General features: G+C 35.7%; 1 long non-coding RNA gene and 1 other non-coding gene across 2 annotated transcripts; one reads left to right on the top strand and one right to left on the bottom strand.

Annotated features, from left to right (window-relative positions):
* Positions 1-35,682: 35,682 nt before the first annotated feature.
* On the top strand, positions 35,683-52,307 carry LOC140636277 (uncharacterized). The gene is made up of 4 exons (XR_012033571.1): positions 35,683-35,788; positions 35,878-36,020; positions 37,949-38,007; positions 51,906-52,307. It is a non-coding gene; the product is annotated as an uncharacterized lncRNA (long non-coding RNA).
* Positions 38,399-38,474, bottom strand: TRNAK-CUU (transfer RNA lysine (anticodon CUU)). Its single transcript has one exon. It is a non-coding gene; the product is annotated as a tRNA-Lys (tRNA).
* Positions 52,308-72,089: the final 19,782 nt, after the last annotated feature.

Raw genomic sequence — 72,089 nt, 5'->3', positions numbered from 1 at the left:
GTATCAAAGCCTAATATTTCAAATATTTTTTAAAGCTCCTTTCTTCAAAAAACTTTTAATGAAACCTACTACACATACAAGTGAACAAAGGAGGTCATCTTGGGAAAAATCAAAAGAAGGGAGCAGGCACTTAGCAATTTGAAGTGAGCGTGGAAGAGAAGTTGATAAACAGCAGTAGGAATTGAAAAGGGGAAAAAAAATCAGAATTTCAGCGAAGGTGGCAATTCATAGCCAGAAAGGCTCAGGTTAGTTTAAATGGCTCTGTGTCACAGAAATCTGTCACCTGTGGATAAGACACCAGACCCCTTAGGGAGACCGGATTCTACCCACTGCCCATCTTGCTCTTCCCTGCCTCAACGTGATTCACAGAGGACAGGAAGATGACTGCTTACATAAAAAATAATAATTCGGAGGATATATATAAACTACATTTTTTCTAGAAAGTTATAAGTATCAGGTACCAAAAAAATTTACCTGAGATTCATGTAAAGAACTTGATATGCCCAGAGCTGAAAAGTGAGACAAGCTCTGTTATGAAGCTCATGAGTAGCCAATCTCTTAGACCCCCTCAAGAATATTTCTCTCCTTCTTGGCCACTGTGATTAAAATGTGAGGCAACCAGAGACTGGGCTTGGAGGGAGGAATATGGTCCTTGTTATATCCATTTACCGTAACTGACTTAATGTTCATTATATGTTACTTTGTATTAAATTTCTTCTCTTTGAATCTGTACTGGAGGACTCTTTTGTTCCTCATAAGACAAGAGATTATATATTAAGTCATTTGTCAAAATAGCCTGTCACAAACTGAATATCTACCTAAGGCTAAGGTTCTAGGTAGAAGGTAAGGTCACTAAACTTCCCTCTCCCTCATGTTTCCCTACTGGAATGAATAGTCCAGGAGGGCAGGAAACAGGTATACACTGCTTCCCAGCTATAGTAACCTTAATTCTAAGTTCTGTGTCTGTCATATAATAAACATTTGTTGAATATCTGTGTAGAATTAAGGTAAGGATTCATATAATAACGATTATGAACTCTCACATGTATAATTGTAGGGTGAGTTTCCTCATGAAACCGTATTTCTCCTGTAATGATGAAGTTGCATGGAGATATACAATAGTCTTCATTACAGACTTCCTCATAGATGGAGAAAGAGTGAGGTTGGGTTGCTAAAGACCCCAAATATCAGAAACCTGAACAAAGCTAACTAGCCCTGCTGGGACAGAAGACAAGTGACCTGAGCAGCCATATGATGAAGGTAAGTGGCAAATAATAAAATACTGTGCGTCCAGCTTGCAGAATGACAGTTCAGCAGTATTAATCAATTTCTTTGATACTCATTCTCCTGTTTCATACTCCAAATTTAGGCTGCATATGACAGAATACATTTAGATTGAAACCACCAGTGCCTTTACCTCTCATATCGGGGAAAACTTTGACTAATTAATATGTACAATCAGATGAAGAGTGTCAACAGTGAGGGGCTGATCTTGCTAGTTTTATCTTTGATGGCTTAAAAATCATAGTGATTAATTTTATTTCAGTCTGAAAATGTTTTTCCCCTAAAAAAAAAAAAAAAGAAAGAAAGAAAAGAAAATGTTTTTCCCAAGGTCTAAAGGTGCATTTACATAATTTACAAACATAAACTATTAGGTCATGGCTGGTTTGTGGAGGTCATGTTACACATCGATGGACTGATTGCTTTTTGTCCTTCCGTAACAGAGAGCATCTATGTGAATCTTTTCACCTTTTTTTCTCTCCTATAGAATGGGATTATAAAGTACCACAGATGGCATCCAATAAGGCCATAATGGAAAGGCATTTTGATGTTTGATGTTTTTAGATGTGTTTTGACACATCAGGTAGTGCTTTTGAAGTAAACTTGAAAAACATGAATTTTTTATGGGTAACTGCATGCGGCATGGTCTGACTGCTGAAGATAAACATATTTGTAGGAAAACCATGAGGAGAGTAGACGAGAAGCAAAAAATAAAATGTGAAGATATTTATAATCAGATTAAAAGCCTAGGTTACTCTCATGTCACTGTAGCGGGGTACACACATGATACAAATATATGGGAAATGAAGAATCACCTGAATAATCCTGTAAGTAATCTAATATGGCCCGTGAATTATTATCAGCTATATTATATAGCCTCATTGTTCAAGTAGACAAAATGTTGCCAAAGAACTCAACCTGCTGTAGAATTTGACCCTGTAGAGACATAAGATATGTACATGTAAAGTGAAGTGAAGAAATAAATGTTGATAAAAATTTAGAAATTATAATTGATGTGAATAGGCCATCTGATGTTTCTAAAGGCAACCAAACAATTGTCCTCTTATTTCTCTGACTCTCATTCTCTTACACTTGCTTGTATTTCTTGGAGGGCAGTGGATCAGAGGATGATGCACAAACTCTCTTTTTAAATTACTCTGTCTTTTCAGTTTCCAGATTCAGCCCCCACAGTAATCAACCTTCCTCAGTAGATTCCTATTTTCTGTCACCAGTCAAGACTTGTTTTTCCCAGTACGTATGAGAACAGAGAAGTGTGTCTGACATTGTGGTCTAACAGAACTATCTGTGACATTAGGGAAAAGAACTGTTTTCAAAAATACCAAAAAGGAAAGCAAACAAACAAAAATGCCATCTTCTACTTTTAACTGGCAACCTACCTATAATTTTTTAAGTGATGTTTTTTTCCCAATCAGACAAATTCTCTTTGAGAGCAAAAATATTGCTTCTTTCAATGTTACATTCTTTTTTAAAATAAAGATTTATTTATCTCAGAAAGACAGAGAGAGAGAGTACCCAGGAGAGTGCCAGGAGGGTAGAAGGAGAGGGAAGGAGAGAATCTTAAACAGATTCTAGGCTGGGCATGGAGGCCCCTGTGGGGCTCATTTCAAGACACTGAGATCACAACCTGAGCTGAAACCAAGAGCCAGACACTTAACTGACTGTCACTCAGGCACCCCACAATTTTACATTTCTGTTGTCTGTTCAAAAGTGTGCCTCAGAGTAGGAACTCCATAAATGTTAAATGAATAGATTGGTGGGTGGATGAATGGTTGTGAGAACAAATAGATGGGTAGACTAGACTGATGTATGAAAAAGTGTTTTCAGAGATATTAAAAGAATCTGAGTTTCCACAAAGCAATGTGAAGCTGATACAAATGTGCTTTGTTAGCCTCAGTGGCCTCCAACTAAACAATTATGCTCTCTTCTTCCTTTTCTTGTCCTGATATTAACAGATACAACCTACCAAAACTACAGTAAAACACATTCTTCCAGTTATCCATTGCTACACAATAAACCACCTCAAAACTTAGTGGCTTACAAGAACAATATATTATTATTTCTTCTAGATCTTTGACTTGGCTAAGCTCAACTGGGCAGTTCTCATTTGGATCTCTCCTGAGACTGTGGTCAGATATGGTGTTTGGGATCTGAGTCTTCTTAGGGCTTGGCTTAATTAGAATATCCAGGATGGCTTATTAATATGCAGTTTTCGGTGGAATAGAGGTGTCTTTTGCAGGCAGATCCAATGATGTGTTAGGGATTCTATGTGTAAACACAAACATACACAAATATGCCATCCAATTCTCTTCTTTGACACCAAAGACACCCAAATCTTGATTATTTTATAATTAGCAATATATCTTGGGAATTTTCCTCATCAGTTTATATAGCATTCCTGTTCTTTATATAGCAACACAGTGCAGCATTCCATGGCATAACTGTCTTCTACTTTATTTAACTATTTGACTTATGCTGTACCTTCTTTTTTTTTAAGATTTTATTTATTTATTCATGAGAGACAGAGAGAGAGGCAGAGACATAGGCACAGAGGGAGAAGCAGGCTCCATGCAGGGAGCCTGTGGGACTCAATTCCGGGACTCCAGGATCATGCCCTGAGCCAAAGGCAGATGCTCAACAGCTGAGCCACGCAGACATCCCTTTGCTGTACCTTCTTATTTTACATGATACTGTGATTATATATAATTGGAATTACTATGTTAAAAGGCATTGTTCTCCTTAAGATTTGTACTAATTTGCATTTCTTATAGCAATGTAGAAGGGTGACTGTTGCTCAGAATTCAGTCACTTGTTTTATCAAACTTTAACCTTTTTATAAAGTTTGACATCCCAGTATCATTTTAAATATATATGTCATATATTTAAATAAGTAAAATTATATCACACAAAATGAAACATTTTAAAGTGCACAATCCAGTGAAATTTAGCATATTGATAAATTGCCACCTCTATCAAGTTACAAACATTTTTATCACCTCAAAAGAAAACCCTGTCCCCATTAAGTGGTCACTCCTCATTCTTCCCTTCCCCCTAGGCCATGGCAACCACCAATCTGTTTTCTGTCTCTGTGGATTTACCTATTCTGAGTGTATCCTATAAATGGAATCATTTTGCGTATGGCTTCTTACACTTAGTATAATGTTTTTGAGGTTCATGCACACTGTAGCATGCATTAGGGCTCTATTCCTTTTGGCAGCTGGTTAACATTCTATTATTTGTATATACAATTGGTTTATCCATTGGTCCCTGATGGAAAATTGGATTTTTTTTAACTTTTTGACTATTGTGAATAGTGCTATGAATATTTGTGTACAAGCATTGTCTAAATATCGGTTTTCAGTTGGAGGGGGTTACATACATAACAGTGGAAATTCTGTGTCATATATTAACTTGGTGTTTAATTTTTTTTGAGGAAATGCCAAACTATTGTCTCCAATAAATGATTGTACCATTTTGTATTCCTACCAGTAATTTATCAGGGTACCAATTTCTTTACATCCTTGGCAACATTTGTTCTTTTCTTTCTTTTTTTTTTTTATAGCCATCCTAGTGTATGTGATATGCATCTCATTGTGGATTCTTGATCTGCTTATAGTTATATGATTGCGTTCATTCTATGACAATTTATTAAGCTGCCAATTAAGATGTGTGTACTTCTGCATGCATTTATTTCATGTTTACAAAATGTTTACATAATTTTAATATAAATATTTATTGAATGATAAGTGGATATACATTATTGAAAGAGTATTTATTATATTGGTTTCCTTAACAAACTAAATTTTTAATATCTATCTTAGATATTAGCTTAGATGGCTGTAAAAATTATCCCTCTCCCCATAGGAAAAATGCTTGGCATTTTCCTTTTTATTTCTGTTTTATTTTTATTTGGAATAGTACACCAAGCCATACCTGGAATTCTTCATTTTTCCATTCACTCCCATTCTCATGTGCTTCCATTCACATACATATTGTACAAATCTATCCTATTGTCTACCCTACCTTAGAGGGTTCATGCTACTTTCAATTCAGAATTCAATTCAGAATTCTAAAATGTAAAAATTCGAGGGCTGTTGAAAAAATAACCATGAGTTTTTCAAGAACTTCAGTCCCTACCTTGGAATGTTTTAAAATGTGATTTTAAACACAAATGTTCTTAATTTATGTGGTCACATAACACAAATGAGACTGTAACTCAAATACAGAATGGAAACTATTTGGCCCTGTCCAAAACAAGGTTAGAATATGCTTATCATACAGTCACAAAAAAAATTAGTATACTGTTATTCACAGACTTTTCTCCTTCCTACATCTTTATGGCTCACCAGGCAAGCATGTTACCTTTTCCTTTTCTTTGTTCTTGTTGTACAGATAATAAAGCTTACTTAATTGTATTAAAATAATCATTAGTAGGAGTGGGGATTTGTGCGAGAGATATACAAAATGGGGTGTTCATTTATCTGAGATAAAATTCAATGATGGGAAAGAAAAGGGAGAAGGAAGAGGGGAAGAAAGGAAGGAAACATTATATGGGCAAGGTCTCAGGAGAAGGTGAAGGGAGAGAGAAGCTGAAGGGCATAAGCAGTATTGAAAGCTAAAGCAGTAGAGAGAGAATTTCCATGGAGGATTTTTTTGGATTATAAGTTGAATTGATTTTGATGTCCTTTAGACATGTCAATAAGAAATGAAATGTATTTTGGATTCTTTTGGTTGCTCTCTGTGTTATGATAAATGTAACACCCAATGGAAAGTAGATTATGAAATGTTACAGCTTGTTTTCAAGTTGTATTTATTTTTCTTTTGAAAAATATTGAATATTGAAACAGCAATTCAATATTTTAAAAAATCTGGTATATAGCCTAAAAATATGTTTGCTAACCCCAGTTTGAGAAATACAAGGACTTCCACTAAGTTAGTAACTCAATTAGGCCTTCTCTGTGAAACATAAAAATTATTGAAGATAAAAAAAATCAGTTTTCCCATAAAAATGTCAGCATATTTTATTTCTGTTTTTTTTTTTTCTGCTATGTAACAAGCTCTTATATCTCTATAAGCTTTACATGAGAAATAGAAGAGATAAAAAAGGAGCCTTTCCATAATGAAGCAGGGTTCTCAGGGACATAATGGCTTGGACCTAAAATCTAAGTGGAAGTATGATTGTAAGGGAAGACCTTCAGAATTAGGTCAATTTACAATTTCTCTTTCTTTCTCATAGTACTATATATATCTTTTCTTTATTATGTTTCTTATTTCCTATTATTATAAATACAAAAAAACAACAAAAATATTTTTAAAATTACAAATTGTTTTTCTTTATGTTTTTATCCTTTTTCCTATAGTCAGCTCAATTTTGTCTGTTTTTTCTTTTGTGTAAGTTATACTTCAATAAAAATAAGCAAACAACAAATGAGCATGCAAAGAAACAAAATGAAGGAAATATTAGAAGTCCCTGCCCCAAATTGGCAGGCATCTACGTCTCAATGTGAAATTATTTCTCAGTAACTTCCTTTCTCTTGAAATTCAGTTACAGAAATATTCATTTATGGTTTTTTCTAATGAAAAAGAATAAAGAAAGATAGTACTTGCCAATTAAGGTGTCTGTTGAATCCAATATACCTCAAATAGCCACTTGTGATTGCTCTATTTCTTCCTTTCTCACCCAATCTCTACCTATAAAAGAAATGCTATTTTAAATTATTTTTTTTCAATTTATGAAAGTATGTTGCCAAAACTTCTGGACATATGATTAGTTTTAATTCATCAAACACATAATGTCCAGCAGCAAACCATATTATTCATAGTATTTAATCAAATATCCTTACAAACTCAAGAGTTCCCTGGACTCAGCATGAAGAGGCAAGCCCCTTGCTTCTCATCATCAAAGTTCACATCTGTTATCACCCAAATGCAACACCTCCATAGAGCTACCCAATGTTAACTCAGTTTGAGAGTGCTTAGAAGATCATTCCCTTTATTCCCTATCTTTGTTCCTTTTCAGTAGACTTTCATTGAACACTCTGCGCTCCACTTGGCAATGAAAGGCATACATGGAATTTGAATTCATTGACTCCACTCTCTACAGAGAAGTTTGTGAACATACAAAGTTTAGCACTGATATTAAAGTTAAATAACAAAAATGAGAATATTATATGATCATATTTTTTTTTGCTATTAAAAATAGGTGGGTCTAGCATAGTCTAAGAGGATTGTGAACAAGAATGGTCAAAGCAGCTAAGTTGAAGATAGGACTTGAATTGGAAACTTATAAGAGGTACAAGAAGTCAGTCCTGAGAAGAGAAGAAAAGTTTCAAGAGAGGTGTCAGAGCAAGAGTGTCACTGCAGGGAAAACATCCCAGAGATGTAATTTGCCTAACTGCACTAATTCATGAGAGTGGGGCAGAGGATAATTGCAAGGAGCAGCATAAGAGGTAGCAAAAAGGCAATGTGATGGCTTCCACAGAGGAGTTTGGATTTAGAGAGGGATGAAAGAACCTGACTTTAGAACAGTCTACATATTTTTCCATCCCTTAATTAACTGAACTAACAAAGTAGAAGAATTCTAGATTATTTAAAATAATGAAATATTTAGTTCCTTTTGGAAGTGCTTTTTTATTGAAATTCAAATAGAATTATGTTTGATGTGACATTGCACAGTGGAGATTATAGAAGAACTATGGAGCTTTCTTCTGGTTCCTGTCCACCCAAAAGATGCACAGTACTTCCTAGGGATGTGTGTTGCAAAACCCTAATGGAATTGGTGAATTGGTCTTTTCTTTAAAATTTCTAGGGTAAATGAATTAGACATACTTTAATATGACTGCATATAAAAAATTAGGCATGAAAATTATTCTTTCAATTGCATTGGATAAAATAAATTGGGAAATCAGTTAAAAATCATTCTTTTTTTAAAAGATTTTATTTATTCATGAGAGACATAGAGAGAGAGAGGCAGAGACACAGACAGAATAGAAGCAGGCTCCATGCAGGAAGCCCCACGTGGGACTCTATCCCTGGACTCCAGGATGCCGCGCTGGGCGGAAGGCCGGCGCCAAACCACTGAGCACCCAGGGATCCCCCCCCAAAATCATTCTTTTAAATAAAAGTTCACTCTGCAATTTTGGCAGAAAAAATTTGCCAAATTCTTTGGAGTATTATTTAGCCTTATCGAGTTGGATAATTTTGTGACATCTTTATTTGTTTTATAAGTGAATTCTCTTGACACTTTTCTGCTTACAATTGCAACCTTAAAATAAACTAAGAATACTTATAGCAGCATGCTAATCACTTTAGAGTCACGTAACTATTGGTATCAGCCCAGAGAAAGTGCAATAGCCTCATGCCAATTCTAACTTTAAATGTTTAAATAAATAAAGACTAAATTAAACATATTTCCTTGATGAAACTATTGGATCATTAACTGAATTCTAATGGAAGACCATCTTCAAGGTATTTTTAAACTACTGACCATTCAACATTTGGATTTCATCTTACACCAGTTTTTTCCTGTGAATTTAACATAGTTCAAATAATTCAGGTATAAACTTCAAATACATTTTATATCTTGGTTTTCTTTTCAAATGTATTAGAATTAATTGTGTGGTATACTGATAGTGATGTTTCCCTTTTAAAGTATAACCAGAATAAGATATTAAAATGGACTCACTGAAATTTATCACCATCAAAACACATTGAGAATCTATTTTCATAACATGCATTATTAGTTGCTGTGCACAGCAAGTTAGACAGCCATAATCTGCCCCTTGGGAATTCAAAATCCAAGGCTTACATTGTTGACACAGATGCTGTTAGGGCAACTCAGGTAAGGAAATTAGCATTAAACAAATAGATAAGTTGAATAGGTGAATTAGAAAATAATTGCTAATAAAAACTTTTGAAAACAATAATTTGTATTTTGACACATCCAATATTCCTATCTTTCAAATAACTTATCAGCCTCTCAGGACCTGTGCCTCAGGTTCATACACTAAGCACCATGGCATAATAAAGACTGATAAATAAAGTTGAATTCTTGGCTAGATGGGCCACAGAATGAAAAACATGGGTAGAGAGGTTGGAAATTCGAAGGAAGAAAAGCAATTGGTTTGATGTGTTTTAGTGATTAAAATTGGATTACGAATGTAAATTTGCTGCTCAAATCCAAATAGGAGGAAAATTTAAATTCAATATTGATTCTTTCGTGGTTCACTACTGAATGTCATATGTTTGAAATAACTCACTAAAATAAAAATAAAATAAAAACAAAATCCTCCATTATTGAAGGTCCAAGTGATGACTGACTCCAGCAACCTGATTAATAACTACTGGCCTCTGTGTCTGAGATCAGGAAAACTGGAATGAAAGATCTATTATATTTTCTTTATTCTCTATGGAAAATAGTCTTAGAGTAACAGCAGAAATAAATATTTATGTATTTTGCATTTATTTATTATACTATGCATATTTCCAAAACAATATAATCCCACATGTTGGAATAGAACATATGTTATATAAAGCTAAATAAATACATAAATGGGCGAGGGAGGGCACTGTGGCATACATGCAATGCTGAAGGTGACTGAGATAGTCATAAGAGAGCTGTTGAATCTGCTCTACCGTGTTCTATTTTTTCATGAAATCCAAATTTGATTCTAGAGAAAAGAAGCTGCAGCTAGGTTGGAATTGCTGCTGAAATGTCATAGCTGATTTTTATTCATTCAGGTTTGGAGATAAAAGCAAAATTATTTACATGACTTTTTTTTCAGATCAACAAAAAAATTCTCTTTAAAATAAAATGTATAAAAGATCAGACTTTTAAATTTGCTCATTTTTAATTTGTTAAACAAAATTATTTGAGGGATATGAAATTGAATAGTAGCATGCTTAATACTTTAAAATATTCAGCAAAAGGTTCATACCTTCAAAACCAAAATTCGGTGAATACTCACATTCATACTCATGCAAATACTCATTTGTATTTATATATATTAACTTAGCGGACATGTATTCCTGGATTAGTCATAGACCATAAATGTAAAAGGAAAGACACATAAAAAATAGGCAAGAAAGTAATCAAGTTCATGAGACATGTTCTAAAATTATTACAGAGAAAGTCAATTTTGGAAACAAAAAATTTTTAGTAAACTAAAAATAATAAAAGGAAAATTCTTTTTTCCTTCCTTCCTTCCTTCCTTCCTTCCTTCCTTCCTTCCTTCCTTCCTTCTTTCCTTCCTTCCTTTCTTACTATAATTTCAAGTTTTTATTTAAATTCCATTTAGTTAAATATAGCATAATATTAGTTTCAGGAGTAGAATTTAATGATTCATCACTTACATACAATACCCAGTGCTCATCACAACAAGTGCCCTCCTTAATGCCCAAAACCCATTTAGTCCATTCCTCACCCATCATCTCCCTCCATCAACCCTCAGTTTGTTCTCTAGAGTTAAGAATTTGTTTTATATTTTGCCTCTCTTTTTATCTTTCACCTATGTTCATCTGTTATGTTTCTTAAATTCCACATATGAGGGAAATCATATATTTGTCTTTCTCTGACTAGCTTATTTTGCTTAGCATAATACACTCTAGCTCCATTTACATCATTGCAAATGGCAAGATTTCCTTCTTTTTTGATGGCTGTGTAATATTCCATTATATATATATAATATATATTATATATAATATATATAGCCAATTCTTTTTTATCCAGTCATCAGTGGATGGATATTTGAGTTCTTTCCGTAATTTGACCATTGTTGATAAATATTGGGTTCTATGTATTCCTTCAGATGAGTATTTTTGTATCCTTTGAGTAAATACCTTGAAGTGCAATTGCTGGATTATAAGGTAGTTCTATTTTAAACTTTTTGAGAAAAGTCCATACTGTTTTCTATAGTGTCTGTACCAGTTTCCATTCTCACAAACAGTGTAAGAGGGTTCCCGTTACTCTGCATCCTTGCCAACATCTGTTGTTTCCTACATTGTTAATTTTAGCCATTCTGACAGGTATGATGTGATACCTCATTGTAGTTTTGATTTGCATTTCCCTGATGATGAGCAATGCTGAGCATATTTTCATGTGTCTGTTAGCTTTCTGGATGTCTTTTTTTGAAAAACTGTCTATCTATGTCTTCTACCCATTTTTAAACCAGATTATTTGTTTGGGGGGTATTGAGTTTTATAAATTCTTTATGTATTTTGGATAGTAACTTTTTATCAGATATGTCATTTGCAAATATCTTATCCTATTCTGTAGGTTGCCTTTTAGTTTTGTTGATTGTTTCCTTGGCTGTGAAGAAGGTTTTTACCTTGATGAAGTCCCAGTACTTCATTTTTGCCTTTGTTTCCCTTGCCTCTAAATATGTATCAAGTAGGAGGTTGCTAGGACTTAGGTCAAAGAGGTTGCTGCCCGTGATCTTCTCTAGGATTTTGGTGGTTTCCTGTCTCATATATTGCTCTTTAATCCATTTTGAATTTATTTTTGTGTATAGTGCAACAAAGTGGTCCAGTTTCATTCTTTTGGATGTTACTGTTGAGTTTTCCCGACACCATTTGTTGAGGAGACTTTTTTCTGTTGGATACTCTTTCATGCTTTGTCAAAGATTAGTTGACCATATAGTTGTGGATCCATTTCTGAGATTTCTATTCTATTCCATTATCTATATGTCTGTTTTTATCCCAGAACCATATTGCCTTGATGATTATAGCTTTGTAATATAGCTTGAAGTCTGGAATCATAATGCCCTTAGCTTGTTTGTTTGTTTGTTTGTTTGTTTCAAGATTGCTTTGGCTATTTGGGGTCTTTTGTGGTTCCATATAAATTTTAGGATTGTTTTTTTTTAGCTATGTGAAAAATACTGTTGGTATGTTGATAGGGATTACATTAAATGTGTAGGTTGCTTTAGATAGTATAGACATTTAACAATATTTGTCCCTCTAATGCACAAGCATGGGATGTCTTCCATTTCTTTGTGTCATACTCAGTTTCTTTCATCAGTGTTTTATTTTATAGTTTTCAGAATACAGATCTTTTTACCTCTATGGTTATGTTTATTCCTAGATGTTTTATGGTTTTGGTGCAATTATAAATAGGATTGATTCCTGGCTTTCTCTTTCTGTTGCTTCATTATTGGTGTATAGAAATGAAATAGATTTATGTACATTGATTTTGCATTCTTTAACTTTACTGAATTTGTGTATCAGTCTAGCATTTTTTGGTGGGGTCCTTTGGGTATTCTACATAGAATATCATGTTGTCTGCAAATAGTGAAAGTTTGACTTCTTCCTTGATGATTTGAATGTCTTTTATTTCTTCTTGTTGTCTGATGGCTGAGGCTAGGATTCCAGTACAATGTTAAATGATAATGATGAGAGTGGACATCTCTGTCTTGATCTTGACAGTAGAGGAAAAGCTCTCATTTTTTGTCCAGTGAGGATGATATTAGCTATGCATCTTTCATATGTGGTCTTTATGCTGTTGAGTTATGTTCCATCTATCCTTACTTTGTTGAGGGTTTTTATCAAGAATCGATGTTGTACCTTGTGAAGACTTTTCCTGCATCTATCAAGAAGATCATATGGTTCTTATCCTTTCTTTTATTAGTGTGGTATATCATGTTGATTGTGAATATTGGTTTTGGAATCAAGGTAATGCTGGCCTTGTAGAATAAGTTTGGAAGTTTTACTTCCATTTCTAATTTTTGGAATAATTTGAGAAGAATAGGTTTTAACTTTTCCTTAAATATTTGGTAGAATTCCCCTGTGAAGCCAATTAGTCCTGGACTTTGTTTTTTGGAAGATTTTTGATTACTGATTCAATTTCTTTGCTGGTTATTGGTATGTTCAAGTTTTTTATTTCTACCTGTTTCAGTATTGGTAGTTTGTATGTTTCTAGGAATTTATCCATTTCTTCCAGATTGCCCAATTGTTGGCATATAATATTTCATAATATTCTCTTAATTATTTGTTTTTCAATGGTGTTTGTTGTGATCTCTTTCATTCATTATTTTATTTATTCAGGTCCTTTCTCTTTTCTTTCTTTTAAGACTTTATTTATTTATTCATGAGAGACACCTGAAGTATTAACAACAGCAGCAAAAAACATGAGTCTGAAACATTCAGGACTCAATACCTGGCACCTTACAGGGCAATTATAAATGCCATATAAACACTGGTAAAATGGGGGCACCTGGATGGCTCAGTGGCTGAGTGTCTGCCTTCAGCTCATATCATGATCCCACTGTCCTGGGATCAAATCCCACATTAGTCTCCCTGCAGGGAGCCTGCTTCTTCCTCTGCCTATGTGTCTGCCTCTCTCTCTGTGTGTCTTATGAATAAATAAATAAAATCTTAAAAAAAAGAAAAGAGAAAACAAACAAAAATTTATGCCTACAGGTTGGAGGCATGAATATTTATAAATGTTAGATCTTCTTGCTGGATAGACCCCTTTATAATGATACAATGTCCTTCTTCATTTCTCGTTATAGTCTCTGGTTTAAAATCTTTTTTGTCTTTTTGATGCCTGTGTGGCTCAGTGATTTAGCATCTGCCTTTGGCCCAGGGCATGACCCTGGGATCCGGGATCGAGTCCCACATTGGGCTCCTTGCGGGGAGCCTGCTTCTCCCTCAGCCTGTGTCTCTGCCTCTCTCTCTCTCTCTCTCTCTCTCTCTCTCTCTCTCTGTGTGTCTCACATTAATAAATAAATAAAATTAAAAAAATCTTTTTTGTCTGATATAAGTATTGTTACTCTGGCTTTTGATGTCCATTTGCATGATAAATGTTCCTCCGTCCCAACACTTTTAATCTATGGATGTCTTTAGGTCTAAAATGAGTCTCTTGTAGGCAGCATATAGATAAGCCCTATTTTTTCATCCATTCTGACCCCCTTTGTTTTTTGATAGAAGCATTTAGTCCATTTACATTTAGAGAGATTATTAATAGATATGAAGTTAGTGCCATTTTATTGCTTGTTTTGTCATTGTTTCTGTAAATTTTCTCTGTTCCTTTCTAGTCCTTGTTGCTTTCCCACTCAAAGAGTCTCCTTTAATATTTCTTCAGATCTGGTTTAGTGATCACAAACTCCTTAGTCTTTGTTTGCCTGAGAAACTATCTCTCCTTCTATTCTGAATAATAACCTTGTTGGATAGAATATTCTGGGCTCATATTTTTCATTCCATTCAGCATATTGTATATATCATGCCACTTCTATCTTACCTGTCAAGTTCTGTGGAGACATCTGCTGTTAATCTTGTCTTCCTTTGAAAACTAGGGACTTCTTTTGTCTTGATACTTTTAGGATTCTTCTCTTATCTCTATATTTTGCAAATTTTACTATGATATGTCCTGGTGTTGGCTTGCTTTTGGTGATTTTGATGGGCATTCTCTGTGCCTCCTGGATTTGGATGTCTGTTTCTTTTCCCAGATTAGTAATGTTTTCAGCTATAATTTCCTCAAACAAGCCTTCTTCCCAACAAAAGATAATTTTTTAAAAAGATTTATGTTTTTATTCATGAGAGACACAGAAAGAGAGAGAGGCAGAGACACAGGCAAAGGGAGAAGCAGGTTCCATGTAGGAAGCCTGATGTGAGACTCAATCCCAGGACTCCAGGATCATGCCCTGAGCCAAAGGCAGATGCTAAATCACTGAGCCACCCAGGCATCCCAAGGGAAATTCTTAAAAACAAAATTTTTAGCAGTTTAAAGGACTGGTTTTCTCCACCATGTGAATAATCTTCTTAAAGAAAGAACGATTAGGATAAATAAATTACTGGCTGGATCTCTCTACTTAAAACAAAACAAAAGAAAACAAAACAAAAATCCAAAAGTTTTCCATAAAAAGGAAAACAGTTTTCTTTCTTTCTAAATAATATTGGGAGTCCCATTCCTCTAAATATGTCAGAGAAAATGACAAAGTAAGAATACATTTTAGATTGAATGAAATTCTTCTTAAATAAAAGCAGCAAAGTAAAGAAAATCTTCATAGATTAGTTGGAATGAAATGATTATAATTAGGATTAACACAAGAGATGGGAAGAAATTAAAGATAGGAACACCCAGAAGCTAAAAAGATTTTGCTTCTGAAACAAGTAAGTGGCTTGGAAAAAGTTTACAAGGCCAGCTCCACATTAAAAGAGACTCAGAGACATAACAACCAAATGTGACCAATATATGGATTTTTAGGGATCTTGATTCAGACAAACCAAATATGAAAGAGGTTTTCTTTTTTTTTTAATCTGCAGGAATATGATTATTTCTTAATAATCATAATAATCATAATAATGCTTGATATTGTTGATACAAAGAAATACAAAGAAATTATTGCTAATTTTGTTACATGTAAAAATGACATTATGCAAGAACTTGTCCATACTTTTAGAAGAAATGTGCTGAAATGTGTAGAGGTGAAATGATGTGAATCCTGGGATTCACTTTAAAATAACCTTAAGAACAACAGCCTAAGAAGAAAGAGGAGGAGGAGGAAGAGAAGGAAGGGGGAGAAAAAGAAGAGGAGGGAAGGAAAAGAAAAATTAAAAGGTACATGAAGCAATTTTTGCAAAATCTTTAAAACTGTTAATTAAAGGAATTAAGTATATGGGGATTTATTGGACCTTTGTCTCTATTGTAAGTATGTTTGAAGCTTTTCATAATAGGAATGTTAATATTCTACAATGATAAAAATAATATACATATATTCTAGAAATTTTAGAGATTTCATGAATTATGAAAAATTCAGTCATAAATCTACTATCAGAAATAATTTCTCCTAGTAGTTTGAGATATTTTTTGTTGTTGTTGTTGTTGTTTTTAGTAGTTTGAGATATTTATCTTCTAGATGTTGTTGATAGAATTTTATAATTAATTACTATTTCTTCTTGATGAATCCTGTAAAGATGCCTTGATCTTTCCATTTTCCTTTTGTGTTTTAGTTATTTAAAAAACACATGGGCTTATAACACTTCATTTAATATTAAGACTAATCACATTGTTGTATTTGATGAAAATATTTTTTATTTCATTATTTATATTTAGCATTTCAAACTTGTGTATATGTAATTTTAGAATTGGTCTATTTTTTGTTAAATTGATAAATAATCTCTTTTTAATTCAAAGAATAAAAAACTGTTGTTGAGGGCAGCCCCAGTGGCGCAGTGGTTTAGTGCCACCTGCAGCCTGGAGTGTGATCCTGGAGACCTGGGATCGAGTCCCACATCAGGCTCCCTGCGTGGAGCCTGCTTCTCCCTCTGCCTGTGTCTCTGCCTCTCTCTCTGTGTGTCTCTATGAATAAATAAATAAAATCTTAAAAAAAAACAAACTGTTGTTGAATCTTCTTATTCACACTATATATATATATATATATATATATATATATATATTTCATATTGGATGAAATTACAGCTTAAGCAAGGAGCTTTTTCTAAATCATTCTTGGTATCAAATTGGTGCAAGATGGGATTATGTATTCATTGCTGAGGATTTAGTGAATGCATGCTGCTCAAATTCTATTAGTTTTAAGAAGTGAAGACATAGATATGCCAATCCAGTACTCCTAGTGGTCATATGACCATTATAGAGAAGAAAGCATTTAGAGTCACCCAGATTTGGGACAAGTCTAGTTCATGGATGGCAAAACACATGTCTTCTGACACATGCAATACTATCTTGATTATAAGTTGCCTGTTTCCCCACCAAAACTGACAAGTTGAAAGAATGGAATAGTATGAATCATTCATATTTACTTCTAGACTGTAAGTTCTTGGAGGGGAAACAAAGTATCTTTTATTTCTGATAGGCATTTAGTAGTAGGCACTCAAAACTATGACTAAAATATAGAATAGAGAAATTGTTTTCTTAAAATTCTATGAGATAGTAATTGAGAAGGCCCAAATCAGCCTAGATACAGACTTAAGATTTCATAAGAATTAAGGAAAAATAATTCAAAGGAATAAAAATTATTCTCAACTATATTTCAAAAGTGAAGACAGATCCCCTGATGATACCTATATACTATTCCATATCTTTTCTATTTTTGTAATTCTACTTCTTATCTTCTTGGAAGGCCTGGGTCAAATAAATCTGCTCCATCATTTGCGTGTAATCTCTCATGCGTTTTATCTGCTCTCTCATTTGTGTGTAATCTTGCTGTGTTTTATCTAACCATATAAGGCCTTTTTAATTCTCCCCTCAAAACAAGCATCTTGATTTCATGGTCCTAATTTTATTTATTTATATTCATTTTTTGTTTCAAAGTGCCTGAAGCATAGTACAACTAAATATATATGTATTTAATAAGCATTGGATAATGTAAGCATATGCATATTTTAAAAGGCAATAAAATACCTATTGTTATAGCAGCATCATTAAACTCTTTCAAGAGAATAATATACAGTGGCCAGTGGGATTTTTCATGGGCCATAGAATTGTTACCAAAATCCAAAGCTGGAGACCAAAGGAAATAAGTACCTTGATTTGTATGTTCTAAGACTGGCTTGTAATTAGAGCCAGCCACCTCCACACAGCACTTGTTGAGAGGAACAGAATCAGAGAATAAATTCCATCACTGATGATAGTCAAAGCATTTATCAACCCGTTTGGCATAGCACTGACTAATTCAGATGAATGTCACTTATAAACAACCAGTTTGGCTATAAAAGGTCTTACTATCTCTACTTTTATTCTCCGAGAATGTCAGAAGACTAGTAAAGCAATTACTATGTCTGGACTAATAGAGCAACTACCACGTCTGCAGAATGTAATTCCTTCCCATCAAAGCCAAGTGGAGCACAAGGGAATAACATAAAGATGGGCTGGATTGCTTCCAAAAATAGAAGATCAGCATTGATCTGACCATTAACCAGGAAGCACTGTGATCTTCCTTGGTGCTACTGGAGTAAGACCAAATGGAAGGCTGACTGCATACAGAATGGGGGCCAGGACTGCTCCCCCTTAAATTATAGACTGCTGATAGTAGTACAGGATGAATCCTTCACCTTCTCATAAGCCTGATATTTGCCTGCCAGGGTGGATGAGATTGGAGGATACCATCTTGCCCAGACTCACTGTGTGATTGCCAGATACACTTGGTACATCAGAGAAAGGTGTTGTGATACAACCAGTCTGAGGCCAACAGAACACACAGATCTTAAAGAAACTACATTCTCCAACAGGAAAAGTTGACCATCAGGTGTCTACATTAATGACAAGAAAAGGAATGCTATTTTATCTGAAATATCTACTTCTTAATACTTCAACTTCCTTTTAGGCCTTCACTCTCAACATCTACATTCCATCCCCTATTATCTTTGGCCCTACAGTTGACCTTCTCTTGCCCTACATACCCTATTTCAGCAGCCCAAGATATGGTCTATTTCCATGCTCATTTCTATGTTGCGCCCAGCAAAGGATCCTCTCTCTTGCTCCTCTATCCTAATGCTGTGGCACCTACTACTACTAATCTGTATGGCACAACTTTGTGTAATTTTATTTGAAATATCATTCCTTTCAGTTGGAAGCAGCCCCACCAATTCATGACCTTTCTCCTCCTGAGAGCCCTGGCATAGTAAAAAAACCAAAACCCTGTGACATGTAAGCTTAAAGTGCTGTGGGAAAAGAGACAAATTAAAGCCATTCAATCTTCATAAAAAAACTTCAAACCTGCAACAACTTACTATTAATATGAATTGCTGTAAAATGTATAAGTAGTTAAAAGAAACAATAGTTTATTCATCCAATGAATTATTTGCCAGATTGACCATTGGGAAAATTAGTTTTTGGTGAACTAATTGCAGCACATTAATTTCCATGGAATTGACTCTGAGCACTGCTCAACTTCAGAGGATAAATTGGAGAACAAGGAGGAGAAAATGTATAAGAGAAGGTCATGTCTTTCTCACTCCATCCCAAGATGCTATGACATGAACTTCAGGGAAGGAATAGAATGCAGTCAGACAGGAAACTGATGTTTAAATGAAGAAGACCCACTCTCAGTGACAGGAATGATTTTTTTTAAATACTGAAGGAGGTGGAAAAATTGTGAAATCTGTCTAAGAAACCATTAAAGGAGCAGCTACATGACCCCAGGAGGACACAATTAATAGCAATGATTGGAACATTCAAACTTTTATTTTTGTATCCACAACAAAGATTGCCCTATAATCAAGAGAAATTATTTAGAAATGGATGCATACTGGGTTTGACCAACTTTAAAAGTAGAGCAAAATTGTATCAATTTTGAAAAAAAATTTACCTTAAGTATATTTATTAAATTCCTTTACCTTAACAAAACTCCCATTTCATTGCAATTTGAGAGTTGTTGAAATGCACTTATTAATTAAAGAGAGTAACTACAAATATAGTCTGTTTCTATTTATTCCCCCTTTGAGCTGATGCAGAACAGCCTCCCCCCTCCACCCCTGGTTGGTTCATCTTTCTGTAGGGCCATTCCTCTAGCAGCCCTGCATGTTTAGCAAGATGAAAAGTTACTGTCAGAATGTTTCCCCACTGCAGAGATATGCAATGCCCAGGCTGATGTCAGTACTTATTGGTGCCATCCACTTCAACATCACTAGATCACTAGATGCGCATAATTGCAATGAAAGCATCATCTGTGTATTTAGGTCTCTTTGTTTGCCTTATAAAATCCAAGTGGTTGGGCATAAAGTCATTTTGTGCTTTATCTATAGTCTGACTTCCTAACAAATGCATGTTAAATACTTAGCTTAATGTTATCTGACTGCTGCCCCAGAATTTAAAAATTTTTAAATGTGTTTTGTCCTCATTTTCTTAATTTAAGTAATTTAGTCAAATGACATCTATAATAATTTCTGGCCTGTCATTTGGAAATGTACCCATGGCCATGACTTGTTTTTGGCATGGTCTCTTACCTCTCTGGGGGTATCTTTGTGGGAGCATTGAGATTTGGGAAGGAAATCCTGTGACTTTGTATCTCATCTTTTTTTATCACTCTTTTGCTCTGTTAAAGAGGTCTACATCCCTGACACTGGCTGCAAAGGACTGGAGGGAATACAACCCTCCATTCAGCAGTTTCTACCTTGATCCCTCTAGGAAATATTCACACACATATATTTCAAGGAAGTTTTCAAGCATCTGTTTATGTAAGGCTTCCAGTGGTAAAATTAAAATTGTACTTGTGTGAGGCACCTCAGATATAGAAGCTTAGTATTGGATAATCACTCTAAACCTTAATCTGTAAATGATTATATAGCTTCACTGACTACACTATTGAGATGTCTACACACAGGTATTTTCTAGCCCAGTGGAGTATGTTCCACTTGAATGATTTTCTCATGATTGTTTATCTGCCCACTCACTACCCTTCTTGCCTCTGACTTTTTAACTTCCTCTCAACACACTAAATCCCCTGCTTCTCATGCTCAATATACCTTAGAAGCTAACATTATCCAAGCCTCAACTTGTAGTCCACAAATTTTATGACTGGCAGCCCCCAGCTTTGTTGTCAGCAAGGGTTTTTCTCTCCTCCATCACCTCCATCACCACCCTCTCCTGAAGGAAGAGCTCATGACCAAGTGAATGCCAGGAAAGGAAACAGAGAGAAAAGACAGTGGTTGTAATCCTGCACTATGTACTGCATCCCGTTCTTCGTTTCTTTTTCCTCCAATCTTTTTGCCTGAATATCTAGGTCGATTAAATACATCTTACACAAAACTGATTAATATTTTGACAATAGTAACCCCCACATATATAACTTTACATATAAAACTCATTATCCCCCTGCCAGTAATTGATCTTATTATGTTAAAAGAGGGCAGATGCCCTTCCTGATGTTGAGTTCTCTTTCAGCCCTTTTTTAACTTGATATTAAAACGTACTATGCCCAAATCCTAATTCTCTTTTCTGCCTTTGCCCAACTATGGAGAGGGCTATGTTCTCTCTTAAATAATCAGCTGGAAGTGTTACATTTAAAGTTATGCAGTTTTTTTTTTTTTTCAAGTTTCTTACATGACTGCAACCTGCTTTGGAGATGCAGGAAAAAATGGCAGGGAATGTTCTGATTTTCTCTCCCTCCTGCTTTCTGATTGCAACAGCTACAGTAATGGCACGTGGAACTACATTAGTCAACCCAAAGGAACGACTCTTCTTGAATATTTCTTTCTCGTATTAATCTCAATTACTTTCTCTGCATAAAGATCCTCAATTCCCAAAGAGTGGAGATTCATCTTTTTTTGGCTCTGGTGTGCTTTCCTGTGCTTACGTTTTGAAATATTTTCCCTCCTAAAAATAATATATCAAGATTATTTTGTGAGCACAGTTGCCCAATTTTCTTCCTCCCAGATTCCCATGGAAATTTCCAGCAAAATACGAATAAACAGAAAACATATAATAATTACAGAAAATACTAAAGATTATCTCAGGTAAGGTTATATTTTATTTTGTAAGTTTTCTACTTTCATAATCAGAAAAAAAATGTTATCTTAAAACCAAAACATCAATTTTAAAATCGTTGTAAAGCAGAAAAATGATTGCAGCCAGTTTGGTACTCATATTCTTATAAATGAAAATATTTGAACAAATCAATAAAAAATAACTTATTCAAAAAATGTTAAAAAATGAGGACTTTAAGAAAAGACAACTATGAATGGGGATATTTTCAGCCTCAGTTACAATAAAAATACTAATTAAAGCAAAATAATATATTTTTATTTTTCAAAAATTATAATAAATATTTTAATATTTAATTTGCAGTGTTGTGTGGTGGCACTGAATTGTTATACTCAAACAGAAATACGGATGAATCAAAGTTTTGAGGAGGGAAACATACCAAACTATCAAGAATCTTAAAAATAATCATAAACATTAGTCCAATAGATCAAATCCTAAATATATATTCTTAAAAGGTAATTAGAAGAGCATACAAGCATAAACCTTGACATAATATTTGTGCTTATTATAAAAATATAACAAACTTCTTGGCTATTAAGATATGAATGATTCAATACAAGGTAATAATTCTTTGATGGATAATTTATACAGTCAATAAAAATCTTGTTCTTAAAGAATGTATAATAATATGAAAATATTCACAATATGATAAAAATTAAAAAATGAAAATGCAAAAATGAACATTCTCATATGCAGTATAATTCCTTTTTGGAAGTATTTATACACAGATACAGGAAAAAAAAGACAAATGTTAAATGTGGCTTTGTATAGGTAATGGTATGAAATTATAGATAATGTTTTAATGCACTGTTGTGAAAATACAAAGAGTTGTATTGTCAAATCAGATGCACATAAATCAGAGATTTTACCTAATATAAACCTATACTATTACTTTCAAGGATTCAGGTAATTGTGAGACACAGACAAAGTAGAGAGAAATCCAGGACTGTCAACACAACTCCCAGGTCTTGTCTTGTGCTCTGATGTAGATTTAACCTATGAGGTCTCTGGGAGGCATATGCGGCCATCACTTACACACAAAAAAAGGAACTGTCTTATCATAAAAAACATCTCCATTTTATGCTCTATTATTTACAAAATTTACATGACATTTTCTGGGGAGCCAACTCCATAAATCTGTACATTCTAGGTTTCTTTTCCATAAACATTTCTAGACAAAAATGGCACATTTCTGCTGAAACCATTCCAATAAATAGGGACAGTCCTGTGAGTAAATGTCATTAGAGTTTTTGTCAGTAGGTCTTCTGCTAACTGGTTTGCAAGGAAATTTGGCTCAGGTTACTTCTCTTTCTTTTATGAGATATTCTCCAATAAGGATCAGGAATAGATTGTAGTCCTGTACTAACTCTTTAAATTAACAATAATTATTTAAATTAATTGTTCAAATGACAGGCACTGGGATAAGTGCTTCATATACAGACTCCCAATTACTCCTCTTAATAATCCTGTGACGTAAGTACTAGAACTAATCCATCTACTGGAGATGACAAAACAGATGCTTGTAATGATACATTATTTATCCCACGATCACAAAGCTAAAATGTGATGGAGCTAGAAATCAAACAGTCTGATCCCAAACTCATATCCCTGGCCATTGTGGTCATTCTGCATTTTTATTTATTTAAAAAATTCCATGCTTTTGTGAAGATGGAGTATATGTACTTTCTCTATTCTTCTAAGTATAGCTAAAAACCAGGGAAATGATATGCAAAACAAACACAAGAATACTCTGAAAGATAAAGAGAAGAGACTGGCTTGGGATCTCTGGACCCAAAGAATAATATGATGGTAAGTTCTCTGGGTTTTATTTTTGACTCATATATCCCACATCAAGTGCTAGGAGAGTCAGAACCTGAAAAGTTCAGAGGGTACAGATTAAAAAAAAAAAAAAAAAAAAAAAGCTAAAACAGAAAATTTCTCCCTCTAGATGAAGACCAAAGCTTGTAGAGAATAAATGCTTTACGGCAGCCAAATGCCACTGAAAAAAGCATAGCCTCTTTACCAGACATACACTAGCAAAGGCTGAGATGTTAGAATTAGCTCATAAAATTTTTAAAGAATTCATTATAAAAATGCTTCATTAAGCAACTAAGGACACATTTGAAACAACTGGAAAAAAAACAGAAATTAAATAGAGTCTGCAAATCAAAATGTTATGAAGGAAATTCTAAAAAAAATCTCTGCACACACCAATTTGACAACTTAGATAAAATTGGCTAATTTCTTGAAAAATATGAATTGTCACAATCCAACCAATATGAAATACATAATTTGAATAGTTCCACGACTATTAAGGACATTGAATTAACTTATCACTTCAATCTATGCTGAGATCTGAACGTGTGCCAAAGCATAAAATCAAGTTATTATAAGGCATATATTGTTTGTTTCCCTTCTCTTATGCGTGAAATTCTGGTGTTGTATGCTGTCCAAAGCCTGAAAAGGTTTTCCATATCCTTTGTCCAGCTTCATAGTTGTTTATGGCGGAAGAACAAATCTAATACCAAATCTACTATCATGGCCATATGCAAATTTACTAAGGTCATTATTTCTCATTAAAATAAAATTAGTGATTATTAAAACATTGGCAACCTCCTTGCTTCTTATCTCGTTAGTGTAAAGCTGTAGACAAGATCATGTTTTTCATGGCAAGAGAAATAGACCCACCTTTCAGTATTAGGATCTTGAAAAGTGAGAAGAGATTCCATAAAGCCGGATTGGAAGGCCCTGAATTTGACATATAATTTTATTTTTATTCCTAACATGGATGTACAGATTAGAGCTACATTGAGATGTATCAGTCTAGGTTCATTCAAGAGTGAGAACCCCCACAATAGGTTGAACAGGGTAAGTTTAAAATAAAGAATTAATTAAATATGATAAAAGAGTAATCATAAAATAGAAAAAGATTGAATATGTATCCTGGGAATGAGGGAAAGTACCCGAGGAAGGACAAACTTATAAGGTGTTCAGAATTTGCTGGAAAAGTGTGGCTCCACTCACTGGAGAAGAGAGTTTTGCTGGTTTACCAAAGTTGGAGTTGGTCTGCAGAGACTGGGTAACCAGAAGGCAACCTGGAGCACAGCAAGGGAGCAGAGTAGTTGGAACCTTCCCAGGCCACAAACGTGGTGTACAAGGCTTACAAGGTAGTAAAGGTTTCATGGGAAGGCCCCCGGAGTTAAGGAAGTCAGGCTTGCATTGGTATTATGGGTTCCAGGATGGCTGAGATGACTTCAGTATTAGTATATAGTGTGGAGTAGGCTCGGCAACAGTTTGGATAGAAACCCTTTGAGGTACTGTTTCTGGAACGAGAGCTGCTGAAAGGTTATTACCAAACCAAACTGCAAAGTTACTGAGGGACCACGCATTCTGGAACCACATGCTAGGGCAAACGTTCTCATACACAGGTGGCCGACCCACTACATAGTCCAAAGAAATAAGAAGAGACCCTTCGTTCCTCGTATCCCACCAGCGCCCCCTACGTAAAGGGCTTAGCAGAGTACTCACAGTAAAGAAGAGATGCTGAAAGGAGGTAGGACATGTATTGAAGGGTAATTTTGGATCTGAGAGGCAATACATTTCTAACTGGCATGCCTGGTTACTTGCTGAATTTCCAGATCAAAACTGCACTTTTTTTCCAAAAAAAAAATTGAGGGATTTATGACCTTGACTGGTAGTTTTCAGGTTATGTTTTGAAAATGTTTATTTAGCAACCCGAAAGCTATTATTTTACATTTATCAAGTTTCTATTATAAATTAGGTTATGTATCTGGTATTTTTTACTGTCTCATTCTTTATTTTCCTTAATATTTTATTTATTTATTCATGAGAGAGAGAGAGAGAGAGAGAGAGAGAGAAGCAAGCGCCATGCAAGGAGCCTGATGTGGGACTTGATCCCAGGTCTCCAGGATCAGGCCCTGGGCTGAAGGCAGCGCTAAACCGCTGAGCCATCAGGGCGGCCCCTATCTCATTCTTTAAACGCTGACTATAGGATTACAGCATATTTTTTTTTTCTCAACTGAATTCATTAGAAAGTAGACTTTATGATTATTGCTTTTCTTTAATATCTTTTCCAGGTTTTTTATTTATAGGTGAAATTTTCTCAAACTATTATAAACAAATCCCACATTTACAAAATCTTTAGATAATTCCATAATTTTATCTGTGAACACCAAAATTAATATGCTTGTCCCAAACCAAATTATGAGACTGAAGAGAGAAGACTTTTTTTTTTTTTTTAAGAAAGCAAGTGGAGTTTATTAGAGATGGTTTGTATACAAGGGACCTGACAAGAGAGCAGAATGTTGCTCTCAGAAAGGGTAGCACGAAAGGTTTATGAAGGCATTTTTCCAAAGGGTGAGGGCCTAGGAGTGGAGAAGCAGTTTTCAGTCCCATGGTCATTATCTTGTGGCCGTTGCTTTTCAGCACACAGAAGACAATCACAGGATGCTTGTTTCCATGGTTGACATTCTTTTAGGGTTCCCGGAAAATAGAAATACTTGTGCAAGCAGGCTTTAAATTGTTACTTCTAATTTTACCCAGACAACCATTAATCCCTAATGGCCTTTATTTCTTGTTTGTTTGCGTTCCCAGAAGGAGGTATTTATCTCTGAGCCTGTGGGAACTTTTAGCCCTTGCCTCAAACCAGTGGCTTTACAGGAGCTGAGTCCCTCTTGTTTTTCCTATGCTGTCTCATTTCCCCCTTGAGATTTTCAAACTCATTATTAAAGGATGATGAAGGACAGGAGTTTCTTCATCTGTAACTGCTTCCTGCTGAGCAGAGCCATTGTCCCTTTCTTCTTCTGGAGGTGTAAAAATCCCTCACTGACTGTTCTAATGACTTATGGGGACTAGGATCCAGTGGTAGAGGTTGGAATCCTTATGTCTTCATTAGCTTGACTTGAAATTGCTGGAACCTGGAAGACACACACTTCATTAGGATATTAAAAAGGCAAGACCCAAAAATAACAGCAAAAATGGCCATTAAAGGTCTGAGGAAAGGCAAGAACCAAGTAGCATTTGGTAGGTACCCTGTTAATGGAGTCCTAAATGTTTGAATGGTGGGATTTTTAAAAATTATGTAGTCTTGTACCCTGTTGGGGGATGGTGTCAGCCAGAGAAGGGGATTTTTTTTTTTAAGTTTGATCCTTTAAGTTAAATTTTGAGCCTTCACCTGAAAGACTAGGATTGGATTCAGCGAGGGCACAGAATTATGTGACCAAGTTGTGAAATAATTTATATAAAGAATCATAAAGAAGTGCTCTGAATAAGAAACAATCCTCATGCATCAATCAGATAAAATTATTTTTTTAAACAAAACATTGTTCAATACATCTTAAACCATGAAGAACTATTTTAAGTTCTTGTATCCTCTGTATTAAAGCAAATTTAACTTGATCTTTTGTGTAAAATTACATGAGACACTTATTTCTTTCATTTCTCATCGCTTAAAGCCACGTCCTTTGTGTACTATTTCTACCAAGGATTGTATTCAACATGCTACAGTTCACCTTTGATATCTACTGTAACTATTAGTCTGATGGTATAATGTTAGCAAATCTGAAAAAAAAATCACTCTTACTCCAGCCCTTAAAGTCATTTCTTGACAGTTTCTGTCATCTCTGACAGTTTTTCTTGCCCTCTGATTTGGTAGTCACATTCCTCACTTCGTAAAATAAATCTCTAATTCCTTTACATAGGTCATCAGCTTAAACACAGATAGCGTCATTAAGATAATTTATCAATCATCAAAGTCAAAGAGAAGTGAAAATTTATAGGAAATGAAGCAGAGTTCAGAATGAAGGGCAGATTTGATGAAAATTTATTTGGAGGGTGGGAATCTACTAAATTTTAATTTCTTAAGTTCCAACTATACTTGAAGGCCTTGCTTAAATCAAGAGAAAGGGAAAGTAAAACAGAATCTCTGCCATGACTGGAAATGACTGAAATCACTCATTATAGTCATAGAACAGAAGTTTCTAATATTAACTGACAATCTAAGGCAAACTCTTCCAAATGGAAACACTCATTGGGAAGAAAGGAATTTTACAACAGAGTATTTCTAGTCTTAATCTGGTAATTCTTCAGGCAGGTGAGAGCTAACACACAATTGCTCTTCTCTCATGACAAATAGCTTTTGTTTGTGTGTATGTGTGAGAGAGACACACAGAAACAGAGACATGGAGAGAAATATTGGGTCTTTGTGACATCCTACTTCTGTATGTGCTGGGTGATGTGTTTGGACTTAGACTATAACATCTTGGCAAGACCATTATGACCCATAGTCTATGCACACGCTGTTTAAAAATTCAGTGTCTTTTGGGCACCACCATCACATTGGACCACAATAAAAATTTAGCCATTTATGGATAATGAAAATGCTTCTTGAAGCTTTTTGCTTAAGTCTCATTTGCTTATATCACTTAGGACTATTCAAAGGCACTTTATTTATATGGCATGAAATCTATTTGCTTCTACCCAAGGAGACAAAAATACTGAGGGATGCATGGGGACAACTCTTTGGGAACACCATACCTACAAATATATGTTTAAAATGAAGATAGAAGTGAGTCTTATTCACTCATTTAGTCTCACAGTTGCCAAAGGAAACATTAACTTTGCATCAGTTCTTCAGGGAAAGAGCTAGCCTTCTCATACATCCTTAATACCCAGATGGAGATCAATAAATATGTGTATTATGAGTAAAAATAAATGAATATTCAATATCATTTGAGTTCTTTCTCAATAATAGTAGGAATAATTTGTACTGACTCGTTTACACTATCATATAATTCTTCTACCCAATTGTTTATATGAAAATATAAGCAGGGTTTCAGTTAATTCTATTAACTGGACACTTTGGGACCATTTGGACTCACTAGCATGCTAATACCAAAACAAGTTTTTTGGTTATTCGGCTTCAGTAGCACGCTAGAAATAAAACAAGTTTTTCACAGGCACTTTTTAAACACTTAAGATATGTGGCATTGCATAGTGATTAATTTCATTAATATTTTATATGTGTCAACAAATATAAGTAAAGAAGCTTCCTACAAACTCTGTTGTGGTAAAGTTCATACATGAATCCAGGTGGTCTGACTTATTCCAGTGTCTGTGCACAATGCACTCCACTGGCTGTCACTTCAGAGGAAAAGCCATGGAAGCACTTGTGAAAAGGGTTGCCTTCATAAGGTGCCATATGTCAATATTTGTAGATCTTGACTGCAATTGGGTAGGTCATCTCTTGGTCTTACCTCTGTACTCTGTACTCACTTAAAGCTGCGGCTCTCAGAAATTGCAGAAGTATTTAATATTCCTCTGGACCTTTAGAGCTCTGGGTGCTGTGTGAAGGGAGAATTAAGATCTGTCCATTTATCCATCTAGGTGGCCTCTAGGTAGAATCTTTGTAACTGGCTTGAGGAAAAAAAACAGTTTTAGGCAGTGTCCTGTCTCTGTAATTCAGTGAAACAAAATGAATTCAGAGAACCTTTCTGTGTCTACACACAGGAAAGAAAGATAATATTAAAGAATAGAATGATAAACTAAATATACATAGATTGTAGGTAGGTAGATAGGTAGGCAGGTAGGTAGATATTGAGATAGAGGGAGGGAGAAAGACCTAAGTTTGCTAAAAACTTAAGCAAAAGAAAGAGACTATAAGAGGGAGGGAAGGAGAGGGGGAGAGAAAGAGAGAGAGAGAGATAGAGAGAGAAGGTTTAAAAAAAAAGATGTAAATTCTAAAATGATTTTCTCTCCAGATTGCAGAACATATTTATTTTTGGTCTTTATTTATAAATTTTAATTCAAGGTGTCCAGATTCCTGGAGACTTTAAAGAGCATAATGTCTTTCCCTCAATAAGACAAGGCATGTGGGTTCTATTTCTGGTCATGAACCTGAGGAAGTTTTATTGCTTGCCAGTGTTTTTGTGTGAAATGCTGTAGTGATTTAGGAACACTCTGAAAACCTCAGCAAGAGTCATCAGAACCACACTAATTACCAGATTGGCCCTTCTTATTTTCTTTTCCCTCAAAATCCAATTTATTAAAGTAGAATTCCCTCCTACTCCCAGCCCCAGGGAGGAGACTGCATCCCCCAGACCTTTAGTGTGTGTTCCTGTGCACAGCACCTTCTCGGCATGGGTAGTAAGACATTTAGAGAAGACTCAGACTCAGGATTAAAGAGAACTGAATTGACTTGCTTTTCAGGGCTAGACTCTCCCCAACCCCATGCTTGGCTATCTCCCTCTCTTCTCCACTCAGGGGGAGTTTTCTATCTTTGCAAGTGTTCTGATTTATGGGATATATATTCTCCCATGCCATAGGAAATCTGTGTTCCTATGAGTGTCCCTCAGAGGTCCTTGTTCTAGTCCCCACTCACCTTGGATATTCCTGACATTTCTTCCATCATCAGGTGTTCAGATATTGAAAAGGAAGTATCGGTATCATTTGATGAACATTTGAGCAGCTTCCGTGTGCCAAGCATTGCACTAAAGTCTAAAAGCTCAAAAATGAAGAAGTCCCTTCTCTGCATGGTGTCATGGAGTAATACAGGAGGAAGGGCGAGTCACAATAAAAACACAGCCTAAGATTACCAGAGCCTGGGCAAGTAGCGCTTAGCTCTGCAAGGGTCAGGAGGACTTCTGTGAAGAAGGGGTACTTTCACTGAATTCCAGAAAAAAAAAAGAAGGATAATTTGTTTAGGCAAATAAGATGATCAACAAGAGGACCTAGACCATGTGAGAGCATGGAGTCATGATAATACCAGATTCAAAGTGGTCAGTTGCAGTTTTCCTTACTGAGAGGAAATGAATTTAAGGAAAAGTCAGATTATAGAGGATGGAGTTTATTTTGACTTGTCATACATTTGGTCTTTGTCCTGGAAGCCTGAGTAGCCTTTACATGGTTAAAAGTAGAGTAGTGACATGATGAAAACTGCCTTCAGAGTTCATTTACTTTGGTCCCATAGTCAAGCCTTATCTTTCTCAGATTAAATTTACCTGGTTCTTTAATCACTTCTCTGATGGTACAATTTTTTTCCTTTACCATCTGGCTACTCCTTTTGAAAAATTCTTTAGTTTATTTACACCAGTAGTATGGAAAATCAAATCCCTACAAGGGACTGGGAAAGAGAATAAATCTGCACAATTGCTGGAGATAAGACACTAGAGAGTTACATGTCCCATGGAAAACTGGACAGTGCCCATGCTGCCCCAAAGCATGCAGATTTCAAGTTATTCACAACTTTTTCTGGCTGTGCAAATAACACCTCCAGGTTTGACCGGGCCTGCTATTTGATAATGACCCTTGATCTATAATTTTCCTAAAGCCGAGGTTTCCAAACTTGACATAATATTTCTGTTGTGGTCTAACAACACAGACTAAGGCTAGTCAATTATCTCCTTCACACTGGTCTATGTTTCTATTAATCTAGCCTACTATGTAATTAACATTGTGCTTTGATACCGTGTCACACTTTTTACATTTTTGTTGCAAAACCGTATCTTAGCATGCTCAGTTGGAACAGTTCTTTTTTTCGGCAATAATTCAGTAGCCCAGAGTAATGGGAAAAATATGTATTTGTGGTAGGAAGGAAGACCTTGCCTCCAGTTTTGATTCTATTGATATGAGCTTTAAAAAAAAAAAAGATTTATTTTTTTATTCATGAGAGACACAGACTGAGAGAGAGAGGCAGAGACACAGGCAGAGGGAGAAGCAGGTTCCCCGCTGGGAGCCCGATGTGGGACCCCGGATTCACGACCTGAGTCGAAGGCAGGCACCCAACCACTGAGCCACCCAGGCGTCCCTGATATGAGCTTTCTGATCTTGAGAAAGAAGGATTTGATCTCTGAAATGCCTGATTTTTAAAACGGTGGACTCATGCCTTTCCTGAGTCATCATATGTGATTTTTGTATGAATCAGATGATAACACGTTATGTAAGTAGTTTATAAATCATAAGACAGGTCACAAATATTACCGTTTTGCTTAAAACTCCTATATTAGACTGTTACTACTCTAAGTGGTATTTCTTTCTTTTATTTTTTTCTTTCTTTTTCTTTCTTTCTTTCTTTCTTTCTTTCTTTCTTTCTTTCTTTCTTTCTTTCTTTCTTCTTCTTTCTTTCTTCTTTCTTCTTCCTTTCTTCTTCTTTTCTTTTCTTTTTATTTCCCTCTAGCTCCTTCATCTGTCCTTTAGCAAGTAAAAATAACAAGTAATTTACTGACCCTGTGAAGTGAATTTTTGCCTATGGTTATTTGAAATCACAATCTATCATCATACATAATTTTGGGTCTTCTGGATACTTTGGTTACAGAAAGTGATCTACTCCTTGTTCACAATAAGTGGTCTAATTTATTTTCAGTTTTGTTTACAAAGAAAATTTTAACATTTCCTTAGCACAAAAATACCACAAAAGATTACAGGTTCACTTCTGTATTAAAATTCTCTTCTAAATTCTCTTTTTAATGTATACTTGTATATGCTTGGTTTGGGCAGTTTGCTTTGTCTTTGCTTTTATTTTTATTTCTCACAAGAAAAAGAGGAAACAAAAAGTTCTTTTGTCATGCAGATATATGGAGATAATTATAATTATGAAATATTCTAATTGAAATGAATATGCATTTTATTGTGGGATATCCGGCTAGTGCTTTAGGGGCTTAGCATAAATTTACTTCCAATATCCTTAAGAGGAGTTTCTTATTGTTGTCATATCATAAAGAATGTTATTAAAGGAATCCAGAATAAATACAATATTTCTTGACAGCATTATTTTATTTTATCGAGTTTTCTTTACTTAAAGTTTTGCTTCATGCTTGAATGAAATGGGAATCTATCAAATGAGACTGTCATAAGGTTTCTTTGACACCCAAAATGATACAACTCAGTGAAGGGGAAAATATGTGTTTGATTACTGATGCTAGTGTTTTGGTGTATTCCCTTGTTTATACATACAGCAGTTATCTTTTATATTATTTTTACTTTATAAATTGCCATAGGGAATATTTTAAGATTAATTGTAAGTAATTAGATATATTAAGTATGCAATGTCTTAATTCAAATGAAGTTGAGATGATAAAAAGTTTAAATCATTTAAATGGTTTAAATAAGTGCTGTTCTCCACTTTAAACCCTGAGATTGTAAGTAATGCAACTTCCTGGTCCTGAATATATGAACAACTTCCCAGCAGCCCTCCTGACAGTAGCCCGTCTGCCGGCCTCATTAGAAGGGAGAGTTGATTGCACACCATTGATCATCTACATGACCATTAACTCCCACATTTGTTATACACTTAAAGGAAAAGGTAACAAAAAGGTTACTGTGCAATTTCTCTCTTTTTGCTATATCTGTATAATGCCTTTCAACTCTTCATTTAAAAATCCATGCAACTAAGGATGCCTGGGTGGCTCAGCAGTTGAGTGTCTGCCTTTGGCTCAGGTCATGATCCTGGAGTCCCAGGATTGAGTCCCACATCAGGCTTCCTGCATAGGGCCCTGCTTCTCTGTCTGCCTGTATCTCTGCCTCTGTCTATATCTCTTGTGAATAAATAAATAAAATCTTTAAAAAAAAAAAAAAAAGAAGGTCATCCTTCACTTACTGCTCCCTCATGGGTTGTGGTACTCTGATTCACGTGATCAAGCTAATAATTTAATTGCAAGTGGCTCTGGATCAGAAGTGCTCCCACAGACTGGCTGACGAGAGCTCGGTCTCTCTGAGGAAACCAACTTTAACTCACATCTTCACAAATTTCCATAAATAAGGTTGAAGGAGAAGTGCCTCACTTAGAGTAAACAGTTACAAATCAAGACCCAAAAGTGAAAATCCACAGAAACAGCACAGAGTTGAAAAGACTCACAAAGACTGTATATAGAATTATAAGACACAAAGTAGAAAATCATTATGTTTAATGTGTTTAGAGAAATGAAATGTGACCAGAGAAAGAGTGACTACTAAAAAAAAACCCAAAATTCATTTTTGAGATAAGAATAGCATAGCACTTCTAGAAACAATACGTATGGTAGTTGAAATTTTAAAAAATGGGGTGAGGGACGAAGAGGAGGAAGACATAAATTCACGCCAGAGTCCGTATGCAAGATTGTCTCTATCTCTCCATCTCTGCATGTCATTTTCTCTTGCTCTTGTTCTAGCCTTGCATGGCTCTATTCCCCTTTGGACTCAGGTTTTCCTAGGGCTGAGAAAGCTGCCTTTTATATTCAGGTATGAGGCGGAGTTGCCAAATCAGGGTTTGGTTCTGCGTCTCTGCCCTATTCTGAAATGCACGGGTGGGTGATGCCAGCTTTCTCTGGTTACCATCTAGAATCTGAGCTGGGGATATCCCCAGGTGAGCAGTGAGTAACAGGACTGAACAGTCCTGTGGAGAGTTGCCCTCCTTCTGCTTAAGTGAGACAAGAATTTTCACCCTAGATAACCTGACAGGAATTTTCCCACTAAGGATTTGGAACAGACTTATCTATGACCCATGGGACAGAGAACTGTGACTCACTGCTGACTTGCTGTAACGCTCCCATGTCATGGCCCAAATGCATTTCATGCTTCATTCTATGCTAGACTATTTTGAAAGCCCAAATAAATAGGGCCTGTGTGGGAGATTTTAGGATCCTGGAAAACAGCATTATGGATTATTACCTACCTTTATAATGTACAGGAGCTAATATTTCCCAAAGGATCTAATTTTTCTCACTCCATATTTTCTGCTAAATTGGAATCTGTTCCTGTATTGCTATATTTTCTTTGGCCAAAAAGATTCCGACGACAATTTGAAACAGTGCTTGCATCCAGAGTCCAAATTAAAACCACCGAGTATTTAAAAAACCCAACTTTAACCAACAAATACTCATTTAATCCCTTGCAAATAGTATGGGGAAGTTTCTTCAATTAATTTCTAATTAGGCTAATTTACTGATAATGCTATAACAAAGTCCACATCCACAGAGGATAGAATAATTTGAAAATTTATTCATTCATTCATATTCTATGTATATTTCAATCTACCAGGGTAATTATATTTGTTTTTCAATGTGAGTATTTTTCAGTTAGTCAATTTTCTGAAACGCTTGTCTGAAGAAACCCATGGGCATGTGATTCTAATTGTGAAGGTCAATGTGTACATGACTATGGATGTGTATGTTGACTAACACAACACAACATAATATAACATGTATGAAGCACAGGCATTGAGTGTTATTACAGGCAAAGTCTGAAGCAGGTACTATAAGTGACTCAAAGAACATCTCAGCCTTCAAATACTAGTAGCTGACAATTTAATAGTGAAAATTTTAAAATACTTGAGATCAGTTGTGGATTACAAAAAGAATCATTTTTAAAATTTTTCTCCAGGTACCGTCCTCATCTCTGCTATGTTTAATTCCCCTTTCCATTCTTTTACTTTCACTGTGAGTTCATCAAAAATCATTTGGATGCTTTTGGATATAAAAAAGGTCTTACAGGAAGAAGGTGAGTCAAAATTCCATGTTCTAGACTAGGATGGAATGCACACATATTTACCTTCCCTCTCATAAAATATGTCCCACCTGACCTCCATTTCTCTGTGAGTCCTAGGAGAACTACTTGTAGAAAATGGGCTTTTTGCAAGAGGAGCCATAGGCTCCTTGTTTAGAATAGAGGTCCACTCAAGCAGCATTCTTGACTGCTTGACCTTTCTGCTCTTCCACACCCTTCACCATCTGCCTATGCCAAGAGATTAAAGGGACACGGGTTAAAAAAGACTTAGAGTACAAAGCAGTCCTTAAGTATTGGGAAGCCTGCTTTTTAGAAGAAAGAATAAGCCTATTCAACCCACTTGCCACTTACAAAGAACAAGGAGAACCAAAGAGAAGTCGGAAGTAGGGAGAATTGAATTTAAAAAATAAAATAAAAGACATTTCTCATGATTGAAGCTTTCCATTCAGGCTGCCTGGAAATGAAGTGAGCTACATTTGCCTTAGAGGCATTGGACTAACAGCTGAGTTATCCTACGATAGGCATATTTCAGAAGGCATACTAGGTAGAAGATGGGACTGGGTAAGCTTTTAATTTCTCTCTGAATTTAAGTTTGACAATGTCAGTGTTTTTGTTTTATTTACTTATTTTTAAATATTTTATTTATTTAGTCATGAGAGAAAGAGAGGAGGCCAGAGACATAGGCAGAGGGAGAAGCAGGCTCCCTGTGGGGAGCCTAATGTGGGACTGGACCCCAGGACCCCGGGATCACACCCTGTGCTGAAGGCAGACGTGCAATCACTGAGCTACCCAGGTACCCCAGTGTTTTTGTTTTAAATTGCATTTTACTTCTCTTTATCAAAGACAAAAACAAAACAGAAAAAAGAAAATAAAAATCTACTAGAAGATCTCACAATTCAATATTAGTATTGTTATAATGGTATATCCTTCTATACCTTTTTCTTTGTGTATTTTAAGTATGCAGAAACTCCACATATACAAACTTTTTTATAAAAAATGGGATTTCACTAACATTAAACCTGAATTTTTTACTTAAAATATAGAACACATCTTTCCTAACCAATAAACAGGTTCTATATTAAACTTTTGAAATACTGCATTTAAATTATTTCACTCTGTTCTGTGCATTTTACTTAGCCAGTTGCTGTTTTTTGAATTTTGGTTTTAATCTGCATTTTCCTGCTATTTACAAGTAACAATACAATCAACTATTTTTTTTTTGTAGAAAGTCATTAGCACATCCTTTATAAATTGCAAAGGGTTCAATTCATTTTTCTGAAATCATAAAATATAATTTTATAATTTAGCACTTATATAAGATAATTTAAAAAAAATGACTAAGGCATAGAGATGAGGTTAACTAGTACCAGCTTGCAAAACATTTCAGATTGGCTGATGCTGTAAAAGGAAGCTCTGTTTTCTTGACTTTTAGAGTAATTGGCAATGAGTTACAGGTTGTTTAGGATCCTACTCTACCTTTTATTTAATACCACCATTACTTCTTTTGGCTAAATGTACTGATAGAAGAAAGTGTGGTACCTAGCAGTATAGTATTGTTCTCAAATGACATTGTGTCTCGAATTCTAATGGAAAGCTTTTTTGAATAGATACATTACATTGTTGTCGCCTTCACTGAATTCCTGGCCACTATGGAGAGCTCTTAACAGGAAAGTTTATATGTCGAAAAGAGAAAAATCAATAATAAACTGGATACTTGGAATTGATTTTACCTTGCTACATCTCTAGGGAAAAGGGATTTTGCATTACAATATATATCTTATTAAGGATTGTATCATATTTGCAACATTCTTATTCTTACAGAATCAAACTCAGTAAGTCTAGTGGCTGGAAACAATTTACAAAACCTTTAAGCTTCAGTGTTTGCTTTGTAAGGATGAACTGGAGAGATGTTTGTTAAGGTCTTCAAAGGTTGCTAATATTTTTTTTCTAAAGTTCTCTCTAGAATGCATTATACTATTTTTAGGATCTTTCTTTTTTTCCTGCTTTTTAAAAAATTATATCTTGTACATGTATTTTTCCTAAACTCCACCATCTCTTTTGTCTTAAAAAAGAAAAAAAAGCTTCTATCTTTTTATGGCCAATGAATATTGTTTTACTTCACAGGTTGATATATTTCTTGTGGCCATTTCTAACGAGCTGAAATAATAACTTTCCATAATTAGGATATAAATAATTTATTTCTTTGAGAATTATGACAAAAATAGACCTACAGGTACCCAGTGGACTGAGCAAAAAGTTGCTAATAAAGACCCACGAGTGCTCATTTTTGACCTTAGGCAAGCTTTTATAGTCTTCAAATGCCAAAGGTGTTAATTAATTTTCCTCTTTCCAAGGTAGAAAATCATGCTTACTGCTTGAAGGTTCATTGCTTAATGAAATCAATGCTGCATATGAATTAATACCAGGAAGAAATGAATGCATGTAAGGGAAAAGAAAGCTTGATTAGTTACACAGCTGGGTAAACAGAGCATGGAGATGAAATGGGGATTTAAGAATTACCCCTACCATGGGATTTGCCCCTTCGCCTTATGTTTAAAACTTTATCACAGGTGAAGCCTTCTCTGAAGTTCCTTTGCTTCAGCAAATTGGCTCTTTCACTGTGTACGCAAAACCCCCTCATTATTTTCTGTGCCTCTTACAAATCCCCAAATCCCAGTCTGGTTCTCCCATAGGATGAGTAATCTGGTTACTCTCTTTCAGCCAAACCATGGCCCCAGTGTAGGCATGTTACCATCATGTTAAACAGTCACCATATCAAGGTATGAAAAATTCTTTTTTTTCTTTTTTTGGTATGAAAAATTCTTAATCCAAATCCTGTGTTTCACTCACATTAGCTGTAACACTGAAAAATGCCTTCTGCTGCAAATAAGAAAATGCCCATCTGACAATGGGTTAAACAAATATGAGTTTATTTACTTCTACTGCTTTTACCGTATTTGCTCTTCTTCATCAGGACTATTGCTTCCTAGTCACAAAAAGCTGCTACAGTTCCAGCCATCAAATCTGGATTTAAATCATTAGCCCTTATATAATTACCCTCTGTAATTATAATAACCTTTTACTTCTTTACTTTTAGTTGTGAACAGACATTAACTGAAGTTACTGTCATTATGCCAGAACTTACCATTGTATTTTAAATTAAGTAGGCTCTGTACCACCATGGGGCTTGAACTCAGGACCCTGAGATCAAGAGTCTCATGCTCTACCAACTGAGCCAGCCAGGCACCCCAGAACTTACCCCTTTTAATTAGATTAAAATCATGGTTACACATACAGGCATCAATAATGTCTGAAAATGTTATGACTATAACATTTCGTTGTGTATACTTTCCATATTATAATTCTAAAGGCAGAAAGATAGTGTTATTAGTTGATATTTTTCTTTATATAGAAAGACCCACAGCTTATTCAAAGCACCAAAAACTAACTAATTAAATAAATAAATAAAGAACTCTCAGATAATTCTGCCCTCCAGCATGGAGATATCCTTAGGCATCTTAACTCATCTAAGTGTACACACCTAGAAGATTTTTAGACATGACTGTCATTATAATTCTAATTTCCACAAAGACAAGTTCTCTGTCTTCCTTGCCATTTTATTTTTGGCACCTCAAGCCTACTAGCATACTGTATGCTGTCAAAAGAATGAATAAATACATCATTTTCCATTAATGCTTTAAATCATCTTTTTTTCCCAAAATTCACTTGTTTGGTTTATTTACAAGTTTATGTATTACAAATGGCATATAGGGCCATTTTACTTCTGCTTTTGCAGTCCTGATATTCTTTTACAGACTTATTTCTCAGAGAGTATCTAACTGCTGTGAACAAAAAACATAAAAGTTCAAGGATTTCCTGACTTTGAAACATTATGTCTACACATTTGCAATATAAAGGCAAATCTCTGGCCACAGCTCATGGATACTGAACTCATCATCATATATTGAAAATTATTTAGGTTGAAACATGGAAGGTAAGTATTCATCCTAATTTTATTGCAAATAAAAGCAGTATGAATATACCACATGTGAAGAAAGAAAATGATTTTTCATCTACTGCATGGCATGCTAATTTTCAGATTGAAAAGAACATGCATTTAAATATTCTCTTTGAAATCTTCCTGAAATACAGGAAATTGTGGACTTAAAGTAGATATGATTTTTAAAATATACTGACTGAGCATGTTCAGGCTTTATTTTTCATCCCATTTTCTAGCATTTCCTACTTGTATTCAGCTTGTCCCAGTTTGACTTCATGAAATTCCAGTGGAAACCATTTTCTTTCAAATGAGTGCATTGGAGCTATCAAGAAATCTGGAGGCTTCTTCCCCTGAAAGAATGTGACACTGAGGGGCTGAGAAGGAGCTGTGAATAATTGGCAATTTACACTTAAATATTTGTATAAAGACAAACCAAGTTTTGCCTTTCTTAACTACTATAAAAATGATACCCTGCAAACCATCAATGTGTGGCCTCACCTACCGGCAATAGTACCTTCTTTTGGAACTATCAAAAGCAAAGGGGGAAAAAAAACAGCAGAAACATCTTTAAATACACATGCAAGTGAAATAAATATTAAGGCTTGAGATTAACATGATAGTCTCACAATCTGTTTTCCATGCAGGTATTTGTTTGGGATTTTAAATTATATGTGGCATTTTGTTTAGAATTTTGGATATGGCGCATTTCAGAAGAGACATCACTATCATAACACAGTCATCATGACTGGGAACTGACCAACCATTTTCTTTCTATTCCCCACGGCAAAATATATATGTGCTCTATGAGTAGAAATTGCCTAATAAATTTAAAAAACAATTGCTAAAATTTTGTGAGGGTTTACTGCAATATAGGAACTGCCTTTGCAAAGGGCTTTACGTATATTGATTCTTGCAAAGCTCGTAGTCCAGGTATTTCTTTGTCTCCATGGTATGAATAAGAAGACTGAAGACACGTGATGTGAAGAGCACTGGCTGTTATATACTACTAATGAATTACTGAACTCAACATCTGAAACTAATGATATGTTGGCTAACTGAATTTAAATTAAAAAAAAATTCAAGTACAAGGTGATAAAGTGACTTGCCTAAGGTCACACAGACAGTAGTCAGTTCTTAATTTCTTAATTTCTGCTTGAGAGGGGTGAATCAATGCCAAGTAACTCTACTAGATACTTACAGGAAATTTGAAGTTAAAGATGAAAAGGAATTTCCCGGTAATTATGTTACTGTTATTCAAGAGGTTAGCAGAAAAAAAAAAAAAAAAGGTAAGCAAAATGCAGTGGCCTCTCCATAGTATATATGAAATCTTCATATATTCAAGTATTCTTTTTAACAGAGATTAAAATAGCACTAATGGTCAGGAATAGTGGAGGACACAGGCATACAAAATGACAGAAATAACCTAATGGAAGCACCAAGGGGTTTGGGATAGCAGCCTTGGGCAAAACCAGACTGGAGTTGTAAAGGAGAATAGATTATGATATGGAAGTCATGTGAACCTCTGTTTAGTGCAATTTTTGCAGGTTTTCAGGCTTTGTACGGCTAATAAGTACAAATATACTTTGGGCTCTGCCAAAATTATCCTTTATGGTACAAGGCTGGAAAAATTTCACTTCCAGTTGATATCATTTTAGAGAAAGATCTCTCCTACTTAAAAGTTGAGAGAACTTGCTGTGGCTTATCGTAGCCCATGTTTATAGCAGGCTGTTCATTTTAACATTTACCGATTTTCTTGTGGGTATGCAGGGAGAAGCTATTTTTCTCAGAATCTTGCCATGTGTTAATAATATAGAATCCATGTTACTTCAGATATCACCTTTAAAAAAAGACTGATTACTAGAACAACCAGGAGGTGATTGGAGTTGAAGTAATTTCAGATGATATAAAGGCTAAATATGTAGAGTATCTTTAAATGTTCAGGTTTTCCTTCCTCACCTATATCAATCAAAGAAAACACAGTAATAACCCTTTCCTTTTTAAATATTTATAGTTCACTTCTAACGTATCCCAAAGAGTAAAGCAAGTTACATGCAAAGTTCAGCATCAGCAGTCTGAAAATGCCCCAAAGCGCCTGGTTGTCTGCAGAGCATGGAGACTTCCCCTGTCCTGAGTGAATCAACAGAAACTAAAATAGCAAAACTTTCAATGCCAACCATGTACTAGCTTTTACTAGGAAATCTGATGAAAACACATTCCTTAAGCTAGAGTCTTTATTGTGGGACCCAAGGAATTTAACAAAAATCCCCTCCCCCTGGACAAGCAGAGCAGGACTAACTCCATTTTGTTCTACACCCGCCACCTCCTGTATGACCCCCACATGACCTGCTTATTGCTTAAGGCGCTGCCACCCTATTGCTAGTCAGCACCCCACCCTGCTGAGCATACCCTTACGGGAAACCGGCTCATATAGGAATGTGGAACCATTAGCTGCCACAGTGTAAACCCTGCCTTTTGCCTGCCAAACCTGCCCGCCAATTCTGACCAGAATGATAGGCTAGTTCAAACAGTCACTATAGGGTAAATTGTAAATCAATTGGCCACCTGCATGGGGACAGACATGACTATGCAACTTTCTGTGTGTGTTACAATCTCATTGGCCACTGGCCCCTATAAAACTGCTATGCCTCTTAACCTCGGGGTCCAAGTCCCTGCTCTGCTGTGCCCGGTAGGCTTGGACCCAAGCTCAAGCTTGCTAATAAACCCTCCTGCGCTTGCATGGTGTTGGCTCCTTGGTAGTTTCTGGGATTCACAATCTTGGGCACAACATTTATCTTACACCTTCAAAGAGCCTACAATCCAAACATGATCAAGTCTATTAAAGCGGACACAGGCACACTTTGTTTTGTTTGGTTAAATGACGCTGAATTCTTCAGGTTCTTCTGTCAAAAAAGGTATCTCTGGTTTCTCTTCCTGGTGCCTCTTTGTGCTTGTTTCTCCTTAAGGACCAGTGCTTGGTCCCCTTTCTGTCTTTTTCACTCTCCCGTGGTAACATTGAACATTTGTACAGATGAATCTGTGTGCATATTAAATGTTAATCTTGAATCCAGACCTCTCCGTGAACTTCATTCCCAAATGTCTTTAAACCTCATAGACGTCACCTCATGGATACCTTATTGGCTTCCCAATACCAGTTTACCCAAAATGGCTTTGGTTCTGTCTTACCAAAAAAAATTGCCCTCAACATTTGCATGTCTGACAATGTTTCCAGAATGTACTTAACCTCCATAGCTCCCTTCATCATCCTGTGTTTTATTTCTCCCTTGGCTGGTCCCTCAGATAAAAAACTGGAATATCCTTTGTACCTGCTTTCTTCTCTACCTTCCATCATACCACTTTAAAATGATCAAGTTGTCTTTCACTCAAAGTATCATTCTAGTCTTCCACCTGGTTCCTCTGTCATATTAATAGCTTTATATTGTCTACTGTATTTTTTAGAAGTTGAATTCAGTTACTAGTACTACTACCTGAAGAACAGTGTCTTAAACAAGATGGCCAGGTATTTCTCTCTCACTTGAATCTGAGGCAGACAGTCCAGAATAAGCACAGCAGCTCTAGAATGTCATCAACACCTCAGCTTCTTCCTATCTCCCTTCTCCATCATTCTTAGAGCATGATTTTCGTCCTTGTGCTAACAAGATGGTGGCTATAGCTCCAGCCATTATAGTTGATTCCCAATAATAAAGAAAGGAGAGGGGGGGATGTAAATGGCAATATAGGGTAACAAAGTGAGCCTTTACAATACTTTCTTGGAGACTTTACTCAAAAACTTTCCTTTACATAACATTGATCACCCTGGTCTTCAAGGGAAACAGCAAAGGAGTTTTCATGTGGGTAAATTGCCACTCTCAACACATAGCTTTCTGTCAGTAAGGAGAACGGAGGAACATATATTGAGTAGGTGACAGGCCTAACTTAATATTAGCAAAGATAATTCAAGGTATTCCCAATAAAATGTAAATTTCATGAATGTGGTACATTCTCTGTTTTATTCTCTTTTATATCCCCATCACATTGAAAAATGAATGCCATATAAATAACTATTAAATGAATAAATTAATCTAGAAATGAATCTGGAAATAGTTTTTTCATTCATTCACTTGAAAAACTTATTTTTTATGTTTAAGTTACTTGGAAAACAAAGTTGTTTTTTTTTTAAAGACACAATCTTTGTCTGCAAGGATATCACAGAGTACCATCAATACTAGACAAAGTAAACAGATAATTATAATGCAACAGATATAATGGAGAAAACAGGGAAGAATTTTTAAACATGAGGTGTTATTGGAGATTCAAATGAGAGTGCATGAATTTTTAGTTGGAGGGACAAGAACGTAAAGGAATTACAAGTATTTCACTTGCAGTTGTACCTCTACATTTAGTGCTATATCTGACACAGAGTTAATGTTCATTAAATATTTGTTTTTAAAAAGAATGAGTTTGGAAGACAAAGAAAAAGGGAGGAAACAGGGGGTATGCCAGTGTATGGGAGCAGTATATACTCTGATATGGAAGGATATGTTTAGGATGTTCAGGTAAATTTGAGAGCTTGTTATGGTTGGCATATAAGGTCCATGTAGGAAATATGCAAGAACTGAGGTTACAAAACAAGCAGTGGGGAAATCATAAGAAAAAAATCTATAATAAGTAAAGGTGTGTAATTTTTAAACTGAAGTGAAAATTGACTTTGACAGATCTGAAGCAGAATATTAGCTAATATGATTTTTGTACTTGAATGATAATTCACATGGTAGAGTGGAAAATGAAGAGTGTTGGATGGCGGTGGGGAGGGGGATAGAGCCAATAAGGAGGTACAGCAACCAGTAAGCCAGAATGGACAAGGCAATGATGGCTACAGTGATGAAGTAGGAGGGAAAAGATGAAAGGCAGTCACTCCCGCTTCTTCACCTATCTTATACCACAGTTTGTCTTGCCTCTGTGGTATCCCCTTCACTATTTTTTTCCTTCCTCTTTCCAGCATTTTTTAAGGTCCATGCAAATGTTTTCTTTCAAACTTTTCTATTCTCTACCCTAAATTTGGACTAACCTCACTTCTAAACCTCTCAAACATTTTGTTGTCTTTCTTTCATATTACCTGCAATATTATAAATATGTGCTATGTTTTATTGATCCTCTAGATTTTAAGACATTGGAGCATAGGAATTATGTCTTGCTCATCTCTTTATTTTCCCAGATTTGTGAATAATTTCAAGCACTTCGTGGACAGTCCATAAATGTTTGAAAAAGAGTGAAGACAGCATGGTTACATAATGCACTATATCAGGGAGATCTGTTCTAGGATTTAGCTAGTGCTGACTCATTTGTTAGCTTGGTGACCTTGTGGAACAATTCACCTTTCTGGTCAGCAGCCTGAGTGTAGAAAGAAACCATGATGTTCTCCTTCCCTCCATTTATTTGTTTAACAAATATTTATTGGACATCTGCCTCCTGGTCATTGTGTTCAGTTTGGGGAAAACAGGCTAGAATAAAACATAGCGCCCACATTAAGGAAATTTCAATCTAGAAGAGGGACAAAGACATAAACTCTTCAGTACAAGTGACAGTTATAGTCTAAGATATAATTAAGGGCAAGGTGTGTGTGTGTGTGTGAGTGCGTGTGTATGTCTGTGTGTTTATATTAGAGTTCAAAAAAATGACAGAAGGAGGAGAAACATTTTAATAAGCCCTTGAGTGTGGAAGAATGAATAGGATGATGCTGTATAACAAAAGGAGAATTGTATTTTCATCAGATAAAGCAGCATGAACAAAGAATCAGACCCATAAATGAGCATAGCAGCCTGTAAGAATTACTTCCTCTGACTCCCCATGTGGGAGAGACAGAAAGGAGAGAATAGGAGAGCTTAGCAGAGGCAGTAGCTAGGTGCTAGATCATGAAAAGTTCATGGACAATGCCAAGCAATTTAGATTTCATGCTGGTGATCCCAGAAGTTTTTTTATTATCTGTTCATATGTTTTCTAGCTAAATTTAAGTACAAAGTGTTTGGATAACCATGCTTGCTGGTTTAAGGAGACTCTGATTTTTTCCTTTCATCCTCAGTTATCCCATCTAAAGATGTGAATGTTAACACATTATTAGTAAGCAGTAAATAGCCGCATTTTAAATTTCTGAATTATACTTTTATAGCTGTGTGGATGTGTGCCTGTCTGTGTTCTGATTCAAAATCTCTTCAAAGCTCATACACCACAGCTGAAAGCTCTTGCCCTCTTTTTCTAGTTGCATATAATTGAGAACTATCTTCAACCTTTGTTTTCTTTTTTTCATAATATTGAATCTTTGAAGGGCACAGGCCAGTTATCTTCTAGAAACCCCAGATATTTCATTTTTATGATTGTTTCCTTTTTGATTAGATTGGAGCTAAACACTTCTCAGGAAAGCTACATAGATAATATACATTTATGGCATTTTTATGTTTGTCTCATTTTTCTTTTTACTCTTCTCCTTTAAAATAGTTTTAAAAGTCTGCCCATACTGCTACATATAGCTCAGTTTCTCTGCTTCTAAGAGGAGTAAAGTGCTTTTCAGTGGGCTTTCTGTCTCAACATATCACCTGTCTGTGTCTGCAGTGATGGAGAGTCAGGCTGCACCCAGCTCATGGTGATCAAAGAAGACAGTGGGTGAATATCTGTGTTCTCGCCCCCAGGACATGGTTTTTAGGAATAGGAGTAACATGATCAGACGTGTTTCTGGAAGGTCACACTTGCACCAGTATAAAAGACCAGTCACAAGAGGAGAGAGTGGAGGCAGGAAAGTAGTTAGGAGACAACATAATTAAGGAGAGATGGGGAAGGGCTGGCCTAGGATAGCTCCAGTAGCTGTCACAGTGATGAGGGGGCACTGAGGGACATTATGGAGACACAGTCAACACAACTATACTTAAAGGTCCTCAGCATTTGGGAGAAACTCTCTTCCCTTTCCCTTACCTCCCAGACTCCTATGTGGTGTTGAAAGGAAACAAGTATGGTAAATGAAATGTTTACGAAAAATGAAGAAATAAAATTAAATTCCTTAGTCATTCACATAGCAAGGCTTATTTTAACTCTAGGGGAAAAGAATGACTATGGCAAAGCAGGAGCATGCGGGAGAGTGGGCTGGCAATTCACAGTGCTTCTGGGACTCACAGCGAAGCTCGAGCCCTGGGTCAAGTCTAGAGTTTGATTTCTTTTGAAAGTCCAATTATTGCTTTACCTCACATATTCCATGTGTCAAGAGGCCAATTCGTAAAATTTTCCCAGAAGAAGTAAAAGAAAACTACAGGGGCGTAGTAGTGAAGAACATATTCTCGAGGAGTTCAAAGTGGCAGAGTGGGAGGTGCCAGGAATCTGACTCTCTGACTGGATAACTATTACAGTGGCAGCATCTGTCTGGTGTGACTACTTTGCAGCTCTGGAGTCTCTTGAAAGCTTGCAATCTCTAAGGGAAGTCTTGGATGGTAAACTGCACTGAATTTTGGTCAATTCAGTTCTTTGGGCAGCAGCAGCTCCCTATCCCCCACACCACAGCCCATCCCAGGCAGCCGTGGGAGTGTTCACAAGTTTACATGTAGCTTGCAGGTATCAGGGTAAGCAGTAGAGATCCTGTCCTCCAAATATTGGGGGTCTGTTTTTGCCTTGCTGATTGATGCTTCCGGTTGTGGAGATGTCAGCACAGAGATGGGCAGATATTATTGCAACCTTCACCTCCGTGGTGGCAAACGTCTCTTCTTGATGGTAACTTTCACAGGATTTGAAGATTGAGCGCCAGGTTGGTTTTTTTCACCTCTTCATTTTTCTTTTCTTCTTCTTTGGTATCAGACAATTAAAGATTAGCACATCCAAAAGCAATCACATGGGGTACCTGGGTGGCTCAGTGGTTGAGCATCTGCCTTTGGCTCAGGTCGTGATCCGGGGTCCTGGGATCAAGTCTCGCATTGGGCTCCCTGCATGGAGCCTGCTTCTCCGTCTGCCATTCTCTCTGCATCTCTCATGAATAAATAAACTTTTTTTTTTTTAAAAAAGCAACCACACATAAAGGAGAGTTTAGAAAGTAATTACGCATGTCCAGGGAAAGTTTTAGGCTCAGAAAAGACCTGTCAATGTATCTAATGTCACTGAATTATACACTTAAACATGATTAAAATGGCAAACCATATGCCATTTTATATGTTATCACAATTAGAAAAGTAGGACATATTCTGTAGAGCCTCAGAGTCTAGGTGCAACCCTGGCCCTGCCATTCACCAAATGACCATAACATGTTACTTCTGCCACCTGTTCTCATATTTGTCAAGTGGAAGTAACAATATTCCCTGCCTTATGAGTTATTGTGTGGGTTGATTAAGATTAAATATGTAAGGCACTGAGAACAGCCTCATCCATTGTAAGTGCTTAAAAAGAGCAGGGAATTGTTGTTTTTCAGAGGTAAAAGTCAATAAAACTGCAGAAAAAAAAGACAATTGCTAACAGTTTAAATATTTTTAGTAGGGATTTTTTTATTCTACATTCCTATGGTAATTGTCTTAAGACAGCTACCTCACACATAAATCAACTTTAGACATTTTTTTTTCTCCTGAGAAAAGGTCTAACCATCACCTGTGTGTAGAATTGAATGTAGTTTTTATTCTGTCGCTCCTGGTATCTCATGACTTTGTAATATTAATTTCTTAATGTAACATTATTTTTTTGAATCGGTCTTTGTGGAAAACATTTATCCACATTCTGAACCTCTCTGAACTTCAACAGCATAGCGTTTTCCAAACTTAAGATTTGTAGCTTTTCTAGTAATAAGACAATAATTATTTTTAAATAATAAAATAAGATCATTATAAAGTTTGTGCTTCATTATCATAATTCTTAAGTTTTAGGAGATCTTTGTAAAAGAAAAGTCAGTCTATTAGGATGTGATAAAAAAAAAATCCAGGTTATGAAAGTGGGTTTACATGTCACAGGTCTGCTCTGAATCCAGGCTTTGTCATTTAAGACTTCTATGTCTTATTTTTTTTAAAGATTTTATTTATTTATTCATGAGAGACACAGAGAGAGAGAGAGAGAGAGAGAGAGAGAGAGAGGCAGAGACACAAGCAGAGGGAGAAGCAGGCTCCATGCAAGGAGCCTGAGGTGGGACTCGATCCCAGGTCTCCAGGATCACGCCCTAGGCAGAAGGCAGGCACCAAACCACTGAGCCACCCAGGGATCCCCAAGACTTCTATGTCCTAAAGGAAATTATGTATGTATGTAAAGCTCTAAAGTAGGCTGCATTATTTATTTAAAAAAATTTTTTTTACAAATATCTGTGAATTTTCTCTGAAGGAGGATTATGCTTCCCTAACCTAATAACACCATGCTTAGCCACATAGCTTAGTTTAAGAACCGGCATCTGGTTTCTCCATGTGACACAAGGAAGCACAATGTTCTAGATACAAGCTGCTTCTGGTGTGAAGACAAAGTGTAGCCGGGCTATAGCTTGCTTAGAATGTACACTTGGTATGAGTAAAAATTAAAGTGATGGTGATTTCATAAAACAAAAAACATAGAATATAGATAAAAGAAAATCAGGCTGTACAATACTAAAGGTGAGGATTGTCTTATGAAGTTTTTTTTTTAATTTCCGTTTTATGTGTGTGTATGTATTTGTATCAAGATGTGATGGAAAATGTATTTCTTACTGTGCATTAGTGAAAAAAAATTGAAAAACAAAATGGGGTTTTAGAAGTCAGGAGGAATTGTTTCTATTTATAGTGCTACTTTAGAAGGCAGAGTGGGATTAATTCACATAATACAAGGTATAAAATAGTCTGTGCATTTCAGGCAAAGCTGTATTTTTAAATTCAATTAGGTCATTGAGTCAATAATTAAGATTTACCTCTATGTATTGCAAATGCAGTTCTCTACCCCTCAAAATGTAATAATTTAGTGTGCATTTGTTCCTTGGTCTCAACTATCACATGCAGTTCTGGGGAGTCATATTCTAAGGAGCAGAGATACTACTTGTTCCAGAATGGCTCTGAGGGTCTTCTACTTGGGCCACGCAGAGAGGGTGTTTGAATGGGAAATGGAAGGTTCCAGCTGACTTTGGAAATTCATTCCATCTCTTGGGTCCTAGGATTCTGTAGGTTTATAGGCTTCTAGCTTGCAGCAGGGAGCACATGAGGGCTCGTTCTCTCATTGACCTTCTGCTCTCTGTTACTTCACATTATTGACACTGACTCTTAGTTTGGTTTCACATCTTGATGGCACACTATTTTCAGCTGCTTGGCAGAAAATGCCAGTCCCTTGTGCATCCATTTTCCACTTGTTAGTTATTTAGGACACGACTAAATTGTATGAAGCTCAAGGGAGAGAATTTAAGGAAAGCATTCAGCATGAGGTTGACATCGTGGTAAAACTAGGGGACTGGAAATCAAAGAAGGCTGGCCACTGATCTGGACTGGATCACCCACTTCCTATGCACACACGCTGTGTGTGGCACTGGACGGGGTCTCACCTGGGGATGACTTGTCAAGGAACTGAGACTCGGGTCTCCCTGTAGGTGACCTACGGCGTCCCTGTGACCTAGTTTCCTCTCTGCCATGCAGGCCTGGCCACCTGCATCTGGAAATAAAAGCAAAGTGCTCAGCTGTGCTTGGAGAAAAACACAGAAGCAGATGTAGGTGGGAGGGATTCTATTCTTTATATGAGCATCTTCACAGCAAATCTAGTGTCGTTGCAGGTCCCATCATGCAAGGGAAGGTGCAGTGCAAGGCAGAAGACTTACTGAGGGGCCTAGGATGTGCCAGACCCTGGATGAGCTCAGCAGGTACAAAGAAGAAGGGAAGCTGCGTCCACCTTGATGGATGAGCTTATATTTAGGTTGGAGAGTTGGGTCCAGAAATAGAGAATTTCAGCATCATAGGGTGAAATCTAAAATATAGGTGTATATACAGTGTTGATGAAGGGTATGTAAGTAGAATTTGAATAGTCTCTGGTAATTCCTCCAATTTCATTTAAAATGGATATTCCTTTCCCTATTTTAAGATACCAAAAAAAAAAAAAAACTGTTACTAAATGAAATACCTAAGAAGTGTAAGTAATTAGAGTCACCTGCATGTTTGGCTAAGCTAGCATCAACTTATATGGTTCTAGTAGATCTTAATCATTACTTGTAAAATATGATGTTTTATTTACAGATTGATATATTTTATTACATACACAGCTGTCCCTATTATTCTTCTCAAACACGGCACTTTGTGAGTGAAATAAATGACTCGTATACAGTTTTCTACAACTAAAGATGTCTCACAAATATAAGTACATTTTGTTAAAATTCTGCACCTGTCTCAGACTCAGAAGAACAGAATGTCCAAAGATTATGTAAAGAAAGCCTCTGAAGTACAAATACTTCTAACTGGTGAAAATGTAAGCTCCAAAATGGGGTACCTGAATGGCTCAGTCAGTCTCAGGGTTGTGGGATTGAGCCCACGTCAGGCTCCATGCTGGGTGTGTAACTTGCTTAAGATTCTCTCTCTCAGGCATGCCAGGTGGCTCAGTTGGCTTACCGTTAGACTCTCAATTTCAGCTCAGGTCATGATCTCAGGATCCTGGGATCAAGCTCTGTGTTGGCTCTCCACTCTGGGGAGTCTGCTTCAGGATTCTCTCTCCCCCTCTCTCTCTGCTTCTACCTCCACGCTCTCTCTCTTTCTCTCAAATAAATAAATCTTTAAAAAAGGAAATCCCTCTCTTCCTCTGCCTCTCCCCTCTACTCTTGTGCTCACTCTCTCAAAAACAAGCAAACAAACAAAAAAAAAACAAAATAAAAAAGAACCTAGTAAGCTCCAAGAAAGGCAAGGATTGGAGTCTTTTTCCCTTCTGTACCTCAGCACACAGAACCATGCTAGGCACATGTTGCTGCACGATATGTTGTCTAATGACTGTTTATTTCTTATAATTACAAGTTGTACCTTAGTATTATTTTAAATTAATACACACAGTTTTACTTCATCTCTGGACATGTAAAGATTTATTGCCTGGAATGATGATATTGAGTGGTATAAATTTCAGGTCTCAAATTTAGGTGTTCACCAGGTATGGTATTTAGCATTTTAACCACAGTTTATGTTATATTATTATAGGTCTCCTTATTCACATTCTTATTCCAAGGGAGTCCTTCTCCCTTGTTCCACTGAGACTAGCTAGTGTGTATCATATTTAATGTCTTTCAAGTAAAAAAGTCAGTTGGGGGTAGGAGGGAGGAACTCATGAAACTATATTCATACTCAAAGATGCATTTCTGGGAAAGTTGAGAGCAACATTTAGCCAAACTTATTTTCAGGAAACTATAGCAAAAGACAGCTACAGAACTTTGAATAAAATAAGCTGAAATCTAAAGAAAATTAAAGGTGGAATGAGTGACAAATGAAATATACATGCCATCTATTCTGACAAGGAGGAAATGATACAACTATCAAAAAAAATGGGAAACAAAGAGAGGTTAAATGAAATGATATAATTAATTTCCAAATCTTTAATTATCGAGAATCAAAAAATATCAATTAAAATTGATAAATACATTAGTAGACATTTAAAGAATATACAAGTAAAGAATGATAATACTATAGATAGAATAAATTTGGGTAATGAAAGGAAAAGAGATAACAGTTTTATTTTTGCTTTTATTTTTGTTTGTAGGTCATGTGGACATGTTCTAAGAGTCCATCAAGTGATGCATGGATAAAGACAATGTGGTATATACATACAATGGAGTGTTATTTAGCCTAAAAAAGGAAAGAAATTCTGATACATGCTACAATACGGATGAACCTGAGGACATGCTAAGTGAAATGTCAGAAAGTAGAATGGCAGTTACCAGAGATTGAGGGAGGAAGGGAGAATTATTATTTAATGGGTATAGAGTTTCCGTCTCCCAAGATAAAAAGAGTTCTGGAGATGGATAGTGATGATGGTTGCACAACAATATGAATGTGCTTAATGCCACTGAACTGTACACCTAAATATGGTTAAGAAGGTAAATTTTCTGTTATGTGTATTTTAACATAGTTAAAAATAATAATTAAAAAATAGTTCTGGGGATCCCTGGGTGGCGCAGTGGTTTGGCGCCTACCTTTGGCCCAGGGCGCTATCCTGGAGACCCGGGATCGAATCCCACGTCGGGCTCCCGGTGCATGGAGCCTGCTTCTCCCTCTGCCTATGTCTCTGCCTCTCTCTCTCTCTCTCTCTCTCTCTCTCCCCCTCTCTCTCTCTCTCTGTGACTATCATAAATAAATAAAAATTAAAAAAATTAAAAATAAAAATAAAAAATAGTTCTGGAACTGCTTGATAAATATCTGGAAAAGGATAAATTTGGATCTATATTTCTTACCATGCACTTGAATAAAATCCAAATGGATCAAAATTTAAATGTAGAAATTAACACTATAAGAGTGCAAGAATTAAATATGGGAAAAGTCTTCATTGCTTTGGAATGAGGAAAAGTCTTTATAAATAAGACCAAAATGAAGATGCCATAAAAGAAAAAAGAGAGCTTTGAAAACATACACACTGACCTTCAAAACCTTTACATGGCTTAAGAGTAGTTAAAAAGCAAATAATCTACATGGGAAATATTGCATCTCACTTTACAGGCTGATCTCTATAAATATGCTAAAAGGTTTTCCTAGTCTTTCCTCTGGCTGCTACCTTTGGCCTCCTTCTGCTCCAGGCTGCAATATCCCACACCTCATTACCCAACATAAAGTAGTTCAAGGAAGCCCTGGTCTCCCAAAAGTTTTCTAGCTGTGTTACCTAATTGTCAGGGGTAGTTACTGAGTTATGCACCGGACTCTTCTTCCCAAGTTTTCCGAGTTGATTTTGAGTAAGATAGCCCAAGCCAGTTTATGTAGTTAACATTTTATGTAAATTGGTGGCTATTTGATTCCAATCAATATTGGGATTTCTACTACCGTAAAGTTGTGTAAAACTCATCAAGGTATAAAGAAAACTCCTCAAGTGAGGTTCAATTGCCCAGAATGGTCACTGTAATGCTTTCTCTGGAGACAGTACTAGATGTACTTCAATCTTTGGTGACCTTGGGCACCCAAACCAATGTCTAAATTTCCTGATGTACTGTACTGCCTGTCCTTGAGGTCAAATCACCTTATAGGTGCTGATCCCAGGAAAGGCCAGACAGACCTATGCTATTCAGACTGGATAAATCTCACCAATCTACCTATCTGCTTCTCCACCCAACTCTACCTTTGGTCTTCCTTTGTGGCTTCCTATAATTAGTGCAACAGCTCATGTTCTAGAAAAACAACACCAAGAATTGAAAGTTACTGAAAACTTGAAAGTAAAGGTTTATGCAAAATAGAAGTTTGAATCAACTATTGTTTTGCTAACAGCAGATTTCTCTAAGGTGAGGAATTATAAAAGGTCTTAGAATATGGGAATGGGGAAATATACAACGCAAAAATTAATATTTTAATACACTGGGAAAACTGGACAGTGATATCTATAAGAATGAAACTGGAGCACTTTGTTACACCATAAACAAAATAAATTCATAATGGATGAAAGACCTAATTGTAAGACAGGAAACTATCAGAATTTTAGAGGAGAACACAGGCAGCAACCTCTTTGACCTTGGCCACAGCAGCTTCTTACTGGACATGTCTAGTAGCAAAGGAAACCAAAGCAAAAATGACCTATTGGGACCTCATCAAGGCAAAAACCTTCACAGCAAAGGAAACAATCAACAAAACTAAAAGTCAACCAATGGAATAGGAGAAGACATTTGCAAATGACATATTGGATAAAGGACTAGTATCCAGAATCTATAAAGAACTCATCAAAGTCAACACCCAAAAGATAAATAATCCAGTTAAGAAATGAGCAGAAGACATGAACAGACATTTCTCCTAAGAAGACATACAAATGGCACAGACACATGAAAAAATGCTTGACATCACTCATCATCAGGGAAATACAAATCAAAACCATGATAAAATACCACCTCACACCTGTCAGAATGGCTAAAATTAACAACTCAGGAAACAACAGATGTTGGTGAGGATGCAAAGAAAGGGAAACACTTTTGCATCGTTGTGGAAATGAAAACTGGTGCAGCCACTCTGGAAAACAGCATGGAGGTTCCCTAAAAGTTAAAAATAGAACTACCCTATAATCCAGTAATTACACTACTATGTATTTATCCAAAAGATACAAAAATGCTGATTCAAAGGGGGCACATGTACCCCAATGTTTATAGTAGCACCATCAACAATAGCTGAATTATGGAAAGACCCCGAATGTCCATTGACTAATGAATGGACAAAGAAGAGGTGGCATATAAATGCAATGGAATATTACTGAGCCATCAGAAAGAATGAAATCTTGCCATTTACAATGATGTGGATGGAATGAGAGTGTATTATGCTAAGCGAAATAAATCAGTCAGAGAAAGAAATATATCATATGATTCACTCATACATAAATTAAGAAACAAAATAGATGAGGGCTGTCTGGGTGGCACAGTCCGTTAAGTTGCTGACTCTTGGTTTCAGCTCAGGTCCCAATCTCAGGAGTCAGATTGAGCCCTGTGTCAGGCTCCACAGTCAGTGAAAAGTCACTTGAGATTCTCTCTCTCTCTCCTTCTGTCCTTCCTGCTTATGCTCTCTCTCTCTCTCTCTCTAAATAAGTAAATAAATTTAAAAAAAAACAGATGAATATAGAAGAAGGGAAGGAAAAATAAGATAAAAACAGAGAAGGAAACAAACCATAAGAGATTCTTAACGATAGAGAACAAACTGAGGGTTGCTGGAGGTGCAGTTGGTGGGGATTGGGTAGACGGGTGATGGGTGATGGGCATTAAGAAGGACACTTGTGATGAGCACAGGATGTTAAATGTAAGTGGTAAATCACTAAATTTTACTCTAGAAATCAATATTATACTATATGTTGGCTACCTTGAATTTTTTTGAAAGCACACACACTAAAAATATTTGAATATACTGCCCTGCTATAAACATTTGTCTAAATCTTGAAGAAATGACTTAAAATCATGCTGAAGTGGGGCAGCCCGGGTGGCTCAGTGGTTTAGCACCACCTTCAGCCCAGGGCCTGATCCTGGAGACCTGGGATTGAGTCAGGCACCCTGCATGGAGCCTGCTTCTCCCTCTGCCTGTGTCTCTGCCTCTCTCTCTCTCTCTCTGTGTCTCTCATGAATAAATAAATAAAATCTTTTAAAAAAAATCATGCTGAAGTGTTTTTTTGAGCATCTACTTCCTTCCAGACTGAGTTTTGCACTTTCATATGTTATCTTGATTTATCTTTTATTATCTCTTTTCCTCTCATCCTTGTAATTATCTAAGCCTCTTTCTGACAACACTTGAGTTTTCAAGCAAGAAATTTGAGATAATGCCTTAAGATGGAGTTGTGCAAAATCATTACTGAGGTCATACTGGCCAAATTAAAACTCAGCACTTTTTAAATATTTTTAGTCATAGATAATTGAATATAAAAATAAGTGTGTGCCATATATCTTGCTGCTTCAAAAGTTAGAAGTAGATTTTTGTACTGATTTTAGTAGAATTTAGTTGTTTGTTAAAATATATTGCCATATTCAAGGAGAGGTCATTGTAGGAGGTTGTAAATGTAAATTAAAATGGTGCAGCATTTTCTAATTCTTTTATACATTATTTTTCATTTAGCTTTATTATTCTAAACGCTATATTACTGAGGGTTTTTTAAATTGCAGTTTGACAGAATTTAGAAAAAAAAGATTTTATGAGAGTTACTTAAATATTTCTGATTTGTAAAAACTGATTTCATTTGATTATGTTTATAGAGTACATCTCTGAAATCTAGAAAAGATTTACTATTACATAGGAATTTGCATTATTTTAGTTTCTTTCTTGACTTAGTCTCTATTTTGGAGAATTTGGGAAACTGTGAACTCAAATGATAACTGGGAAAAGTAACAGGAGCTTGTAGAAACAAAATTAAGTTAATGATGATGTAAATCTCACCTACAAAAACTGAAGCCAAAATTTTTATATCCTGACTAATATTATCCAATTTAGCTGTCAACAGTAGCCAATTAATGTGACTGCCAAATCCATACTTTTTTGTATTCATATGCTAACTAGTCTTCAGTGAACTAATAAATAGAACAATGTCACATCATATTTACATGTAACGTCTTATTGTAGCTATTTATAAAAGTGATCCTTCTAAAACTTGAGTCAAATCATGACATTCCTCCCCTCCATGAATCTGTTGAGTGGCTTTGCACCACTGAGCAGAAGTCCAAGTTTTACAGTAATCTTCAACATGATCATCACCTTCTTCACCCTGTATCTTCTCTGACTGCATCTCTTGCTCTGGATTACCAGCTGGGTCTCAAACATACCAGGTTTTTAATTTTTTTTTAAAATACAGCATAGTTTACAAATATTTATTGTTTTTCATCAATTATTGGGTTGATTGTACAGTCCTTCTGCTGGTGTCCACCAGGCCTACTCCTGTGGCTGCATTTGGCTGGCAACAGGTGGAGGATGGGCCCAGCTGAGAGCTGGGGTGGCTGGGCCTCACTTTCCATAATCTTTCATCTTAGGCTTATTTGTGCTATGGCAGTCCCACGGCAGTGTCCCAAGAGGGGGAAGGCAGGAGCCATAAGGCCTCCTGAGGCCCAGACTCCAGAACTTGTCCAACATGACTTCATCTGCATTCTACTGATCAGAGTAAGTCCAAAGCCCAGCTCAGATGCAGAGTGGAAAAAAGAGCTGCACAGGAGTTGTGGTCAGATTTAATCTATCACACATGCCACATCACAGAATCACCTCTGAAATCTGGCTCATCTCATTCCAATGTCCTACTTTTTAAGTCAATCACCCATCCTTCTGGATTGGCATCCACCTCTTTGAGATTTCCAGTCCCTGGCCTTTTCATCTTCCCAGCCTCTTCCTAACTTTTCTTCTCTCTCAGTGCGGATGGTTGATGTCCTGAGCATCCTTTCATCTGCTCACATCGTTCCTATCCAGGGAGTTGAAGGGGGTTGGGGTGGCATTGGCAGTCCTGAAATCACACAGAAAGAAATAACATTATTCAATGGACTGGCAGATTGGTTCCACCTGGTCCCAGACCTCAGCTCTCAACTCCACCGGTCAATGCTGTCACTTGTTCCTGGCCAGTTCCTCTCCTATTCCTCTCTAAAACTAGTCCAAACCTCTACAGCTCTACATGCTCCTTACCTGAACCCTGTGCCTCACTCTTAGTAAACAGTATTGTCTCCTACTCTGTTAAGGAGACAAAAACCATTAGGCATTATTGCTCTCCATGTCCTGTCACCAAACTAACAGTAGCATCTATCTCACCTTTTCCCCCTTCAGTCTCAAAGGATGAGGTTTTTCCTCATGCAATTCAAATCTCAAGGCTCCTCCTGTGACCTTGATCCTGTAGACCTGCATTTGGATTCTGAGAATCTGAATTGAAGACATACAGAGTGACTAGCTGGTGGCAAGAAGTAAAAGCCAAAATGCAGAGAAAAGAGGCAATAAGCAGAAGACCTGAGGAAGAGTAATTAATAAGCAGCAACTAGGAGGAAGCAGAGACTGAGGAAATGGAAGCAGAGAAGCAAAGAAAAGGCGAATCAAGAGAAGGTGTTTGTCAGAGGCAAGAGCAATAGAAGCAGAGGCACGCTTTACCAAAGCCAACCTAATAGATGCAAAAAGAGAGGGCTCCAGACCCTCTGCTGAGCTGGAAACTCAATACCCAGGTCACTTCCCAAACGCCATTTCTGGTTTTATGAGCCCAACTGTGTGGTGTTCCTGGAACCTTGTGAGGCTCAGATGCTCAGACCAAATTCTTGTTTTTATTATTGCTGTGTATATTCTTTCTCAAATACACTTTAATTAACCCTTTATTGGTGAGAGTTTGAGCATGAAGTAATTTATTAGGAAACACAGTCATAATGTTATTTAAAGATAGAGGGTGCTTTATTGTCTTTGTGCTGTGGCTCACAGTTTTAATTGTGGCTCATCAGATGGAAGTTCCCATCTTTCTTTGGATACCTCATGGAACTGGATCTTCTCCCTGAGCAATATTTTCTATTTCTTGTCTTTCTTAAAAGACAACCATTTTTATGATGAAATTGGAAATAAGAAATACAGACAGAGTGACCACAAAAACAAATCTCCAGTACCTCCTCTTGGGAGCATATATTCATTTCTAAAATCTTCAAATGAGGGAGGAAGGTGAGAACTTAATGCATGTATTCTCATTGTAAAGGCTGGGTATCAAAATGAATACTAGTATGAGGCTGCTTTTCATAAAATGCTTTCAAGGAAATGTCAATTGTTAGGATAAATATAGAAAAGCTACAGTGTAACCACCTTACAGATTGTTAGTGAAAGGGAAAATTTTAGAAGAAAGATTATCTGACAAAGAAGGAGCTATATTGCTTTAGTTTAAACTCTAGTTACAAGTACATTCCAATAAATTCCAAGTTTATATTATCAGTAATTTCATGGGGAGTAGGTGGCATTTTTGCTTGGCCATGCAGAGATGAAAGATACAAAGGACACTCCAGATATATGTACCTTTCATTTTGCAAAGAAATTGATGTGAGAAGTCTGAAGTGAGCAAGTGAATTATCAATTGATTGAGAGGGTGAAAATTCATTTTGTGTAAATCCAACATCTGGACTATTTCAGGCACGAATTCTATTTATATACATATGAAATAGGATATAAAAAGGATATATAAATAGGATACATATATACATATATATGAAAGATATAGAAAAAGGATATTTTAAAATAAGCTTTGAAGATATTGAGAATTTTGAACACTGAACTACATAGAGCATTTTCTTTTATTCTATAGGCAAACAACAATGGTTCATTGACTTAATCCAAGTGGATTTCATTAAGACAATTTTGACAATACATTTGAGGCTATTATTAAAAGTAATCTGGATGAGAAACATATCTGAAATACCAGAATAGGAAACCCTAAAAGTTTACCTCTCCATAAAAGCAGTAAGAATGCTATTAAAAATTGTCACAACCTTTTAGAATTCAATTCCAAAATTAAGAATTCTGGAAATTAACCCAAGGGTTACAAAAATCTGAGGAACATTTTTTTCAAGAAACAATGTTTGTGGGGCACCTGGGTGGCTCAGTGGTTGAGCATCTACCTTTGGCTCAGGTTGTATTCCCGGGGTCCTGGGATGGAGTCCCACATCAGGCTCTCCCTCTGCCTATGCTTCTTGCCCCTCTTTTTGTGTCTCTCATGAATAAATAAATAAAACCCTAAAAAAAAAAAAGAAACAATGGTTGTATCTTGGTAAGAATAGTAAATATTATGGTATTTTAACTTGCCCTAGTCCTAGCCCCTTTTTCCCAACTCCAGATAGCTTTGAAGACCAATACCTTTGAAAATACAGTAGTTGTGAAAAGCAGCAGTCTAGCAGCCGTAGCAGAATGAATTTGTAGATCCCCTAAAGCCTCAGGTTCAGAATATTGTTATTATTTAATCTGTTTGGAAGCCCCATAAAAAGGTCCAATCTCAAGGTTTTTCTTTATCTAAGCTAATTCAGAGATTGCTTTGTACACATTGTAAAACTCTATGGCTTTTATAAAAAATGATCAGTGATAATCACTTAATTTTACAACTGCCTTCAATGAAGATTCCAGTTGGGGCAGCCCAACTTGGGGCTCAGCGGTTTAGCACCGCCTTCAGCCCAGGGTGTGATCCTGGAGACCTGGGATCCAGTCCCACATTGGGCTCCCTGAATGGAGCCTGCTTCTCTCTCTTTCTGTATCTCTTGTGAATAAATAAATAAAATCTTTAAAAAATATATGTCACAAAGATATTTGAAAAACTCTGAAATTTTATCAGGAACCTAGAACATTACATATATAATCAAGCTATGAACATGCCAAGGAAAGACCTGAGAAGGCCCCAGTCTCTCATGTCTAGCTGACCTTCAGGCTTGGTGCAAGTGAAAAGCAAAGGCAGAAATAGACTTGTAAACTGCTTGCTGGAGCATTGAAAGGCTGCTCCAGTACACAAAGGCCAGGAGACATTGATTCAAGGTATTTTAAGGAAACCTGTTCAACCATTAGCTGACTACTATAGTAACCAACAAAGCATCAATGCCTACATACCTAAAAGAATACAGACTTTACAAAATTAGTCGAGAAATTTGCTGCACAAATAAACAGCACCAATAACAATGAACAGCAGTAACAAATCTTGGTTTGGGGGAGAAGGATTCTGAGTTCCAGAGTTGACACATTATTGTTTAGTTTCCAACACAGAATTATGAGGCATGCAAAGAAACAAAAAATTGGTATAGCCTTTACACGAAAATAAAAAAAAGGTCAATAGAATTTGGGCCTGAAGTAACCCAGATGTTGGATTTGCTCAAAATAGACTTTAAGTAAGCCATTGTAAATATATTGAAAACTATAATGGAAACCATATCTAAGTAATTAAACAGAAGTGTGAGAATGATGTACTACCAAATATCAATAAGATATAAGTTATTTTTAAAAGAACCAAATAGAAATTGAGGAGCTGAAAAGTACAATAACTAAAATCTAAAAATCACCAGAGGGGCTCAACAATGGATTTGAACTAAAAAAAGAAACACACAGTGTACTAGAAGTGAGGTCAATTGAGACTATCCACTCTGAAAAAAAACAGAAAAAGAGTGAAAACATATAAATAGAAACAGACTATATATATGACCTGGTTGGATTTAAAAAAGGTATCTAAAGTTGGTTTAAAAATGAAAACAAATCAATGCAATATAGCATATAAACAGAATAAAGGGCAAAAGCAGACAATCATCTGAATAGATTGAAAAAAAAATCATTTGATGAAATCCATTACCCTTTCATGATAAAAATACTCAACAAACTGAAAAATAGAAGAACATATCCTTATCCTGTTGTGTGTATCTATGGAAAAGTCACATCTAACATCATACTTAATGATAAGAACAGAATACTTTGGATAAGGAACAAGACAAATTTATATATTCTCACCACTTCTATTCAACATTGTACTGGGAGTTCTTGCTAGGCCAATTAGTCAAGGAAAAACAAAAACAAAAACAAAACAACCCAGGCATTCAGATTGAAAGGGAAGAAGTATGTTTTTAATCTATATATGACAGTGGAAAATCCTAAAGAATCCATAAAAGAACTATTATAATTAATAAATAATTTAGCAAGTCCGCAGGTCCAAGATCAATATAAACAAGTCAATTTTACTTTTACATACTAGCCATAAACAATTAGAAAATGAAACTAAGAAAATAATTCCATTTACAAACCATCAAAATGATATGCTTAGGAAAAAAATTGACAAAAGGAGTACAAGACTTGCACATGTAAAAACCACAGAACATCACTGAAAGAAATGAAAGGATATCTAAATAAATTGAAAAACATCAAGCCCATGAATTGAAAGACTTACGTCGCTCAGAATGAAAAACTCACCGAATTGACCTACACTTCAGTGGAAATCCTGTCAAAATTCCAAGTGTTTTTTTTTTTTTTTTGGTTTGTTTGTTTGTTTAATTTTTTTTAAAGAAATTGGTAAGCTTTCCTAAAATTTATATGGAAATCCAAGGGACTCAGAATAGCCAGAATAAGTTAGAGACTTCACATTTTCTGATTTCAAAGCTTACTACAAATCTGCAGTAATCAAGAGTATGTACTAGCATAAAGCTCTATGAAGCTATAGTATTGAGAAATCAAGACTAAACCTTTAGAGTTACAGTCAAGTGATTTTCAGCAAAGATGTCAAGACAACACAATTGGAGAAATATTTTTTTTCAAAAAATTATGATGGCATGTCAAATGGATACATATATTGAAAAGAAAAAAGTTTGACCACTATCTCATACCACATACAAAAATGAACCAACATAGATTAAAGACTCACATGTAAATTGCTAAGAACATAAAACTCTTAGAAAACACACTGGAGTAAATCTTTGCAACCTTAGCTTCGTAATCGTTTTTAAGATACAAGACCAAAAGTTCAAGCAACAAAAGAAAAAAAATGGATAACTTGCCTTTCCTAAGATTGAAAACAAGGCAACAATATATACTCATACTTAATATTTTATTGAAAGAGTAGCCAATATAATCAGATTTTTCTTTTAAAAAAAGAATAGAAAAAAGATTTTATTTTTACACTTAACTTAGTCAAAAGGCCAAAAAGCAATTAACTGCTTCTATTTTTAGATAGCATGTTTGTCAATGAAGGCATATATTTTATAGATTGCAAGAATGCTGTAAAAAACACTAGACCAAGGGGGACCTGGACAGTTCAGTCAGTTAAGGGTCTGCCCTGGGCTCCAGTCATGATCCCAGGGTCCTGGGATCCTGTTCACTGCATTGAGCCCCCTGCTCAGCAAATAGCCTGTTTCTCTTTCTTCCTCTGCTCCCCTCTCCCTGACTACCCCCTCTCCATGCTCTCTCTCACCATGCTATCTCTCTCTCTCTCAAATAAATAAATAAATAAATAAACTTTAAAACAAACCAAAAAACACCTAGGCCTAATAAGTACATTCACTAAAATTATTAAGATACTATTGTATAATGTAAGTACCTGATATTAAGATTTTTTTATGGTAATTAAGCTTTTGATATTAAGCTTTTGATTACCAAGGCACCCATTTCAAAGATACACATATTGCTTGCTATAAGACAGAGCTACTAGCAAAACAATTAAATAAAAAGCCAGGCTATCTCCACCCGGAATTTCTTTTAGAAAGCCCTGGGTAACCTAGATAACTGACCACTTGAGTGACCCTGCTTTTTCCCTTTTTGTGCTCATTCTCACTCTTTAGTTTTAAATTTGCCAATAAAGAGTAAACTCATTAAACCCTAGGCACCTACCCTTCACCCTATTAAAAGCAGAGCCCTGGATTCATGTTTCCTCTTTCTCTACCCACAATTTCACTCTGAGGTCCTTCCATATATCCTCCAGGACCTGTGAATAATAAATCTTATTCATCCAAATGTCCCAGTAGTTTTTGCTGATATGCATATTGCAGCAGCAGCAGCAACAACAACAACAACAACAAAACCAAGGACTGGTGCAACCTCAACATTGACTCCTGCTGGAGAAATGTCTATAGGAGCTTACCATGAGTGATATGGGCCCAATGAATACCTCGGGCATTTCTAGCCCATAGCATCATTACCAGTAGTCTGAGACCCAACACTGCAGATATACAGAACATACGGTAGACAGAAAAAAATCAATTGAATTTCTATATACTATATATGAACACATTGACATTGAAATTAAAGACACAATACCATTTAAAGTCACTCAAAACTGAATGAAATACTCAAGAATAATCCTAGCAAAATACGTAGAGTTTTTGCATACTGAAAATTATAATACTCTATGAAAAAATCAACGAGTATGTAAATAAGTGGAAAGACATATCATGTTCATCAGTTGAAAGACTTAACATAGTAAAGATGTTGATTCTCCTTTAATTGATAAATAAGTTTAATATAATTCCTGTAAAAATCCCAGCAAGATTTTTTGTGCATAGTAGATAAGATTATTTTAAAATCTAATAGAAGAATAAGGGAATTCAAATAGCTAAAACATTTCTGAAAAATAAATAAATAAAGTGGAAAAAATAGCCTAACCAATTTCAAGACTTTTTATATATTTACAGTAACCAAGATTCTGGTTGTATTGGCAGAGGGATAGACACACAGATCAATTAAACAGAACAGAGAGCCCTGTAATCACTCTATATTAAGTATAGCCTGCTAATTTTTGACAAACACACAAAAGCAATCATTGGAGAATGGATAGCTTTTCAACAGTGGTACTGGAGCAATAGGTTTGCACTAGGGGTAAAAAAAAAAAAAAAAAAAGAACCTTGACTTATACCTCACACTTTATAGAAAATTCACTCAACTGGATAACAGACTTAAATGTGGAATATAAGATTATAAAGCTTTTAACATTAATCAGGAGAAAATCTTCAGAATTTATGGTTAAGCAAAGAGACCTTGACACTACAGGCAAAATCCATATAAAAATTTTATAAATTGGACTTCATCAAAATACTTTTGCTCTGTGAAAGACCCTGTTAAAAGGATGAAGAAACAAGCTATTGACTAGAAGAAAATGTTTACAAAATATATATCCAACAATGATCTAGTATCTAGAACATATACATAACTACTAAAACTGAACAGTAAAAAAGAAAAACAAAACAAAACATTTAAAACCAACCTAATTAGAAATTAAGCAAAAACATGAAAAGATATTTCACTGAAGAAGATGTGAAACTGGTGGAATGTGTAAAAATTCTATACAATTCTGGGCAGTTTATAAAAAAACAAACAACTAAACATACAATGAAGAAAAAACAATTTATAATGACACAAAAACCTGTAAATAAGTAAATGTTGAGAGCAGCTTTATTCATGATAAACTGGAAACAATCCAAACATCTTTAGTTGGCGAACAATTAGACAAACTATAAAACATGGAAATCATGGAATACTTACTAATCAGTAATAAGGAGGAGCAAAGTATTGATACATACAACAATTTGGATGAGTCTCTAAGTAATTATGCTGAATTAAATAAGAGCCAATATCCAAACATTACGTATTATATATTCATATTTATTTATATGATTTATACATTTTGAAATGAAAAATTATATAATAGATAACTATTGGTTTCTAATATTTAAGTAAGTTGGATGGGAAGGAGGAGGGAGAGATCTGTGTGGCTATAAAAAAAAGTAATCCATACTCAAAAAAAATGAGTAATACATAAGGTGATATAATCCATAATTGTATTAAAGTCAATATCCTGGTTGTGATACATTACTATTGTTTTGTAAGTTGTTACCATTGTGGCAACTGGATTAAATGTACATAGGATTTTGGTGGGGTATCATTGCTTACAACAGTATGACAATCTATAATAATCTCAAAATAAAAAATTTTAAAAAGTTTGTTAAAAAATAAAGTAAATAACAAGAAACACTTTGCAACACAGAATAGATAAAATTGGATGCAGGAAATAAATGGAGAGAGGATATCTCTATCATTCATTATTTTTTGGTACGCTTATACTCTATAACATTCAAAATACAGTAATTATTGAGTAACTAGTTTCTTCAAGGCATTGAATCTTTCTCTAGGACTACTGTGTTTTATGGTTAATATTTAAGCCAAAAGGCAAAAGAATTCTTATATAGCTTAAAAAATCAACATTGATTTAGCCTAACATCTACACTTTTTAAGGTCTGATAATGTTCGATTAATGAATGTACTGTTTTGCATCAAAATTACTTTGAAGGAAAAAAAAATTACTTTGAAGGGCAACCCGGGTGGCTCAGCGGTTTAGCACTGCCTTCAGCCCAGGATGTGATCCTGGAGACCCAGGATCGCGTCCCACATCGGGCTCCCTGCATGGAGCCTGCTTCTCCCTCTGCCTGTGTCTCTGCTTCTCTCTCTCTGTGTCTCTCATGAATAAATAAATTAAAAATCTTTTAAAAAAATTACTTTGAAAACTGTCGTTTGGATCATCATTCTTTGAGTCAATAGTGTCCACTTAATACTATCTCAAGTAAATGGACATTGTTACAATAAAAGCAATAAGACTTTGGGTGGTTTAATTGGCTTGGATAGCACATGAGAAATGTATTTCAGTAAATGTAATTGTCAACTCTTTTATCCAAACTAGGAAATTGCTTCTAAATGAAACAATCATTACACATGCTGACCATGGCAAACGAATGGGTTGTTACTATGGAAAAAGCAATTGCAACAATTAACCAAGGCTACCAATCGCAGTAATTAATTGTCAGAACTGAAGCTGTCTTGCTGGGGAAAAGGTCAGAAAGTGAAAAGCAAAAGCAAAGGAACACAAGTGAAATCACAGAGTTGTAGAAGGATTGATGTCAAGTTGGAACAAGGCTGGTGATTAAACATTTAAAGGATGCCCCAATAGAATGTAAATCTCCTGGTCCCAAACCAGGAGATATATTCTCAGTAGGGAAAGATTCACAAACACCTCAAGTGTGTTCCAAAAACTAAGCTGTCTGGACAGAATTTTCCTGAAAGCAGCATGCCACCAAGAAAAGTTTGGCAGAAGGTGGGACTTCATTTAGCAAGAATGAGGGGCAACATTTAGCAAGAATACCCACTTCCTGGCCTTAAGAGACCTGGCGTGTGATAGAATAAGACAGCCCATCTTTGAGAGACCAGCAAGGAAAGTAGCGTCCTTAAGAGAAAATAATTGAAAGCAAGAACATTTCCATTTTGCTGAATATATAACTTGAATTTCAGAGAGCAGAAGTATGGAATTAGAAGGCATAAAAAGGCAACATTAAACAGAAAACAAAGTCTGAGTGGTAATCACTGACCAGTAAGAAATGAACTTTTGGAGATGACTGAGGTAAACCGTGCTGTCAGACATGGTGGCAGATGAGTGATAAGTGGGCTTTGAACTGTTGTCCATCAACTATGCCAAGATTGTGGCAGCTTATAAAAAGGTGACTTCTTGAAGGTTGTTCATATAATGATATTTGTAGTTGGTAGACATCAGCTGAAGACATGACATTTTACAGGCAGGAAGTAGAAATGTTTCTGTGTAGGCTTATTCATTTGGTTTTATGCAAGACATTGCACTAGGCGTTGAGGATTTAGTTGGGTGCAAAACAGACAAATCCCTACCTTCAAACAGCTGGCATTCTAGCAGGAAAGACCAAATGAGCACAGATTGGTATCAAGAGCTACTTGGTGGCTCCACGTAAGTTTTGTATCGTGTATATATGTGTACCTGTATGGCAGTGGGAGGATATTATCAGATACGAAGGATAGCAACAGTGCTTCAAATGAAATGGTAGAAATACATGGCAGCTATAAGAATCCAGAAGAACTCTGTATAGGCCCTATACGTGCTTTTTTAAATTTAATGTAATACAATTGAATTTAACTTAATTTAATTCAATTTAAGTTAATTTAATGTATCTCTTTCTCTACCTATTTACAACTTCATATATAGTCTGATTTCTGGGCCCCTGAATTTAAAGTTGCCCTTATTTCTGTGTCATTTAATTCCTGGTTCAACTCAATTTGTACTTGTGGCCTAAACTTTCATTTTTGTCATGCTTCCACAAGTTTTCTTTTTCCACTTCAGCCTGTCTGGATTCCCATATTTATTTATACCCCTGCCTGAAATTTGTTCCAAATCTTCCATTCAGTTCTTGGTTACAGGATTTATCTCTTAGATCCCAATTTCATCCTAATTTTTCCCATTTAGGAACTGGCTCACATCTATTGAGAACTAGACTAAAAAGAATACAGATGACAGATATTAAATAATCTGCTAAATGATATAACACTCCCAAATGTATAATCTTTCCTCTATTTACCAAGACTCCTCACTTCAGAATGATACTAAGTAGATATAACTTTGCATAGGAATTGTCTTATGACTTTTATTTGAATCAATTAATGTATTTTTAAAAAGATTTTATTTATTTATTCATGAGAGACACAGAGTGAGAGGCAGAGACATAGGTTGAGGGAGAAGCAAGCTTCCTGCAGGGAGCCTGATGCAGGACTCGCTCCCAGCACCCAGTGATTAGGACCTGAGCCAAATGCAGATGCTCAGCGACTAAGTCATTCAGGTGTCCCTCAATTAATTAATTTAATGCTTCAAATACCACTGTTATTCCCAAAATTCTTACTCAAACTTTCTCAGGAAACCAATGCTAGTGGTTAAAAAAAAATTTAATTTGCTTTCCTAAAGCGTAAAGTATAACTTACTCATTTTGATAAAAAATCTTAAAAAAAAAAAATCTTGGCAAGTCACAGGGTGAATCAGGGCCCCTGGACAAGATAACATCAGAGAACTAGGCTATTGTCCCTTTGATTACCCTCACTACCATAGTGATAGAAAAGGGAAGGAATTTTTGGAGAAGTAGAGAAATTCTAATATTCCTGCTTATAAATCTGAGTCAATAATTTGGATTCCCATGTGTCTAATAAAATCTCTTAAAATCCTTCCAGCCAGTAAGAGTTTGAATTCCTTCAAGTTATACCAAGACTCAAAAATGTCCACTGTTACTAAAATGGGGGCAGGTAGGGTGTGGGTAGACCTTGTATCCACACGCAGACATCTACTTTCAAAGTGAAGAACCATCAGACCCTTCTTTGTTATTTATTTTTGCTAGTCATGGTATCAAGTTTGTCATATATGTAAAAAAGTTAGGATGGCAGATGTATGAGTGGTACCCCAATATATCAGCAGTGTCAGGGACAAGGAAATGTAACAATAGAATGTGTAAGTGGGGATGTGGACGAAGCTTCAAACTGGGATCAAGAGAACAGGGAGAGTCTGGCAAGGGAAAGACTAAAAATTGCATCTCAGCTTATGGCTATTGTTGCCAAGGCACATAGGGAACATCCGTTCTCTGCCCTGATGCTAAGCACCATTCTTTTTTGAGCCTTAATGGAGTTAGGCAGTTGTCTTCCGATTTGCAGAGGAAGGAAGTGTTTCACACATGTGAGTTATATAGATACTGCTGAGTCATCTAAGTCCTAATAATGTTACACAATTTATATAATGAATTTCCTTCAATTCTATTATCCCACTGAATTAAGTCAGAAGGTGTTGGTGTAGAAAAATTTGTCAACAAATATGTCTGAAAATATTGGTTGAATAAGGGGCTAGAAAAAAATCCAAGGTCCATCTTATCTGATGAATGTACTATTTCAACAGTGAATATACCCATGAGCAATCCATTCTAATGCAGCCCAGTAGTAAAATTACACCATCTTTTAAAAACACACACATTTCAATTTCTTAAAGCATTGGAAGATTCACGCTGCTTTCATGGCTGATGGGGATTACTGTGGTTGTCAGATTGGAGAAAGATACGTATTAATCATGAAGAATTAGAGTAATATATCATGGACTCAACATATTTTCTCTGTCAAAATTCAGTTTCGTTCTCTATGTATAGAGAGGAAATATGTATTTTACTGGCACCTGTGAAGGACTGGTTTTATGTGGGATTCTGTTCATGATTTCATTGGAAATATATTTGTTTGTTTAACACGTACTTACTGAGCACTTACTATAGGTCGAACCATTCTATGTGTTTTAACAAATCTTCACTCACTTAATCCTTACTGCCGTTTTATAAGTCAGGTAAAATTACTTCCATTTTATACTTGGGGAAACTGAAGCCTTGAGAGCTTGAGGAACTTCCCTCATTGAGACAGCCTGTGAGCTGCAAATGGAATCTGCAAGGATCCATACTGCAGTATGTATTCATTATCACAACATTACATCCCCTTGTCCTTTTATTTCTTCAGTTATTGTGATATTCAAAGATTCGAAGTATCTTGGATAATAACCTAGAGGGTATTATGCTAATTGAAATAAGTCAGATTGAGAAAGACAAACACCATATGATTTCACTCATGTGGGGAATCTAAAACAAAACAAAACAAATTAATAAACAAAAAGCATAATCAGACTGATACATACAGAGAAAAACCTGATGGTTGCTGATTAGGGGTGTGGAATGGGCAAAATACATGAAAGGAAGTAGGAGATACATACAGGCTTCCAATTAGAGAATGACTAAGTCACAGGAATAAAAGTCCCAGCACAAGTAATATCGTCAATGATACTGTTATAGTGATGTAATGGGACAGATGGTAGCTATGCTTACTGGTGAGCATAGCATAATGTTTAAACTTGTCTAGTCATTAGTTGTATATCCGAAATTAATGTAACATTGCATTTCAACCACACTCAAATAAAAAAAATTAAAAATTGAAATGAATAAAAGAGTAACAACATTTTTAAAAACTGAGTCAAAAGGGAAAAGGGGAAAAAAAGATTCTAAGTGTCTTTATTAGCTCTGGAGCCCACAGTAGATCATGAAAAATTGGAGAAAAAATGGCTTCAGGTTCCAGTTCAATGTGAACTAAATGTATAGTATAGGTGCTGAAAAGTACCTTTTTAATCTTAGGCTACTTACATAGTGTCCACATAACAGTAATCACTAGCTCAGCTGGGTCCTGTTAGTAGAAGACCACAACTGGAATTCTGTGCTAAAATAGTGAATGATATACTTAACTGGATTCAGACTAAGATGGTTATTTAAGCACCCATTATATGCACCTATATTGTGTTAGATCCTGAGGCATATACTGTAGTGTAGCTCCCTAGAAAAAATGGTAACTTACCCTGAAAATATATGAATGTGGAAAATGAGGGCAAAAAGACTAGTAGGGATAAGGTGCTGATGTGATAGTTATTTTTAAATATGTGAATGCCTATAACATATGGAATAAACTTGTCCACACTCTGAAATTGAAGGGCAAGAATAACAGGAAGAAAGTTTAAGCTTAACATTCATTTAAATTCTTCAGAGTTGATCAACAGTATCACTGGAAATGTTCAAGGTGGAAGATCACCTGATTTGGGGGCATGGGTGATGGTGATGCAGATCATCCTGCTGCATTGGTCACATTAGCTACATTTCTTCCAACCTTCAGACTGAATGGCTTTTTAGGAAAGAATCTGCATAGGACTTAGAATCATAAAACAATATATAAATTCCTGAGAACTCCTTTTGCCAGATCCATCTTTCTCAGTGCTCACCATATGAGGTACCTATCTTGTACCTTAAACTACAGCCTGTGAGGCTTCCGAGAACCAGCTTTCACTTCCAAAAGCTGGAGAGCTACAATAAAGGTCAAAGTCAGTAGAATCTTCTAGTACAGCATTTTTCAGTCTTGGAATTATTGACATTTTGGGCTGGATAATTCTTTGTTTGGGGGTCATCATGGGATATTTAACAGTATTCCCTGGCCTCAATCCATAAAATGCCAGTATTTTTCTCCACCAATCTCTCAAATAATGATAACCAAAATGCCTCTAGATATTTCCAAATGTCCAATGGGGAATAGAATTGTCCCAGATTGAGAACCACTGTCACGGTATAATTAATTAGGTATAACAAATTTTAAAAATCCATAAAAATATTAACATTAACAAGAAAGGGAAAATGAGTAAGAAGCTGAAATGTATGCATAATTCTGATTTTACTAATTCAAGACTGTGTTTTGATAAAAGCAACACTATTAAATGTAATTTCATTGTATGTTTCATGGGAGTACTTTAAGAAAAAAATTTTAATTCCATGAATCAATAAGAAATTTTTTTTTAATTAGGCATTCAGATAGATATGTCTTCAGTGTTGATTAAATGATTCAATTCAATCAAACTCCTTAAATCCTGTCTGGTACACAATAATTCATACTTAAGAGCTTGAAAACACTCAAACTTCCACTGAACATGTTTTTATATACTCTTTTTTAGAAATATTATTTATTTATTTATTTATTCTTTCATTCATTCATTCATTCATTCATTCATTCATTCATGAGAGACACACAGAGAGAGGCAGAGACATAGGCAGAGGGAGAAGCAGGCTTCCTGTAGGGAGCCTGATGCAGAACTCTATCCCAGGGCCTGGGGATCACGCCCTAAGCCAAAGACAGATGCTCAAACACTAAGCCACCAGGCATCCCTGTATACTCTTGTGAAGAATATTGTGTCTTGCTGTTTGTCATATATATGGTTAGTATTTCTGAGATACTTGTAATATTGGATAAGCACCTAATACATATTTGTGCATAAATTAGTTGAATAAATGTATAAATAAATGAATGGATATCTTTTATCAGTAGATACATACTACGTTATTACTATATGCAAAGAATATTAATAGGTTTTATATTTGCAAAATATTTAATAAAATGCTATTGGAGA

The sequence above is a fragment of the Canis lupus genome, chromosome 7 (assembly GCF_048164855.1).
Source record: "Canis lupus baileyi chromosome 7, mCanLup2.hap1, whole genome shotgun sequence".
NCBI lineage: Eukaryota > Metazoa > Chordata > Mammalia > Carnivora > Canidae > Canis > Canis lupus.
Note: the sequence above shows the minus strand (reverse complement) of the source record. Positions and strands in the feature narration are given on the sequence as shown.